Genomic DNA, 72,089 nt, shown 5'->3' with positions numbered 1-72,089 from the left:
TGTACTTCGAAGCTAATTTTTTTCCCAAGGTATTACCCTTCCCAGGAAAATTTAAATTTAAACAGAAGATCTGCACGTTGATGACAACGCTTAATGCGTAAGTGGCTAATGGTGTGGTTCCAGATGTGTCTGGGGAAGGGATTTAAAGTCAGTGGTTGTTTTCATATCTAGTCAGTCAGTTAACTCGTAATACAGCTAGCCCTCGTCGGTAGCTCATAGTTATCTTCCCTAAGGTGGAATCTCCCTCCTGATGCCAAAGCAATAAAGCCTTAGAAGCTAGTGTGGGCATAAAGGAGACAAAGAAACACTTCCAGCTGCAGGAACAATATTTCCTGTATCCCCTGGGCTCCACGTCACCACAACTGGCATATGTGCTGAAGCTGTAAAGCCCACATGGGCTTGTTCACTACGAGAAGGAGCATGAGTCCTGCCCGCCAGCTGACCACAGACCCTGGCATGACGGGGCTCTCAGACTCCAGTCCTAGACTCTCCTGGGAGAGCCTTACCCCTTCTCCACCTCGCCAGAGAACTCTGGTAATGAAGAGTAGAAGTATTTTATCTAAATGTTCCTGGACAGCTATGCTGTGAATCTGCTCCAGGATCTTGGTTGGAAAACGGCTAGCCATTTCAAGTTCAGAGGCGAGGGGTGGCCACGGGCCTGGGGGCTGCAAGAGTCTCCCCATGGTATCTCATCCTACAGCTGAAACTACCTTTATAGACATTCTCACATATGCTTCCCTCAACAGAAGAGTGAGTGGGTTGGTACCTTCATTCCTTTTTCTTTCTTTTAGAGTTCTTTTAAAAGATTTATTTTTACATTGTTCAAAATTCCAATGGTCCTAAAGTCTATACAGCGGGAGACCCCTCTTCTCCGTCCATAGCCATCCCCATCTTCTTTGGTGCAGACAAAAATCACTGGTTCCCTGAGAAATGTTCTAGGGATATTTTATGCATATACAAGCAAGTATATATAGTCTTTCCCTCCTTTTCACAAATGGAAAGCTTGCTTTACACACTGTTATGCACCTTGCATTTTCTCACTCCAGAATATATTTTGGAGATTATTCGATATCAGTATGTACAGACCTACATCATTCCTTTTGTGGCTACATGATATCCTGTTATATAAATTAGCTTATTTAACAAGCCCATTTAAGTCTTTCCACTCTTTAACTTTTATGAATAATGCTGTAGTGAATAACCTGTAAGTATATCTGCAGGATGTATGCAAGAATATCTGAACATTGGAGCACCTGGGTGGCTCAGTCAGTTAAGTGTCCAACTTTGGCTCAGGCCATAATCCTGTGGTCTGTGAGTTCAAGCCCCGTGTCAGGCTCTGTGCTGACAGCTCAGAGCCCGAAGCCTGCTTTGTATTCTGTGTCTCCCTCTTTCTCTGCCCCTCCCCTGCTCATGCTCTCTCTCTCTCTTTCTCTCTCAAAAAATAAACATTGAAATAAAATAAAATAAAAAGAGTATCTGAAAATAAATTTCTAAAAGTGAAATTGTTTGGTCAAAGGCTTTATCCATTGGTAAATTTGATAGTTATTGACGAGTTGCCTTCCATAGATACCCCATTTTTTTAGAGATGACAAAAGTGAGGCTTAAAGGCAGTAAGTGACTTGACTAAAATAGTATAGATTGTAAATAATGGAACTGGATGAAAACTAAGGTTTTTGTTTTTGTTTTTTTTTTTGTTCTCAGTCCAAGACCTTCTGGGCCCATGGGCCCAAAGAAATCAGGAACATCTAAGAAACATCACTGACTCCTAAACTATAATAAAATCTCCAGCTTCACATATTAAACATGAAATACTATGGATTCAACTTTGAAAAAGTAGGAGCACGTATCCTCAGGGAACCTAGCCTAGAAGGAGACAGACAAGTGAGGAAGTATTTTGGTGTGGCATACAGGAGAAGGACGAGATACAAGGAGATAAAATGAGAACATGGGAAGGGCCTTTGATCAGTTTGGGCTTCCTGGAAGAGGAGGCATTGAAGGTGACATTAGCTAACCTAAAAAATTTCTTCTGTAACGTCAGTTATGACTTCCTTCTTCTTCAACCCTCATTCTTTCCCATCCCAAACCTCTTATCAAAGTCAGTGGTAAGTAGCAAAATGGATTGCTTTGTGAAAGCGTGGTATAGTTGGGATAATAGTAAAGACTACCTACATATACTGAATTCCCACCGTGTGCCAGACTGTGCTTTCTGGCTTAGCATTAACTAGCCATGTGACCTAGAGCAGGTAACATTCCCCATGTGTGCATTGGTGCCCGCATCGCTAAATTAAAACAGGCCATCAGATGACCCATAGCTCCCCACCATTTTCACATGCTATGGCTCTATCTCAGAAATTATCAAGATCACTGCAGCCCCTGCTGGGAGGTGATGGACAAGGAAGTGTCCAGGACTAGGGAATTAGGGAAAGGGGAAGAAGGACTGGATAGTCCTCAAACTGGCAAATCAGTCCCAGAAAATTCCACTGGAAGGGACGATGCTTCCCATGTCAGGGCAAACTAATACTGACAACACCCTGGTCTTAGATTTTTCCAAGATGATTTCATACACTATGTCTTGTGCCCTTCATAACAATGACAGGAGGGAGGGAGTTAGGGAGGTACTGGTCTCTTCTATGGGTGAGGAAACTGAGGCTGGGACAAGGCAGGCTACTCAGCTCAAGTCCCACGACAGGCCAGGGACACAGCCTGGGCTAGCACCCCATCTTCTGCCCCGGTGCCCAACTTTTTCTATTCTGAGATTCCACACAGGAGGTAAAATTCCAGCTGGGAACAATTCAAAGTCCCCATGAGCCCCAGAAACCTGAAATTAAATGCCCTTTGGGTGTTGTCCCACCTCCCTCACCGACCTCCCAGAGCACATTAACTCTTTGGTTGCTGGAACCTGACCTGTATTTCCATAGAATGAGCCTAACAAGTGGTTTGGGTGACTCAGTACCAATCGATCTGGCGGATCGGCCTTTGTCTCAGCTGTAGAGGACTTCGGCATGGTTCCAGTGCCAGCCTCCACTCCGTTGATAACCTGTCCCACCCTTAGCTCCTCTGAGCCCGGGGCCCTGCCTTGCCCTGCTGGGTCCTTCCTCTCTGGAAGTCCAAATCCCAAGCCCAGTCTGAGTGATCTGGTGATGTGTTGTCTATTGTCTGCAGGCTCTAAACTGTTTTGACAGCAACCTCCCCTCCCTCATCCACAATCAAAGTTGGAAACTGATGAGCCAGGTAACCTGGGGTAATTTGCTATCTGACCCTTTCCCGGGGCCTACTGGCCCATCTATGAGAGTACCCTTACGTTCCCTTTCCTTGCAGATATGAATAAGAACACAGCCATTTTGGGCCCCATGAGGGAAGGCTCTGTCTGAAAACAGACGTGATTACTATTTCCATCACCTTTATAATCCTTTAATCACACATTTGCAGCAGGGAGTCTGGGCAGGGTGAGTCCATTTATATAAACAGCAGGAAAAATGAGGCTCTGTTCTATATGCCAACCGTGCTTAGTCGAAACGTAAGATCGCTGGCCTTTCATGAACAGAAGAATGAATAATCCAAGTATTTATCCCCAAACGGCTCACATCTAAGCTGCTGGGACCAATGCTCACATTATAAAAAGCTTTGAGAGACATATCACCCCTCCAGGGCCAGTGGGGATGCTGGTCTGGGCTCTCAGCTCCAGCAGCAGGCTGGATGGCATGAAAACATAGGATGTCCAGGCAGCTGACTGCCCTCAACGAGGAATCTCCCGTGTCTCTGGCCCTTGGCTTCTGGAAGCCTGGAATATGGAAACCTGCCCCTATCATGAATAGAATAAGGAGTCTAATACAGGTTCAAAAACCATTGTTTGGAAAGAGTCCCTAACAGATGGAAGGTTGTAGTTTTTGTTTTTGTTTTTGTTTTCTTTTTTTAAGATGCCGGGAGAATGGGGAAGTGGATGGGGAATGCCCCACCAGGGCTTCTCCGTGTGAAACTGAGGCTTTTAACGAGTGGCCCTGGTGGCAGAGGCAGAGAGAGGCAGGTTTTGTCCTGAGAAGGGCACCCACCTGGGAAACATACTCTGAATCTTAATTTTAGATGATTCCTCAAGTAGAAGTCAGTCTTTCCCTCCAAAGGATTGGTCTCCTTGCACATAAGGATCTCCTTCCTGGTTTTAATGGGCCATTATTGTTTTCTACTGCTATATAACAGGCCACTCCGATTTTGTATTCAGTGGTACACAATAGTAAGCTCTTATATAGCTCATTGGTCTGTAGGTCACCTGCAATTAGCTGATCTTGGCCATCTCCATCTTGGAGAGGTTAGAGGCACCTGATGGTGAGAAGAAACACCCCATGTCTCTTACAACCTAGGCGCAGAGCGGTCACATCCCCACACGGCCAAAGGCAAAGTGAAGGAGTGGGGAAATATACTGTACTTCTTTATGCAAAGTCACAAAGCAAAGGGCATGAATAGCGAGGGGTGACAAGTCTGGGCTAATGACACAAGCCTGCCTAACCCAGCCAGATGTCCAAATCATGTTCTGTCCCGTGAAGTTCTTGCAGCAGTGCCCCTCTACTCGCCCCTAATAGTCTCAAGCTGGGTTCAAAGTCTTCTGCCTGGAAGACGAGCAGGGTGGGGGAGGGAGTGGATGAGACCCAGTCAGCCCACAGTAACTTGGCTTCGTGTCCGCCTGTTCATCTTCCCCTGGGTGGAATGTGGGTACGTAAAGAATGGAAAGACAAAATTTGCAAGGAGTGGAAAACGGAAGCCACTACATTTTCAGGTCACACACCCCATGTGACTATTAAATGGGACATGTGAGGCGCAGACATGGGCGATGCTGTGCCCAGTCTCAACTGGAGGCCGGTGGATGGAGCTGAGACCCTGTAAACGATCCCAACAGTGACTTCACAGAATCTTGATAAAAGAGCGTGGCTTCACCAAGACCCGGGATTCCTCAAGCCAAGGGGGTCCAAGATATAGACTGTTCAGTTTCCATCAGTGCAGTGTGGCTGTGGACTCCGCTGCGGAGACAGCAGCTCTTGCGGTTTTTCAAAAATCCGTGCATGCAACTTTCCCTTCGCAGCCCTGCAGCCGTCCCCATCCCCCAAGTTAAATAAACCCCTTTGTTTTCTTCACTGCCATAAAGCATATTATTTCACAATGTCTCATTTACAAGAGGTTACCAGAAGAAAGCTAAATTGGGATTTTGTTCAGCTGCTGATGACTCTTCCCTTATTACCCTAGCTCATTTTCAGTGGCATTTCAACACTTTGGTAATGAATTACCTCCACCATTTCTGGCACAAAGAAAAAAAGGGCTTAAATTAATTTTCAGCAAGGGATACTATTGGTCCAGGCAACTTCCCTCCCACTGTGTTAACATCAATGTCTTGTCTCGTTAAATGCCGATAAACAAGTGTAACACTCTAACAAGCCACAAATTGGCTTATTGACACCTCTGTCAGCTGTTCTCTGCTTCCAAAATCCCTGTTTTATAGACATACGGTGCTTATGCGAAATGGGGGCTCTAATGGAACATCAGAAGGAGGAGACGTTGTTAGCATCTGGGTTCCCTTGCTGCTCATTTTTGCTGTGTCTGACTTTCATCTAATAATAGATGGCATCAATTTGGTTTCTCCAGTCTCTGGGGTTCATTTGGAGCACATGCATTTGTGGCTTCTCCACGGAGCGGGTGGGCCCCCTCCTCTCCCTAGGCCTCCCCAACTTTCTCAAGGAATGGCCCCATTGGCTGTTACACGGGGCAGTCCTCGCTGTTCAACCAGTCGGACCACCACCATTCAGCAAATCAGACCACTGGGGACAAAGCTGCCAGGAGCCCGTTAACCCATCCACTTTGCATGCTGCTAGGACCTGAGGACACTGGGAACAGAAGAGCATGCAATGTCTGAGATGATTCTCCACCGTGGACACGGCGTCTCCCTGGTGGCCACACCAGGAGGATGACTGAGTGGCCAGTTGCCATTCAACAGGCTATTTGTATTTAACGACAAGACAAGAGAAATTGGCCTTAACCCACAGCAAGAACTGCACAAAAGTGAAGATGGCCGTGGCTATGGCCAATGACTGGCACGTGGCACATGGTCAAAGCCAATGAGGCTGTCCTGCCTGACCCCTCCTTGACATCCCAGGAACAGAGTAGATGGCAACCTAGCCACCTGGGACAGGTGCAGCGAGGCAGGGGCATGGATGAGACGACTTGTTCTTTTGGTATGGGGCTTCTACGGTTTTGCTGGCATTCAAATTCAAACACTACGTTTCAAGTTCATGTGGCTATGAACTTACATAGGAAATCTCTTATTTGTTCTCCCGTGGACACGGCAGCATCATCGGTAGGACCAACAATAAGGAATTCTGAAATAACAGTATGGGGTGCTCACCTCCTGGGACATAGCGTTCCCACCCATGTCCAAACCTGTCCCTCCCCCAGGGAGGCTGGGAAAGGTGGGCCACACTCTCACAGCCCCTGTCAAAGGTGTGAACCCAAGAGATAGGTGATTGTGTTCAGTGTATGTGAATGGGTGGGTGCACGTGTGTGGCTACACATGGCAGGCATTGGGTGTGGAGGAGGCGAGGGGCCAGGGGGTACTGGGGAATACCCCTGGGAAGGGGTATCAGGGAGAACAAAGGTCGACTCTCTCAAGGCGACTTCGAGCATGGCTTCTTTGGCGGTTTTCCTTTACAGGTTCATCCTCAGCATTGGGGGCCCCTAGGGACCCTCTCTTTTCCAATCTACCCTCACTCCATAGGTGGCCTTATCTATTCTCCTGGCTCTAAATAACTGACAACTCTTACAGTGGCTTTCCCCCTGGTTTTATTCAGAAATAATTGACGTACATCACTGTGTAACTGATGGTTACAGAATGATGGTTTGATTCATAGGTGGTAAAATGATGACCACAATAGATTCAGCTACCATCCACTTTCTCCTATACCATAAAAAGGAAAAAAAGAAAAAAAGGAAAACAAATGTCTTCCTTGTGAGGAGAACTCTTAGGATTCAGTCTCTTAACTTTCCTTCCCACATTATTTGTGCCTCCTGCCAGCTCTCTTCCTGAACCTCACCCCTTAGCACCACTGGATGTCCAAGGGAGGTCTCACCTGCAGCCTGTCCCCAAACAAACTCCGGATTTCTCTGGCTAAGCCCGCTCCTCCTACCGTCCATCCCATCTTGGTAAGGGACAACTCAGTTTTGCCAGATTCTCAGGTCAGAAACCTTGGTGTCCTCTTTGCTGTCTCTTTCTTCGATGCCCCACATCCAATCCATCAGCAAATCTTACTGGCTCTACCTCTAAAATATATCCAGAATCCAGCACTTTTCAGGACCTCAGTCCGTCTCCCCATCCCTGCCACCCTCTCTTTTGTGGTCTTCCTGGGTCCTGCCCTGCACCAGACCCCTCATCTATTCTCAACAGGGAACAACACGGTCTTTTTATAAGGTTTCAGATCATGTCACTCCCCTGCCTAAAGCCTCACTCAGGGAAAAGCCTAGGTCCTTGCACTGACCTCCAATGACACAATGACCTCGAAATGATGAAGATGGCCTCATGGCTCCGTGGCCTCATCCCCTTCCTTGCTCACCTCATTCTGGCCGTTCTGGCCTCCTTGCTTCTCCTCAAGTGTGTTAAGCACACTCCTAGCTGAAGGCCTTTGCCATTGCTGTTCCCACTGCAAGGAATGCTTTTCCCCTGAGGATGAAAAGGTTCACCTCCTCCACTCTTCCAGGCCTAGGCCTTCCCTGACCTCCTCCTACGTAACACTGCGCTCTCTACCCCCAGAACAGATACTCCTTACAGTTTCTTCTGCATACGTGTCACCATCAGGTTTTACTTACACATTTGTCTGTCTTCTCCACTAGAATATAAATTCCATTAGAGAGGATTTTTTTTTCTTTTTGGAGAGGGTCCATTGCTGTTCTTCAGCACATAACAGGAACATAACAGCTATGAATGAATGAATGAACGAACGAACACATGAATGAATGCCCTTATCCCTCTAAATCCCAGTTGGAACCTCAGATAAACACAGTGGCATGATGGCTTAGAAGTCCAAAAAAGGGGTCCTATTCCCTTCTCGCAGCTGTTCCCACCCTCCAGAATATTCTTTTCTCTCTTCACTTAACTCCAACTCATCTTTGCGGGGTCATCTTAAATATCACTTCTTCAGCCTAGGGGACTAAATTAGGCTCCTCAGTAAATGCTTCTGTAGCTCTGGAATTTCTTTTTGCAGCACTCTGCATGCTCAGAGTCTTGTAATAAATTATTCATGGCTGCTGTTTAATGTCTGTTTTCCCCATCAGACTGTGAGTGTCACCAGGCAGGGACTGCATTAGTCTTTGCTCACAGCTGCGTCCTGGCATACAACACATGGCTTGGCACATGTGTGTGCTCAGTTAGTGACAGCTGACAGTTGACAGAATATGGCATTTAAAATGTGCCATTAAAAGGGCGCCTGGGTGGCTCAGTCGGTTAAGCCTCTGACTCTTGAGTTCGGCTCCAGTCATGATCTCACAGTTGTGAGATCGAGCCCGGCATCGGGTTCCACGATGAGTGGGGAACCTGCTTAGAATTCTCTCTCTCTCTCTGTCTTCCTCTGCCCCTCCCCTGCTCTCTCTCTTTCAAAAAACAAAAGAAAAAGAAAAAGAAAATTGTGACATGAAAGCTTGAAAACTTGGCGAGACACCTCCCCCCTCCCCCAACCCATGGTGCCAGAGGGTAGGCCCTCACAGTTGTTAAATATTTAAATTGAGAGACATAATACTTTCCAGGGAGGGGCCAAGGCCAGGTTGGCTGAGCTGTGAGGTAGCCAGGGTCTGTGTTTGATTCCTTACCCGCTCTGGTTGGGCCACTCATCGTCATGTTGTGGGTTCAGTTTGCAAAGTCAGCTCTCAGGAAATGCCCTGTGTGCCCTTAGTCAGGATCTATGACCTATAGATAAGGAATGTCTTGCTGAAGACCTTGACTTCAACTCTCACACTGTCAGGGAGCCCATTAGGGGTGTTAATCAAGAAACAAATAAATGCATTTTCCACTCAAGTAAAAATACACAGAATTTTAGAGTCGGAGGAGACCACTTAATCCTGTGCTCTCATTTCACAGAAGATAAAACTGAGGCTCACGAAAGTGAAATGACTTGCCCGAGGTCGCACAGAACAGAGCTAAAAATCCAGACATGTAATGTCAACACATGTTCTTTTCACCATGCCACAATTATACTTTTTTTCTCCTCCTCTGAAATAAAACTCCTTAAAAAAAAAAAAAAAACTTAACAATGACGTTAAGAAATGATAAAGTGCCTTAAAAAGTAAACTTGATTACTTTGAAAAAGTGCTAGTAAGCTAAGTACAATGTATTACCTTTATTAATGCCTTAACTATAAATTTTAATTGAACATGATCTCTTTCCCTCAGGCTTGAATACAAGCTTTCTTCCAGCTGACCCTGATTCCTTATTTCACAACTTCATGATTTCACCAGGTCCAAAACTGCCATTGTAGGGGCCAAGGGCAGGCTGCCCCAAGACAACCACAGTGTCATGTAGATTATTTTGAGCTGAAAACAACCAGGGCCTAAAAGACTCAGGAAGATACTTGGACCTCCCCCTCAAGTGCCTAAAAAGAATTTAGATAGAGGACCTGTACCAGGAAAAGAGCTATTAACAGAGAATCCCTTTTACCTAGGAAACCTAGCTGCACAACAGGAAAATTTTGTTTATTAAACATCTCCTCTCAGGCACCTGCTAATGGCCTTCCTTCCTCCTCTCTGTATCCCCAGATCCCTGCCCCTCTCCTTAGCTCAGGATGATATATGTACCTCGTTTTGCCTGGCTTTGGACTTTCATGTAGATTCCCCACACACACAAAATTAAATTTGATTTTCTTCTGTTAATCTGTCTCATGTCAGTTTGATTCTTAGTCCAACTAGAAGAATCTTTGAAAGGCAGAGGAAATTTCTTCCTCCCTGACCCCACGTCAGCCCAACTTCCAGGCCTAAGGCCCTTCTTGGCTAAGGCCTTCTCCCCTCCCATTGCTCACCAAATTACATTGTTCTACTGAAAACCTGTGACTCCCTTTTCTCCAAAGTTTTACTTGTTTCCGCCACAGTTCCATTGCAGATATATTTGGTTTTGCTTGAAATTTGCTGGTAATTTGAGTACAGCCAAGAAGTTTTCTCAATGACTTCCTTGCAGCTGCACCTCTAACTTGGTTTAGGTGACTGAATGACTAATAGTTGTTATTAAGGGGGACACAAGGAAGGGGGAAGCCTCCTGTCTGCCTGTGGGGGAGTTACAGTCGGAGTCCGGTACACAGCCCTGGTGGCAGGTCTCTACGGTGACGCTTTTCACCAGTCCACTGTCAGCCCCTGTTCTGAGCCATCACCATCTCTTGCCCGAATTACTGCGCTGGCCTCCTCACTGCCTCCTTGCTCCTACCCTTGCCTCCCTCCCCCGCCGTCTCTTCTCACCACAGCAGCCTATGTGATCTATGTAAAATGGAAATGCAGGTCTGTCTCTCCTCAGCTCCAAGTCCTGTAATGGCCTCCTTTTCCTCAGGGTGAAAACCGAAGTCCTTACACCAGCCTGAAGGACCCCTCTCCCTTTTGTTAATTCTCTGATTTCCTTTTCTATTGCTCATTACCGTGGTCCTCATGCTCTGTATATCAGCCCCCTTGCCATCCCTCAAGCCCACCAGACACCCTGCTTGAAGGCCTGTCTGTCTACTGGCTGTGCACTCCAGAGAGGTGCCCTTACCTGTGTTAAGACTCTGCTCAGTTCATGCCTTCTCAATGAGGACCAATGAGCAAGGCACCCTACTTAAAAAAAAATTTTTTTTAAGTTTGTTTATTTATTTTTGAGAGAGAGAGGAGAGAGAGAACCCCAAGCAGGCTCCGCACTGTCAGCACAGAGCCCGACGTGGGCTCGAACTCACGAACCGCGAGATCATGACCTGAGCAGAAACCAGGATTCGGATGCTTAATCGACTGAGCCACCCAGATGCCCCAAGGCACCCTATTTAATATGCCACCTGCCCCCACCTTGTCTTCCCAATCCCCCTAACCTGCTTCACTTTGTCTTTTCGCTGACAGCACTTACCGCCTTCTAGCATTCTATGCAATCAACATATTTGTGATGTTTATTATTCCCCTTACATCTTCCCCAGCTAGGATGTCGGCTCTCTGAAGGGTGAGATCTATTTTGTTCCCTGTTGTTCCCAAGCACCTAGTAGGGCCTGGCACAGAGCAGAGCCCCAAGAAATACCTGTTGAATTGACTTGCTCAGATGCTAAGGTACCACAAGTCCTTACCAGCCAAGACTTTTTGAGTACTTACTCTGTGCCGGGCATTACCCTAAGCTTTGTAGATGTAACTCATTTGATTGGTAATGAATGCTGACTTGTGACTGTTTTGATCTCCTCTAAGCTGTGCAATGCTTTCTGGTTTCTCAAGTGGTCCTGGACAAGGCGGGAGGGGGAGCGGGAGGGGCTGAAAGGAGAAGCGGAGGAGAATGATTGGAAACAATAATTCAGTGCACTGATTTCTTACAGCACCAGGGACAGAAATAAGCTTTAAAATATTCTACTGTCCTAGTTGGGTTAGGATGCGAGGAATAAGTAAATGGAATAAGAAAGAATTATAGGTGGCTTGAATGAAAAAGATGTTCCGGAGCACAGCCTTCATGCTGCAGGTTAACAGAAGCACAAAGGTCACAATCAGTTGGCAAGATGCAGTTGATTGTTTCTGTGTGGTGCCCGGAGTTAAAAGCACATTTGAGTTAAAAGCACTTTTAAGTTAAAAGCACACTAGAATAGGACTTTTACAGATGCCTGTGGATTCTGAGCTCCCTGGGCCTCTCAAGCCCATGGGTCCAAGTGCTCTGTTGGTCATCGTGAGAGCTCAGATTTCTCAGGCTGTCACCTCCACCTCCTTACTAGGGACCCCAGCCCCGTGCGGAACCCTACACCCTGATATTGCTAGAGGCTCAGCATCGTGGGCTCCTTTCTTGAATGGGTCAGGGTGGGGAGAGGCCTCACATGCTCACAATGACTTTGATCACCTAGGTGCTGCTGTTCCCATAAACCTGTGCTATCCAGAAGGCGGCTATGGGCCACTTGACATGCATCTAATCCAAACTGAGATGTGCTGTGGTATAAAATACACATGGAGCTTCAAAGACTCAGCACAGAAATGTAAAATATCTCGGTACTATCTTTGTTGGATTGATTTCAGGTTGCAGTGCTATTGTGGAGGTAGTTAAATTAGCTACAATTAAATTGTAGATTAATTACAAATTAATTCTGCCTGGGTGTGTTGTTGCTATTGTTTTCCTTATTTAAATGTGGCCGCTAGAAAATTTAAGATTGCACGTGTGGTTCCACCGGGTGGGGGTGGGGGGCGCGTTCCATCTCTGTTGGGTTGCAGTGGATGCTGCCATTTCTCCTGGGCTCCACCTGGCCGGTGCGCACCCTTGCCACCATGCACATCTTACTACTGGGTATCACCGTCGCTTCCACGGGATGGGATGGGATCCCCGTCCTCCAGTAGGTCCTGTTCTGTCCACTAGACGGGACCACCAACCCCCGCCGAGCCCCCAATTTATATTTATGTAAATTTATATGTATCTAAAAAGATGGTGCACCTGGGTGGCTCGGTCGGTTGAGCATCCGACTTTGGCTCAGGTTGTGATCTTGGGGTCTGTGAGTTCGAGCCCCATGTTGGGCTCTGTGCTGACAGCTCGGAGCCTGGAGCCTGCTTCGGATTCTGTGTCTCCCTCGCTCTCTGCCCCTCCCCCGCTTGCACTCTGTCTGTGTCTCTCTCAAAGATTAAAAAAAATTTATATGTGTATAAACAGATATTTTTATATATTATTTGCTTTTTTTTTTTTTACTTTTAAAGTCAATGTTATTGAGGTATGATTTACATACAGTAAAAAATGTGTCCATTTTAAGTGTATAGTCTGATAGTCTTCACAAAAGACAAACATGTGCAACATCCTTCTAATCACGATAGGGAGCTTTTCCCATCAGTCTGAAAAGTTCCCTTATGCCCGGGGCAGATTTGAAGGGCCCCTAAAAAGCTGTGTTCAGAAATCTATAATGTCATCAGGCACCACCTATCAGGCCTGGCTCTCTCCCCCTATAGGATGGTTCTCCCACGAGACTCCTGAGATCCTCATTTGTGTGGGCCAGGGGTCCACCAGTTCCAGTCTGGGCCCAGCACAAGCCCCTGCAACATGCAGACTGAAGGGTTTTTTTTTGTCTTACTGGTTTTTGTCTTTGTTTTCACTTAGAGAAATATAAAGTGATTTCAACGCATTGATCAACCTAAGAAGGCTTCAAGGAGGTGGTGATGTTGTTATTGTTTTCTTTAGCAGCATTGAATACATAGCAATAGTTGGGAGATTGGGGGGAGAGCAGTGACATGTCAGGGCCCTTCCATCTTAGCTCACACTATTGTCACTTTCCTTCTACGCTCCAGCCACATTGGATCTCTAATTTTTCAACCACAGGGACACTGTTGCTTCTTTGGGGCTTTTGCATAAGTCCTTGCCACCAGCTGGAAAGCTCTTTGCCCTCTATCTGCAAACCCGGCTCCCTTTCATCCTTCGGACCTTGGCTTAACTGACACCATCTCACAGAGTCTGTGTCTAGCCCTCCCAGTTGGAAAGTACATCCCCTGTGTTATTCATTTCCTTTATAACATGTATCCCAGCTTATTCTATATTCACTTACTTGTTGGCATGTTTAATATCCGTCTCCCACATTAGACTCTGAACTTTATGAAAGTAGGATCTGTTCTGTATTATATTGTATTATTTGTTCACAACTATTCCTTCTTTTCCTGCACTTGCCATGGCTTAATTAGAAGCAGAGCATTCTTCCCCACCTCACTATTTTTTTTTTTAATGTTTATTTATTTTGAGAGAGAGAGAGAGTGGGGAAAGGACAGAGAGAGAGGGAGACAGAGAATCCCAAGCAGGCTCCATACTGTCAGCACAGAGCCTGATGCGGGTCTCGAACTCACAAACTCTGAGATCCTGACTTGAGCAGAAATCAAGAGTCAGACTTACTGGACTGAGCCACCCAGGCGCCCCACCATCTCACTTTCAACTTGGCCTCGTGACTTTCTTTGGCTAATGACATGTTAGTGGGAGTAAAACACACACACATCTGACCAAAGGCCTTAAACACACTTATATGGCTTGGCTTGATTCTTTGGAGCTATTTCTTCCTGCCAGGAGAAGAGACTTCATATGTCGCTATTATTTCTTCTTTCTGAAACCAAAAATGAGGCCCTGTGAAACGGACCCAAACCCAATCCTGAGCTCTGAAGAAGAGCTTTCTGAGCCAATCTGTAGCTCTGTGAGCAAGGAAAACAAATGTTTGTTGTTGACAGCCACTGATATTTTGGGGTAGTTTCTTATGCAGCATTATGGCAGCATTGCTGACTATTCCATGGCCTGACATATAAAAGGTACTCAATAAACAGTTGTTGAATAAATGAAAGAAACATTTTCCTTTGGAAAGCCAAAAGGTAGAGAGTGGAAATAATACCTTGGGGACTTTGGAAGCTCATAGCCAAGAAGAAAAGAAGGTATGGGCCAATGCACAGGAGGAAAAAAGACCCCGAAGATTCTTTAGGATGAATCTCAGGAGAGAGCTCTGTGGCATAGGGAAGAACTTTGAATTTGGTTTCTAAAGCCACACTAGCATTTAAGGTGTCCTAAACAAAGGGAAGATGGTTTTTGGACTGTCGAGTATTTAAAAAAATTTTTTTTAATGTTTATTTATTTTTGAGACAGAGAGAGACAGATCATGAACGGAGGAGAGTCAGAGAGAGGGAGACACAGAATCTGAAGCAGGCTCCAGACTCTGAGCTGTCAGCACAGAGCCTGACGCGGGGCTCGATCTCACGGACTGTGAGATCATGACCTGAGCCAGAGTCGGACGCTTAACCAACTGAGCCACGCAGGCGCCCCTGGAGGGTCAAATATTTACGAGAGACATCTAATCTTTGAAAGCACAGCACCATGACGGGGAAGCGGAGATCTCACATGACGGACAGCAACTTTCCTACAGTCAGCTGTTGGGGGCTCGAAGGGAGAAAATTCTCCACATCATTTTTATCCCGGTGCCCTTCCCATGTTGAGTCTAATGAAGTCTGAAGAGAAAAAAGAGGAAGGGGCATATGTGGGTTGACAGGTCAGCTCAGACGAAGGTCAGGATTGAGGAATAGCACCTTGTTTCACTCCCAGCCGCGTCTTCGTGCGAGAGGGCTAGGGGTGGGGGGTGACACATCAAGTACCGGAACAAGGGGTCCCCCGTGTTTTGAATCCTAAATCACCTACTCGAAACAAGGTGAGTTACTGAGGTCCCTCCAAAGACTCCTTTGCACTGACTCAGAGCCATATATAGCCAGATTTTTTTTAGGAAAGCAAGTCTCTCGCCCTGACCACGCCATTCTGACCGCGCCCCCCTTTTCCCACCCCAAAGAGCGCTCAGGCCGGGCTCAGGACACTTCACTACTGCAGCCCAGGGACATTTGTCTCTTTCCAGAGGCTGATTCTCCCCTCTGCAGGCACCCTGGAGCCAGCCAGGGGTGCTGGGGAGGGCCCTGCTTCCTCTGAAAGAGGCTGCTCCATCAGCCGCCGCCGCCGCTTCCCTCCTTAGCACCTTGCGAGCCTGTCTGGCTGCACGCTGGATGTGCTTGTTCACCAACAACCTTGTCGGATGTTCCCAAGAAAGGCTGTGGCTGAGGGAAGTGAAAAACATAAATATTTTGTCACTTTCCTAGGCTTTGCAGAGCCTGGGATCCCGAGGGGCCCGGCAGTGGCCTAGAGTCAAACTCTTCTCACCTCCATCCTCCCTATTAACTCTGCCTCCTCCCTCACTCCAGCACATTCCTCTTGTCAGAGGCCTGCAGAGGACCGTGCAGGCTTCCCACAAGAGTGTCAGTAGGTTTTTACCCAACGTTTACGCTTTTCTCCAGAGAGTGTTTTGTTACCAATGGGACACCAAGATGGTACCCAGACCGTGCAGGTGAACAGGAGCCCCCATGGTCGTATCTTGGGACCTGGTCTAGTAACTGCAGACGGGAGAGTGTGGAGCGGGTCGGAGTCTGGAGTCAGGTCTGCCCACTGAGGTAGGGAAGACCTTGAAGGAGCCAAATCAGAGGATTGATGTGCCATCAAGTAGACTGGACGCTGATGTCTCAGGGAAGGCAGAGTCAGCTTAGGGAAATGGGTCTTATCTGTCTCAGCTACTGCCATCTCCACACATCTCGTCCTGGACGGAGTTTCAGGCTGGACGCAGAGCACCCCGGGAGACAGACAGAGCTGAGGTTTCACAGGCCAGGCTGAGCGGGTAGTTGGGCTTCTGCCAACAGAACCTGAAGGAAGGTCTAGGTATCAGCACCCCCCCCTACCCCATGCCTGGGCCCTCTGCAGAGCTGGAAAGGAATGACCTTCAAGTCTCATGGTCTGCTGATGGCGCTGGAGACTGGGAGCAAGATGAAACTGGCCAAGGAACAGCCCGATCTGCAAGGGCCTGCTCTTCTCCGTGGTAACAGTAGGGATTGGGCTGGGAAGAAGTAGGAAGTAGTGGCCTGAGCTTCTGGGAACTCGGTCTACTGGATGGTCATTTGCCTGGGCGGCCATGTGGATATGGCCACACTTGGTCAAGGAGGTGACAAGAACCTCCCCCCAAACCTGGAAAGATGATACACAACCCCCCTCTCTTTTTCACAATTGCTAGACTTCCTGCTGCAGGCAGGAGGGGGATGCTCTTTGCAGGGTACAGTCTCACTGCATCCTGGCTGTAGGTCACATTCTTGGTGGGGCTTCAGCTTTGGGCACTCAAGAAACTGAAACAGAGCAGGCTGGAGGTGGAAAAACACCACAGCTTAATACATTTTGAAGGACAGTGAAAAAAGACCTTGGCCCCAAATCAGATTGTTCCTGATCTAAAATTAAAAGCGACTTAAGCCTTAACATTCGAGAAGAGAGGCAGATAATAGTTGTGAGGGTGGGGAGAGCGATTGCTTTTCTTTTCACCTCGTAGCTGGGAGCAGACCTTTCCAAGATTTCTTTGGACAGGATTTATTTACTGTCTTAAAAAAAAAAAAATTGCACTTTGCATGAAGATTTGCAAATGCCAGGCACACGGCATGCCAGGTGCCCAGCCAAACCTCTTGTGGTTAGCCTTGAAATGAGATCATTTCACAGTAAGAAGGAGGTCAGGTTGCAAAGAGGGGAATTCAGTTGGCTGCATCAATATGTAGGCTGCAGCAAAACCACAGAACAAAATTTTGTTGCCCTGCCTCAGCGGGCCTGGAATGCCAACCTGAGCTCCCCAAGTAGTTATTCACGTCTGCTGCACGTCTCTCCTATATACTTCTCCCCCCTTGCCAGCCTCTTCTTAGAACGATGATTGGAATTTCATTTTGCAAGGCAGGCGGATCGTAAGAAACTTCCAAAAGTATGGAATGCACTCTTCTGCATTTAGAATGTATACGGATGAGAGGGTCACACCTACTTCTCCTAAATTATCCTGTTTGCCCAGCCAACATGAAAAACGAGGGATTTTCCTTCACCAACCGAACTGTCAGAGGGGAAGCCTTGTCCGCTCCACCTCCCAATTTGATTCAGTCAGGAGTTCCTGGATCCCCACTAGGTGCTCAGGGCAGGGATGAGGGTCACAGGAGCAGTTAAAGCACAGGTGGCCAGTTCCCTGACCGAAATGCATTTGGATCCTCGCTGGAACGACAAACAGGTCCGATGAGACTAGAGCACAGGGCAAGATAGCTTATGGAAATAGGCGGGAATCTAACTGAGCCAGCCCTCTAGTGGGGCATGGGGCCGCTGGGATGGAGAAAGGGCTCTATGGGCTGTGGCTGTCGAGGAGACTCAGTGAAGAGGCAGGACTTGTGGGGCCATTTCCCTTCCATTTCCATCTACACTGATTTCTTCTGAGTCTCTGGTAAAATTCTACCAGGCATCATGCTCCTGGATAAAAATGCCCAGGCAGGTGGATCGTAAGAAACCACCTCCACGGTTTCTTCGTGGGCCTCCACGAAGTCACGTTAAGGAGGGCTGCCTGACTTGGCGGGCCAGAGCACTCAGCCTAGCGCCACACTCCGTTAAGGGGTTTTGTTAAGCATCTGGCAGCCCAGGGATTGTCAGCTGTTACTTTAGTTGGGAGTAACAAGTTCCCGTTACCTGAGCCTCACTTTCTCACCTATAAAATGGGAGTAAGAACACCTACATCCTAGGGTTGTTGTTAAACCAAGTGAGTAGTTTATGTGCACAAGTGAAACGAGTGTCTGATACACAGTAGGTACTCTACAGCTCTTCACTATTATTATTCCTCTCCCTTTTGGAATTCCGATATGTTAATCCTTTTAGGAACGGAGTGTCCCAGTGTCCAATATATAAGTGACAATAAACACACAGGATATCAAGAGCCCATAGACTGTACTTACCTGTTGATGGTCACCCCGGACCCTTTGGCTTCTTTATTCATGTGGATCCTGCCTGGGGGATCAATTTCTGGCTCTTTGTCTAGAGAGGGTAGAGGTACATGACCCCGTCCAGTTGTTTACCCCTATTTGTCAATTCCAGCCTTGTAATGGAAATTGTATGGAAATAAACTACAAAGTATATTCCCCTTTCCTTTGGTTTGTTTGTTTAGAAGCAAAGGAGAAGAGACAAGGTTGGAGCACATTTCAGATCCATAAAAGACAAATTAATTATCCCCAAGCAGAAGCTGACCTTTAGCTGGCCCCAGCTCCAATGCCTGAGCCACAGCTGCACCTGCTTTGAAGATGACAATATCCACTTGCTAAATACTAATAATTAGTCACCAAAGCAGGAGAAAGAATGCAGAGCAAAATGAACCTGCAATTACTGTACTCATGTGCATCCCCTTCGCCCTTGGAGGGCCAATTACCCCAGCACATTACCATAATTGGACTGACATGTTAACAGCGTCCTCCATTCTTTGAAAGTGTCACTGTCCCCCTTTCCTGCCCCTCACACCCCCGAGCCGGCAGACCGTCTGCGCTGTGCCTTATGGCTAGGGCTGGCTGAAGATGTCAATGCTGTGCATCATTTGAGGGTGCAAGGGGTTTACCAGATGGCCCATGTGCAGGCCAAGCATATGCACAGAGGATTCTGGGATGAAGGTCACCGCTACCTACCGTGCCCCCAACTTATCCCTCCCTCAGCTCCACCTCTATGTCTCATGCAAATAAGATAAAATATGCAAGTGGCTCCATTGACCAATGGTAAAATGCCCCCCGTGTCCCACTTAAGGATTCCAGCCCTTCCTACCACTTCCAAACGCCCCCCCCCCCCCCCCGCAACACCACTACACTGGGGTGGCCTGAGCCTTGGGAGACTGAGGTAGGTGGCTTGACTATGGGGGCCCAGGTTGCTCAAGGAAGGGAGCTCCCAAAGTCACAAAAATAAGCAAGGACAGCCATTCACAGAGCTGCACCCCTGCAAGTGAGGAACAGATGGCCTTCGTCTCCTAGGGGGTGGTGGGAGGGCTTGGCCGGGGGCAGGTTGGGGCAGCACGGGGCTCAGCCTCTAGCTGACCCCAAGGGGCTTAGAGCTGGTGGCAGGCACTCCTCCCTCCAGCGGCCCTCACCCCGGCACCTGCCACCTCCACACCATTTTATGAGGTGATCAGTGTCATATCGATCCAAAGAAGGCCGCTGAGCACCAGCGCCGGCTTTGTGTTGGCAAGGAAGCAAGTTCTCACCGTTGACCTTTCCAAAGTAAAAATGCAGGTTTAAAGATTTTTTTTTTCACCTTCTTCCTCCTCCTTTCCATCTGATTTCTTTCCCCATTGAGCAGAAAGAGCCTTTTTTAAAAAATAAATCACGGTAACCCTCCAAGGGAGGAGGACTTGGTTTCTGGCTGTTCTACACCCTGAGGAGCCACTCCCAGCCACTGGGAATGTGCTGGGCCTTCTCCTGCCTCCACCTCAGCTTGAAGCTACAGCAAGAAAGGGCCTGGGCTGGCGGCACTGGTGCAGGGCCGGGGGCTGTGTTTGCTGTGAATGTCTCCTGGAACGCCATAGAAGACACAGCCAAGTGGTATTTCTGGAGTTGGGCAATGGGGTGGCCCTGATTATCATAACACACACCTGCATGCACGCACGCACACGCACACCTGCGTGGTGCCTCTGCCTTCTCCTGATGCTGCTCTGGCCCTTACAGGCCCCGGGGTCTCTGCAGTTCATGCACGAGACGGTCCACGGGGACAACCGCAATAAATGCCACAGAGTACCCTTGCCAACTGTGTTGTAAGCAAACACACAAATGTACCCCCTGGTTACCTCTGCCACCACAGTGTGTTCCCGGTGTAGACCAGGATCCCAGAAGGGTGGGCGCTCTGAAGCATTAAGGGATAGTCTGTAGGGAATGTTACAATGTTGCTATTGTGTGTTACTGTACTGTGCGGTGGGTGACACTCCATTAGTAGATGAATTGAGTCAGTGTTCAATCTCCGGGCCTCTACGGTCCAGTCAAAGGAAAAGGGGGGATTTATTGACTCATCAGATGTTTTGTCCTTACTGTTTGTATTAGTCACCCACATACACACTGAGACAGAAAGCTATACACATATACTCACAACAAGACAAATGCAGCCACCAGCACAGAAAGACCTGCAACCCTCAGAGGCTCACACACATTTCCAGAGACAGCCTCTGCACACAGATATGCTCACGGCACAGACAGACCCACGCAACACCAGAGAGCACGCATTTATGTCACACGAATACACATTCATGTGGAAATCAACACACACACTCAAAAAGGTAGCTACAGAGGCTCGTCCATATGTACAATGTTCTTGGTCTATAGATGTGCCCTGAAATATGCCAGAGTTAAGTTTATTCCATTATTTTATTTTATTTTATTTTATTTTACAATTTTTTAAATATTTTATTTATTTTTTAGAGAGACAGACAGAACATGAGCGGGGGAGGGGCAGAGAGAGAGAGGCAGACACCGAATCTGAAGCAGGCTCCAGGCTCTGAGCTGTGAGGACAAGGCCCGACACGGGGCTTGAACTCACAGACCGTGAGATCATGACCTGAGCCAAAGTTGGATGCTTTATCAACCGAGCCACCCAGGTGCCCCTATTCCATTATTTTATGATCACAGTTTTGGGGCTGAGCTCTGTGGTAGACATTCCTTTCTGGGTGGCTGACCCTTTATTGCTTGAAATATGCAGGGCCAGTTGGATCCTTCTGTAGGATGATTTAAAGGAATTTGCCTGGCTCCCCACAGGGGCTTCAACCTTTATCTGACCATCACAGTCCTTGAAGAAGCCAAGAGTTTCGGTATCTCCCCGCAAATGCCTGCACACAACCGCGAGTTCCAGAGGCCGAGAGATTCCAGGGAGAATTTTCTTTTGCCCGGACTGTGTGCTCTCAGCTGCGTGGAAAGGAGCTGGGTCCAGGCACTCTGATTCTGCTCCCAGATAAAGATAGTAGAACTCAAGATTCCGGCTGCAGAAGGTACTTCTTTACAGTCAAAAGGAAGAAGAGCTCAAAACTGAGGCCGTGTCGGAGGGGAAGAGATAGCCCATGTGTCTCCAAGTGGGATCAGACGTCACTGAGCCTAACTGCTTTGTCTCAAGCTTGTCCCAAAGTCAGCCTTAGCAGCAGGAGATGAGGTCCTCTTAAGATGGGTCCCTAATAGCTACTGGAGGGCTGTATGGGCGTCACAAGCCCAGACTGATGATGGGGTCAGTGTGGCCTCCGTCAAGGGTTAGGGAGGGAGAAAGGGGGAGATTTAGGGGAGAGATAGACCTCCCGCCACTGTTATGTTTTAAATCCCTATACATAGTTGTGCTTAGATACCCACTGTTTAGTCTAAAGTGAAGTGGAGCTAGGCTCCAGAATGGTGGCGGAAGCCCTGGGCAGGAGGCTGCTGACGGGAGACCCAGAGAGACTTCTGGAGAGCAGACAGATCAGGTGGAGGCTCAGGAATCCTTCCCGGGGCGGAGAACGTGTGCTATCTCCCCATCTCCCCGACAGCCCCCGCCATAACGAAAGGCTGCTGTAAGGAGACAAATGATCTCCATTAATTCCATCAGGTAATGAGCCAGTTGGTGCCATCATTAATTATACTAATTAAAACACCCTGGCCTTTGAGGAAGGCACATACTCCTGTGCTACCCCCAACATTTCACTTCACACTCTCTCTGCCTGGGGTTACTGCTGGGCTAACGCAGGCCCCCAGAATCCTGAGGAAGGAAACCATGAACCCAACCAGCCCTCAGCTTCTACCTTGTTCGGCCAGTGATTCATTCAACGAACAGGCAGTGAGCACCCACTGCACTAGGGAAATAAGCCTTAAGACCTGGGACTTCCCATCAAATCAAATAGACAATGACTGGGGCGCCTGGGTGGCTCTGTCGGTTAAGCGTCTGACTTCAGCTCAGGTCATGATCTCGCAGTCTGTGAGTTCAAGTTCCATGTCGGGCTCCGTGCTGACAGCTCAGAGCCTGGAGCCTGCTTCTGATTCTGTGCCTCCCTCGCTCTCTGCCCCTCCCCCACGTGTGCTCTGTCTCACTCTCGCCCTCTCAAAAATAAAATAAAAAACCAAATAGACAACGACAAACACAAAGTACTAAGCAGGCTCTTATGCTGACACGTACCTTATAATTGATAAGGCATTTTTACAAACTTCATCTCATTTAATCTCCTTTTCTTAGTGTTGCCAGTTATTCATTTATTTACCTTAATTAAGTAGAGTTGACATGCCGTGTTATATTAGTTTCAGGTGTATCCTGAACAGTGAATCCATAATTCTCAACAACATGCAGTGCTCACCATGGTAAGTATAGTCACCGCCTGTCACCATACAATGTTATTACAATAGTATTGGATTGTATTTCTGCTGCTGAACTTTTCACCCCCATGACTTATTTATTTTATAAACGGAAGTTGGTACCTCTTGGTCCCCTTCACCCATTTCACTCCTCGTTCCCAATCTCCCCTCTGGCAACCACCAGTTTGTATTCTGTATTTGAGCCTGTTTGCTTTTACATTTTGCTTTTTTTTTTAATGCCACTTATAAGTGAAATTATATGGTATTTACCGTTGGTGGGAATGCAAACTGGTGCAGCCACTATGGAAAACAGTACGGCAGTTCCTCAAAAATAATTAAAAATAGAACTACGTGATTCCAGTGGAATTACTGGGTATTTGCCCAAGAAAAATGTAAAGCACTAATTTGGAAAGATTGTTTATTGCAGCCTCATTTGCGATAGCCAACATATGGAAGCGACCCAAGTGTCCCTTGATAGATGAATGGATAAAGAAGATGTGGTGTGTATACAGTGGACTATCACTCGGCCATCAAAAAAGATGAAATCTGCCATTTGCCACCACATGGCTGGACCTAGAGGGCATTATGCTGAGTACATGAGTCATCATTTAATCTTCCAACCCTGTCAGGATGGTGCTACTATCTTTCCCACTTTGCAGGTGAGAAAACCAAGGTCGAGGGCCATTAAATGGCTTGCTGCCCAAGGAGAGTGGAGCTGGGACTTGAATCCATGCCTATGACTCCAGGTTCTTCCCTGTACAGCCCAGGAGAGCAGGAGAAGCTGCTCTGTAGCTATGACTGGCGGTTTCAGGGAAGGCTTCTCTGAGGGGATTACGTATGAACTGAGCTTTCGCAGATGAGCAGGTTGAAAAGTGAAAAGGGCATCTCGGGATGAAGGAAGAGCACAAGCAAGCCCAGCAAGGGGAGGTGCACAGAACAGTCCATGGTCAGGCCCATCTCGCAGGCTGTGTTGCAAAGTACACAGAGGCAGAAGGCAGGTAAACCAGAAACATCCTAGATTTCCAAAAGGCAAAAGAAGTGATTCTGGGGTATTTCTGAGGCCAAATGGAAAGTCGGGGTGGGTTTAGAAAAGGCCAGATGGAAGTTTATTCTCCACATCTGTCATGCTGTCAGGGTTGCAGCAACACAGGAGGATTTCACTGTTCAGACCTCTTTTTCCGTAGCCCACTCGTCATTCGGCACTCTGTTTTTCCATGAGTTAAACATGCCGTCCCCTGTCTAAACATTTGGTTCCAGGCCCCTCTCTCTGCTGAGCAAACTGTTTGCTCCACCTCCCAGGCTGTACCCTGTGTGGGGTTTTAGCCCAGCTTTGCCCGTGTCTGTCCCTGTCTCCTTGGCTGTCTGCTGGCATGGCCCTTGTGGCACCTTGGTACAGAAAGGCCTCCTGCCTTGCTCAGCCAAGGACTGAGAGAGACAGAGACAGAGACAGAGACAGAGACAGAGACAGAAAGAGGGGGTGTAATCTGAAACATGAGTGTATGTGTGTGTGTGTTGTAGGGTGACATTTACTGCCTCAGGAAGGAGCCCTTATATGTGACAGTTGCCCCAAACTCCTGTCCCTGCCCCTAGAGCACCCTATCACTTCCTTGTCTTTTTGACAGAACTAGATACTTGGCCTCTTCTATTCCCTGAACTTTCGTCCCCAACTGTGTCTGTCTCACTGAGAGAGGAGAGCATACAGTAGGCTCAAGACATGTTTATCGAATAAATCGGGATCTCAGACACCAGGGTACTTTATTTAACAGGGCAACCTGCATGACAGAGGCCCATGGACCGAGTCCCGGCTATATTGTATATACACCTGCCAGAGTATTCATATTTAATGGTACCCCCGAAGCCTCCTGGAATCACTTCTTCCCACCCTCAGCCACCACTGCCACCAGATGCACGTCTGCTTAATTACAATTCATGAAGTGCTCGCCTATTAATAAAGCCTAATTAATCCAGTCACGCCGCCCTGCGATGCCAGCAGGGTTGCAGGGCCCATTGGTCGCCTCGGCGGCAGCAGCCCTGGGCAGGAAGGGGTTAAAAGAGAACTAGCCCCAGATCTGGCCTCTCCCCACCGGAGGCCTATGACAGTGGCTCCTATTCAGAGCACCCAACACTCCGAGGCTGACAGGTTCCATTCCTGGCTGGTGCTTGGCACTGTCCCCATCCCCTGCATGCACAGTCTCGATTATTGTGCCCTCTCTGCCTCCCCCAAGGCGGCTGGAAGCTTCTTTGAAGACAGAATTGTACTTATTGGTCTTTGCAACCGTCCGGCCCCTCCCTCTCCCACCCCCAGCCCCAGCTCTCCAGCTTAGGCTCCTGGCCTGCAAGCACGGCTAGGGGGAGGTGAGGTGAGAGGCACCTGAGTGGCGGGGAGTGGGTGCGCACCACCTCTGAAGCCAGCCGGATCTTGCTCGCAGACTCAGCGCCACCATTTCCAAGCTGTGTGCCTTTGCACAAGCTCTTGAAACTTTCTGCGCCTCAAGGTCATCCCTGGGAAAATGAGGACAGCAGCACGTGTGAGTATTACATAAAGTAACTCAAAATGCTGTTGTTGTTGTTGTTGTTGTTGACCATATAGACAGAGAAAGTCTCATGTCCTAAGTTGAATGCATTTTCGTAAATTGAACACACTGTGCCACCCGCATCCAGAGGAAGAAACAAACGCTACAGGCATTCTGCTGAAGACCTTGCTTGGGCTTTCTGTACAAAACGAAACCACTGTGAAAGCTTTACTAAAGTCCTTGGCACACACATCACAGGCACTCAGTGATTATTGCTACCCTTATCTCTCTGTCATTTCCGAACACCCCGATTCTACCCCCATCACCACCCCCACCACCACCAAACTCCCATCAAGAAAACCCACCAGCACCCCCGTAGAAAGAGCCTTCAGGAACACCTACGGCCATCACACTGACCTGCCCTTCCTTCTGTCAGAGCTGGGGACATCGGATTGAGTGCTGCAGACAGGTGGAACAAGACCCAGGTCCCTGCGCAGGGGCCAGGCATTCTGGTTGTTTCTCAGTGCTCTGGGGGAGTGAATTCACGGACTTCCACAACTAGAAGAAGCCTGCAAGGTCATCGCGTCTGAGCTCCTCCTGATGTGTGAGTGACACCCTAGCTGGGCCTTAAGCTTCAGGCTGATCTATGTACAGTCCCGGGACACGTCTGGAATCCTACAGTGTTAGAGCTTGGAAAGCATCTAAGGGATCATTTAGTGACTCAGTCCCTGACTTTAAGGATGGAAGGTCTGAGACTCAGAGAGGGCAGATCTTGTCCCAAAGCACACAGCCTGGTAGTGAAAGAGAAAGGACAGAAGCCAGATCTCTGGACACTAGGCCCATGGTCTTCCGGCTACGTTATTATTACAGGACCTCAGAAGGGCATCACTTTAGCAAGGTGGCAGACCCACAGTTTGATGCCTGCAAGGCTGTGTGTAGCCCCATTTCCCTTGTTGGAAGAGGGATTTATAGCAGGAGCAGGTTTAGCAGTGCAGCTGGGGTAGGAGTCGGAGCAGGTATTCATCACTCTCCAGCACCGTGCACAACGAAAGGGGGAACCCCTTCCGCCAGTCACCTGCTAATCAGAGCCTGGTGATGAGTGAACTGTGATTAGAAGGGTCTTCCAGGCAGAACCATGAATTCCAGCAGCCAGCTAACATGGTAGCAATGGGAGCAGTGTTTGTGGGGAACCAGACAACCCTGGGACAGACGCTGGGCTGCAGGGATGGGCTGGTCCTCTGGGTTCTGAAGAGTAGGGACAGCTCCACGGTCCCCTTCAGCAGAATAGTAGACGTCTATACAGGCCCAGGTGAGGGGTCCTCTGGTTTCTTTATCTTTGAATTGCGGAAGAGTAAACCCAAAAGGGACTTAGCGCTGAAATTACACCCACAAGGTCCAGTCATTCTTTTGGATTCAGTAGACTTTTTGGTTTTGAAATCCTCTAGAAAGGGAGCCCATGTGGAAGACAGCCCCAGCCTGCTGGCTGTGTCCCAGAATGAGGCAGGTGGGTCTGATGTGAGAAAGGACATTCCACCTGTGAGAGCTTCCCAAAGATGGGGTGACTCCTGTGGACAGAGTGAACCCCATCCCGAAGATGCTTGCACACAGACTGCATGGTTGCTCCACAAAGGTGTTGCAGAGGGAATCCATGCTTTGGGGAAGCAATTGACCTTCCTTATCTTAAAATTCTCTCACTATTCTCTCATCTGGGAGCTGTCAAGCCACATGGCCTGATCTTTCCCCAGCAGGGGACTGTCCTCCACTCTCCTGCGCCATCTTGACGCACCTGCACCTGCCAGACTGGGCTCCAGTCCTGGTGGGGTCATTTACAAAGCAGGTGCTCAAAAATGTGTGCTGACCTGATGACTTTGGATAACCTACTTAACCTCCCCGAACCTTGGTCTCTTTATCTATAAAAATGGAGGCTGGTAACATCTGCCTTCAGGGTCCTGAGGACAGAAGGAGATGTGTGAGCCTGTAGCACTTACTGGACACTCAGTATCAAGGTCCCTGTGTTTTCCTTCTCCCTTCTGTCACATTGTCTCCCTTCCCCCTTCTTCTGTAGTCCATTCTACAACATGTCACTGTGCTTTTTGGTGGTTGCTCACATTTACTGTCTGACTGCCCCACTTGCCTGAGAGCTCTCTGAGAGTGGGGTTGCCCACACACCTGTACAAAGTGAGTACTAGGTAAGCATGAGTTGAATAAACTGATGAACCAAACTCCCAAACTTCAGGAAGCCCTGTACTACCAAGGCTGTCCTGTTCCTGCTGGACAACTCTCCCCACCCAACCCTGTGCCTTGGGACAAATGGAATCTTCCACTGAGTCTCTTTCTTTTGGATCCCGGCTCTGGCCCCTCCACCCCTCTTCCAGAGCCCAGAGAACTAGTCTGTTTCCAGCTACACAAAAGGGCCCCTTCTGATCACTGATGGTTACAGCAGGTACCCATAGGCCTTCCTTGACTGCATGTGGTCATTATCAAGGGCTGGGTCACTTCTTAAGAATGGCATAGGCTTTGGCATGAAATCAATTTGCCACCCCCCCCCCCAACAAAAGCCACCGAGAGCAGAGTCTATTAATGGCCCTCATGCCCATATATCTCTATTTTCAGAAGAGTTTTTCCTTTGACCTTTCAAACAGAAAGATCATGTCTGTGATCACATTTGGAAAACTGTAAAGCTCTGTGCAAACAGAAAACATTTATCTCAACATTCGGGCTGACATTCATGACCTTTCAGACACGTTAAGAGAGTGTGGGTGCTAGCTCTACTATGAAGAGGGAAGTTCTAAACACAGCCCTCTAAATCAGGGCAGACTGCCTGGAGGAGGAGAAAATAATTGGGGCAGACTGCCTGGTCTTGTGCGAGCTATTTGAGTTTCACAATAACTAATAGTGCTGGGGGAAAGTCTTCTGTTTCATGCCAAGTGGTTGGAATTCACTTATTGCTCAATAAATCCCATTGAAAGGCCTCACGGATTAACACAGTGATGGTATTTCTGCCTTTTCCATATACATGAACTCAGTAATAACTGTAATTATTAGAAAGTTATAATAAAACATTATGTGTTACACTGTTCATTCAATGGCAATAAGGATGAAGTATGGGGACTTGCCCATCGCTGCATTCGTCATTCTTTCCCCTTAATTATGGAACGATTCCCCAGCCTGAAAAGCAGGAGAAAGAGACCTCATTCTGCCTTGATGGGGCTTCCTTCTCAGTGTCACTGTGTGGTTTAGGCGGTGGGGCAGGGGAGGAGGCAGGTCTCAGGAAAGGAGCCCCACCCCCCACTCTCATGGGTTGAGTTAAAGAACAAGAAGGGAGGTGGATTTCCTCCCCACCCCCTTTACCCACCCCTAGCACTCCATCTGCCCTTTGGGCCACCAGTCCTTTCCTTCCTAAGCCATAGCTGAGGTGGACATCTGAACCCAAGGGAGTAAATATTAGGACAGAGGCTGAAGGCGTTGGTGTTGGGTTTTAGAACCAGAAGCCTCCTCAAGGGCAGGCCTGGAGCAGCCATTTACTGTCATGTGGTGCTGAACCAGCCGTGTGGGTCTGCAGAGAGAAGAGAGACATCATCCCTCCCCAGGAGGGAGGATGTTGTTCCTGGATCTTGGTTGTACTTCTTGTCCCCAGCTGCCATAGGTCATGCTTACATCGTTCCACAAATCCCCCTTTATTATTTTGTCTAGTTTTCAGTGAGTTTCTAACTTGCATCCAAATAATCATTCCAGACCTTACCGAGAGCTCCTTGAAGAGATGAGTGCTTTGTATCTTGTTCATCATGGTTTTCCTGATACCCTGAATGTAGAAGGCTCTCAGTAAAATTATTGAATGAATGAATGAATGAATGAAAAACACCTGAACTTTAACCCAGTAAGTGACAATGTTCCCAAAGCAGGCCCAGTTTGTCCCAGTTGGACTTAGCCTGTGGCTCCTCATTTAACCCTGCAGATACTGTCCTCTGGGCCAAGGTGCAGAAGACACTCTGGAACAGTGACAGGGAGCTTTCCCTCGGGAGCCCTGGCCTGCAGCGCACGGCCTGTTTCTCTGAAGCACGTCTCTGGCCCAGGTTCAGGGTTCTCAGGTCTCAGCAGCTGCCCCAGTTGGTTCACCTGCTTCCAGGCAGTTCTGCAACTGAGTTCACCACGACCGGAGAGTCTCGTGCTTCATTCGTTCAGTTAAGCACCCGTGTGGGCAGCCACAGGCCCACCGCCAAGGACTGAGAGGTGAACACGTCCGTCAGATACAGGCCCTGCCCTCAGGGAACTTAGAGTCTACTAGAGGAGAAGCTAGACCTTTCTGACTCCAAAATCCCTGGAGAATGGGGTTCCAGTGCTGGTCATGCTTGCCCTTCCTGTCTGGCCTCAAGTCCTCCTCCTGCTCCAGGTCAGACCAGCTTCTCGAAGGAGTATGGAGGATGACAGAGGAGCCCAGTGCTGGCCTCTCCCTTCAGGACCTCCACCAGCCTCCACTGCTCTGGACACTGCAGCCTCTGTACTTTTGGCCTCCCCTCAACAGGGGAGCTCTCGATTCATCGGGCAGAATTGGAGAGCTGGTGTCAGCCAGACGGAGAAAGTGAGGGCCATCAAATATGGACGTGTGAGAAGGTTCCAACGGAGAAAGTGAGGGCCATCAAATATGGACGTGTGAGAAGGTTCCTTGATGGGGTGAGGGCAGGGAAGATGCTGATTCTCTGGGTGAGGCGCTTTCTCCACACTTCTGAGGGCATTACAAAGTGATAATGGTCTTGTTCTGCTCTCCATGCTACATAGCTATCAGGGCCTGGAGGAATCCTTTACTGGGCAGAAGTCGTGTGTCAACTAACCCTCTCAGAAGAAGTGGGGAGAGCTCAGCAAACTGGTCTCCTGTCTAGAGTGGAGAGTAAGTACAGATAGTGAAGATCAGGAGAGCAGGACCCAGTGGTCCTGACAGTAAGTCAAGCTCAGTTGGCCTCTCTCCCACCTCCTGAAGTCCCCAGACTGGTTTTTCCCCCTTTCCCCGATGTTGGTCATCGACTGTTCCCTGTTTCTTCAGCACACCCATCTCCCACAATGGTATCTCCCTATCCAGTCCTGCTAAGACCATTTCATCTATCCTGTCACCAACCCAAATCCCTTGTCTGCTTAGCCTTCCTGCCCATTACCTCCCGAGTCCCTCCAACTGTGAGACAATGGGCTGGCAGGATTCTTCCACTTCTGCTCCCAATCTTCTGAAAGCTAGAGAAAAACCTCACATCCCTGCTGATGTGCTCCATTATGCATTAAGGTTTTCCAGCCTCAGTCGGCTCAGAGGGCTGGTTAGTGATACCTTGGCAGGGAGCATGCTGGAAGCTTCAGACCTGCAACACCCCTTCTTGGGGCCACTTATCTCCATGTCCATCCTCCACCATGTTGAGTCCGACGAATCTTCCTGGATTCAGTAGGCTCCAAACCCTGACCACCTCTGATTGGACCAAAGGTGGTTATCTGCCCAAGGTTAAGAACCAATTAGACCCCATCTTTTGAAAACTAGGAACTGGGACACAGAAGCTCTGATTTGCCCACATTTGGACTCCAGGGCTCCACAGGGGCAGACTAGCAGGGAGGGTCAGAGAGAGGTGGAGACGGGACTCCGTGTGGCCCCAGGGAGAAGGAGAGTGTCCCCACAAGGCTCAGTTGTCTTTCCTGGCCATTTCATCTGTGAGCTACTTGCTTGCCTCCCAATAAATCTCCACGTGTACTTAGGCTACTCCGACTAGGTGTCTGTCCTGAACACACACATTTGCTGGCTAGGACTCAGCAAGTGGCCTCACCTCCTACCTCACTGATGAGGCTGAGACCATCAAAGGCAAACTTCCCCTGAGTTCAATCCTTTGGCCTCAAGGCACATCTGCCTGTTCCCGCACATGTTGTCTCTGCCTTCCGGTTCAGAGGAGGATGGGGCTGACCCTTCTCCAGGCTCATCCCCCATGCTTGATGCCGTTCCCTCCCGCCTCTGAAGCCATCAGTTCCCTTCTCTTTTATCACCACCTCTCTGGCTCCTTCCCAGAAGCCTATGTGCATGTGAAATGCCCTCAGTTCTAAAAATCAAAACAACATTCTTTGACCCTGCTTTCCTCCCAGGCCACCAACTCATCTCCATCCTTTCCTTTTGTTTGACCCTTGTTCCTCGGTAGTGCTAAGTCTGACTCTTCCTGCCTCCTTCTCCCGGCTTCCCCTGCATAATTTCCGAGCATCCTTGCTCAGGATTCCGTGGTGGGTTTTCTGCTTCTTGCATGGTCTCCATGGGCTTCTCTCTTCTCAGTTCATGCTGCATTCTCTCCTGAGGGCCTCACCTCCCTTCAAGGGCTCACATATGATGAATGACTTCCTGGAGAGCCTTCCCTCCTGTCCTGAATTCACCTGTAACCATCACATGGACTCTGGCATCTCTTCCTTACCTCTACCATGCAAATCTGCTGCCCTTTCTATGTTAACAAAACCAGGAAAGCCAGTGCTCACTCTCCGCTTCTCCCCTCAGCCCCAGTCAGCCTCCTTCTATCTGAGTTCTGCAAAACATTTTTCGAATCAGTTTCCTTTTTTTATGCCGCATGCCATTGTTCTAGGCTAGCTTTCGCGGGCTTCACCTAGACTCCTGCTGGGGCCTCCAACTGGTCCCCTAGGTGCTAGTCTCTCCTTGCCAGTCGCACCTCAGCACGGCTCTCTGTTTTCTTCTCAGAACGCCCCTACCCACCCACCTCCCACACAGAGTTGGCCACCGTGAACTCTGGTTCCAATCTATCTTTCTACCCCTTTCCCTGCATTGCCATGGGCCAATCTCACCTTCCAGCCACGGTGGATCCTTCTTACTCTATACCTTTCTCTATGTTCTCCCCCTTTTTCATGCCTGGACATAACTACTTCACCTTTAAGCCTCTCCTCCAGGTCCTCTCTGCTGGGGGCCCCTCCATGACCCACCTCATCCATATTCTCACCTAGGGAGACACAGGCACGTGCCAGGCCCTTTGATGCCCTGGAGTCTCTGTCCCCTCTGGCTGGAAAGCATTTGCTCCAACTCTTCACAAGATCGGTGCCTTGTCTGGTGTCAAGCCAAATGTCCCAGCCATCCCACTTATAGCAGACCCCCAGCCCCACTCCGGCACCCCTGCAGTCGCTCTCCATCACACAGCCTGCTTATTTCCTTTCTTGCACATATTACAAGTCCTGGTGGTCTTATGTGGCTGGGAAGGCTCCCTGGGAAATAGACTCAAAGAGGCAGTTGAGCTTGCGGGATGTGTAATGAAGAGGGCCCTTGGGATCAACACCGTGGCAGGAGTAGGTGGAGGGAGAGGCCAGTCCTCGACACCATACCATAGCCTTGGTCCCCCGGCAGGGAGTTCTGGAGAGAAGATGTCCTTCCTGGGCTGAAGTGGCTGGGGTTTTCACCCCGCCTCCACCAGTCATTGGCTGGGGCCACACCCCAGATGATCTCGAGCAAGGCAGCTCCCTGAAGGTAGTATGAGAGGCTCCCCCCACCCCGGTTTCTACAGAACCTCAGCTCACTTCTGCATTTGGTACACAGCTTTTTTTGTTGTTAATTTCTGGAACTAAGAATAGATCCAAAATACAAAGAAACCCCCTAATTTGGGGGATAATTAAACCCGTGGTTTCCTTTTCTCAGCAGTTTGAAGCTCTCGGCTCCAGGGATTTCTTTCAAGTGCCCCATCTCCACTAGTGTCCTCCCTGGCCTGTGGCCAAGGCGGAGAGAAGACAAACAAGACCTGGGCGTCCCTCCAACTCACTGCCCCTCAGCCTGGCCCTGGAGCCTGACTCCTACTCCCTTCTCTCTCTCTCCCCCCCGCCTCCCTCCTAGCAGATGGAGTCAATAAGGATTATAACTCAAACTCTGAGTGGCTCCGGTGCTTATTGGAAAAAGGAGGGTGGAAAAAAATCCTCTTTTCTTTCTCCCCACCTTCAAAGCTGATGAGAAATCAGCACAGCTGAGTCCGGGAGCTCTCGGCCATCTTCCTCCTCTCTCATCTCTGTGGCATGCCCTGCCTCTTTTTTCAAGTCCGTCCTTGCAAGTGCCTCTAGACATCTTCCTGGTTAACTTCCAGGCAGCATCTCACCTTGAAACCTCCAGAGGAGTGTGTCAGATGCTGTCCCAAGGGGTGAGCCCACGGGCAGGCGACTTGTCCAAGTCCTGGGCAGGAGGGGAGGGGACGCTGAGCCTGGGCAGGATCAAGGCAGGGGGCAGGCTATGCTGTCAGCCTCACATGAGAAACTTCCCTGTCCCTGGACCTCCTCTGGCTGTGCTGCTCACCTGTAGCTCCTGCATGAGGCCAGTGTCAGCAGGTACTGTACCATGCACACACACACACACACACACACACACACACACCCCTCCAAAAACATTGATGAGCAACTTTGTTTTTTCCCCCAAAGGTTGAATGGGGAGGCAGAGGGGATTACACTGGGCATTAATATGCCAAAACTTCCCAGGCAATCCCTGTTACCATCTTTCTCCTCCGCCCCCCAATTTCCCTTTCCTGCAACAGGACTCCAGCTCTCCTCTGCTGCCTCTCACCCCGCCAGCCCCCTCCCCACAGCTCTGTCCAGCTCCTTGGCTGAGCCAAAGAATGCAGAGAGAAAACCCAGGGGACTAAACTCAGGCTGCCCCACAGGAAGGCAGTCTCCTGGCATTAGTGGGGACCCCAAGTCCTAGATTCAAAGTGACTATTCACAATCGCTTCTCGGCCTTTTGGCTAAGATCAAGTGCAAAGTGACTATTCACCAAGGCCCCTGCCTCCTCATCCTAGGAAACATCTCTGGACTCAGAATCAGAGATGGAGCTTTGAGCCTCAGTTCCACCACCTTTCGGCCACGGGATCTGAGACACCAAAAGGCACTTGGGTACTTTACCTTATTTTCCCACGGAGTGTGTCTCAGAAGCCAGTGAGGGACAAGTGATGACCAGCACATGGCTTGGTGAGTTGGGAGCCATCAGAATAAGCATGTGGTGAGCAGACAGAACTTTTGCCAAGGATTCTGCTGGACAGGAAGCGGAGGGTGGTGAAGGTGGGGTGGGAGGTCACTGGAGAGAGATGAGAGAATGGGGTTACACCTGATTTCAGCCCACACTGCCATGTGGGGATCAAAGATGGGGGTTCTCCCTGGCAGCTCTGTCTGTAAGAGGGAGATAGTTGGATTAGCCTCGGGCTGGTCAACCCAGCCCCTGACTTGAATATCAATGAGGGCAGGATGAAATCTCTCCTTCAAGTCTCGCCTAGCCATGGCTCCCATACATGCTTGGGCACGTGTGAGCTAATCAGCCTGAGCCCTCCGGGCTCAGCTGACCTGTGTTGTGTACACCCGCATATAAGGCACTTACTCCTCTGTGGCCCCAAGTTGCTCCCTCTTATGTGAGATTTCCCATTCCCCCATCACAGGGAAGCTCCTGGGTAGCAAGGTAGCCTGCTCCATTAGGCCGGGGGACCCCATACGACAGAGGGGAGGAGGGGGTGCTGAGTGGAGGGCAGCCTCACCTGTCTGGTGGCATCCCTGGGTCTACAGGTCTCTAGGAGAATGACACTGCTCATTGGGGGCCGCAGGAAGCTGAGGAAGTCTCCCACTCTGGGGTTTGGAGGAGTTCTCCATGGATGCTGCCTATGCCCTTTCCCCTTTCCCAGGGTCATCTCTACTTTCCCAGCCCCCCAGGGCCACTGGGCTCCCCCTCCCTCCTGTCCAAACCTATCCCAAGTAAAGATTCATAGTAAGCCTTAGAAGTCTTCATGGACAAATAAATGAATGAAAGGCTAGCTATCATTTGCAAACAGTGTGAAGTTAATGTATTTCCCATACTGGGATGTCTGCCTCTGAGTCCACTCTCTCACTACGGCGTGATGGGCACAGTCTCTGTGAAAGCAATTCCAGATCTCAGAGACAGGAAGGCAAAGTCAATTTTGGGGTAGGGATATCTCTCATCCCTGGGCCCCACCTCAGGACTGGTCCCTACAGCAGCTCTGTGGGCCCTGGTGGGAAATACACTCTGAAGATCAGCGGAAAGTGCCAGGGGAGGGAGAGGGGGCAGAAAGAGTGCTGGATGGGGTCAGCAGGCCTGATTTCGAGTCTCAGCGGAGGCACTTTGTGGTTTAGCTTCTCATTTTAAGAAATAGGAAGATCTTTTTGATTGCTTTTTATACCTGATGCTCTATGGTGACATAGAAAGGAAGATGAGGCCATCTGGAATGTGCAGGGATCCGTGGAGCTCATTTAAGGATGTAGCTGAAGCTCCCTGGAGCAGGACGCAGCTCCCAGGGGACCAGGGATGGGCACCCTTCCAGGAACACTCCAGAGCCAGGCCAGTGTGGTCCGGGGCAACTCCAGACACAAAACTCTTCTGCACTGCGGGCCTCCAAGAAGGGGTGGAGGCAGTGTGAGTCCACGTAAGGAGGCTCGCCAGGCCTCCCTCTGCTACACTTCCTCCTTTCCACAGCGCCATGGCTGAGGAACTAGAAATGACATCCTGTATGATCTCATTTAGAGGAAATTCAAGAAGGGTGATAGAACAGTGGTCCCCCATTCAGTGAGGGGAGAGGCCCTGGGGAGCCTGTTGGCATGCCAGAGATTCTATATCTTGATCTGGGAAGTGGTTACATGGCTTTGTCCGTATATCAAAAGCCATTGAGCTGTCCATGAAGATTTGTGTACTTTACTGTATGTAAAGTATACCTCAATAAAGAAATACCAGTAACAGAAGAGATCAGTAATGGGTCCGGGCCAGGGCAAGCTGTTCTGGAGACAGAGAGGGAAGTAGGGGAAGAAGGGGCAATAAGAGAGATGGGCCCAAGGCAGCAGGCACTGGAGAGATAGAGAGAAGGAGAAAGAGCAACTGGGAGAACAGGGCAGAAAACTGGGTACAAGAACCAACATGGGGAGCATGCTTTGGAGGAAATAGCAACTTGACCTGAGATGTCATTTGACCTGGAGATCCTAGAAAGCACCCCTTCATCCTTTTGAAGACTGAGAGTTCTGGGAGGCACTGGCACATCCAGGGGTTAACTGAGACACATGACTGTGTTTGCCAAGCTTCAGGGCTAATGTTTGTAGCCACACAGGATGACACGGGTGGGGCAGGTTCTCAGATATCCCTACAAACAGATGGTCCTGAGACTCATCCTCTTGCAGAAATTCTGAGCTAAAGAGGGAGGGGCTTCTCGTTGAATTTTCCAGCTTCTGCTGCTGGGGAGGAACCAAGTTAACATTTAGAGTCTAACATTTAGAGTCTGCAGATGGCTGAAATGTGACATGCGCCACTGAGAGCAGGGCCGACATTGATGTAGAGTGTTAATATTAAGCTCTAAGTGGCTTCTGTATGTTATCCAAATACGGGGAATAAAACTGAACAAATTCATTTCTTCTTTTTAAAAATAGGTGGTGTTTTAAAAGCGATGATCCAGAGCTTGAAGTCTTAGAACAGATCCAGCACTATTGGCTTGAGCGGCCGTCTCACACTGGGGGCGAGCCCAGTGCATGCTTGTACCCATTCATCTTAGAAGAGTCAGGAAGAGGAAACTCCTTGAGGGAACTCCCTGGGGACCCTGGGCAGCCTTCTTGCTCTCCTGCCCAGCTCAAGCGTAGCCAAACTTGGGGCTCTATTTTCCATTTCACCCACTGGCTAAGAGCAAGGGCTATGGAGTCAGGCTGCCTGAATTAGAATTCTGTCTCTGTTACTTACTTGCTGTGGAACCGTAAAATGGGTAAATGCCACCTCTCTCAAATGCCACCTCTGCCATGGAACTTTCCAAGAGCACCCTCCTCCGTACTGCCACTGGACTTACTAGTTCTATTTTTTTCCTTAAAAAATATGTCACTTTTGGAAATCATATATTGATACCTTTTGAAATGCTTCGTACCTCCCTCCTTTTCCCTTAGCCCCAGCTTCCCATGTCTCTATTCCATTTGCAATTTTAAATTTTATTCGCTATTTGTTGAGTGGAACAAGTCAGGGACAAGTCTCACCCTCTTCCACTTGAGTCAGGGAGACTATTGGGGGTGGAGGGGGTCTCTCTGGGGGTGAGAGCTGGTGGAGACATGAATGAAGTGAGCGATTAGCCATGTCAGTATCTGGGGCAAGAGGGTCCCAGGCAGGAGGGCCCTAGGGAGGGAATGAGCTGCCATGTTAAAAAAAAAAATCAAGGGTGCCTGGGTGGCCCAGTCAGTTAGGCATCTGACTTTGGCTCAGGTCGTGATCTCATGGTTGCAGAGTTCGAGCTCCGTGTGCTAATAGCACAGAGCCTGGAGCCTGCTTCAGATTCTGTGTCTCCCTCTCTCTCTCTGCCCCTCCCCTGCTCACGCTCTCTCTTTCTCTCAAAAATAAATAAACATTAAAAAAAATAAAAAATAACAAATAAAAAACACCAGGAAACCAGTGTAACAGACAGGACTGGAAGAGAGGGAGCATATAGGAGAGGAGACTGAAGACATGGTCTGTCCCAGATTGTGAGAGAGGAGTGTCATGGTCTGATTTTCATTTTGTTTATTTATTCATTCATTCATTTTTTTTTATCTTTGAGAGAGAGAGAATGTGTGTGCAAGTGGGGGAAGGGAGCAGAGAGAATTTTTTTTTAAGAGAAAAGGATTTATTTATTTATTTATTTTAAAATATTTATTCTTGAGAGAGAGAGTGCACGTGCATGCATGCACAACTAGGGAAGGGGCAGACAGAGAGGGAGACAGAGAATCCTAAGCAGGCTCTGCGCTGTCAGCACAGAGCCTGACGCGGGCCTTGAACTCATGAAACTGTGAGATCACGATCTGAGCCAAAATCAAGAGTTGGACGCTCAATCACCTGAGCCACCCAGGCGCCCCCTGAGTTTCATTTTTAAGCCTCACCTGGGGTCCAGAGTATAGACTAGACTCTAGGAGGTTGGGGAGTTGGGGCGAGAATGGAATCCGAGGGATCACTAGAGAGACCCAGTGAGAAACAATGGAGCTTTGGACCAGGGCAGAAAGGGCGGTTCCAGGCCCAAGGTGTTGTCTGAAAGGAGCTCAACCAGACTTGCTTGTGAGTTGGCTACGAGGAAGAGAGAAATCGAAGAGTATCCCCACGCTTTTTACTGGAATACTGATGTCATTTACTGGGATGAGCAAGATGGGGAAAAAAGGGGTGCAAAATGGGCTCTAGGGAAAGAGTTTCATTTCAGACACATGGAGTTGGAGATGCCTATTAGACACCCAACAGGAAAAGTCAGGAAGGCAGTTGGATATAGAAGTCTGGCTTTGAACAGAGACTCAGGCTAAAATGCATTGGATCAACTGGTTAGTTTCAAATAAATACCAAGTCCTTATCATTCATTCAATAAACATTTACTGAGCATATGCTATTAGATTGAAACATGTGAAATGCCATCCTTGTATGTCAGAATGGTCAAATATCAGCCAATTTCGTATAGTTTATACTAACATGTCAAAGTGCCACCCAAGCAAGAGCCATGAAGAATGAAGATGTATTAAGCTTAACATCTGCCTTCCAGGATCATAGTCCAGAGTGGGAAATAACACTTTTATTTAAATCTATTTTCAACAGTTTTGTGAGGTATAATTGATACGTGAAGAGCCGCACATATTTAGTGTGTACATTTGGATGAGTTTGAACATATGCAAACACCCATGATATCATCACCACAACCAAGAGAATAGACGTATCCAAACCTCCCAGTTTTCCTGTGTCCCTGTGTGAGTGAGTGTGTGTGTGTGAGTGTGTGTGTGTGTGTGTGTGTGTGTGTGAGGAACACTTAATTTTTTTTCAATATATGAAATTTATTGTCAAATTGGTTTCCATACAACACCCAGTGCTCATCCCAAAAGGTGCCCTCCTCAATACCCATCACCCACCCTCCCCTCCCTCCCACCCCCCATCAACCCTCAGTTTGTTCTCAGTTTTTAAGAGTCTCTTATGCTTTGGCTCTCTCCCACTCTAACCTCTTTTTTTTTTTTTTCCTTCCCCTCCTCCATGGGTTTCTGTTAAGTTTCTCAGGATCCACAGAAGAGTGAAACCATATGGTATCTGTCTTTCTCTGTATGGCTTATTTCACTTAGCATCACACTCTCCAGTTCCATCCACGTTGCTACAAAGGGCCATATTTCGTTCTTTCTCATTGCCACGCAGTACTCCATTGTGTATATAAACCACAATTTCTTTATCCATTCATCAGTTGATGGACATTTAGGCTCTTTCCATAATTTGGCTATTGTTGAGAGTGCTGCTATAAACATTGGGGTACAAGTGCCCCTATGCATCAGTACTCCTGTATCCCTTGGATAAATTCCTAGCAGTGCTATTGCTGGGTCATAGGGTAGGTCTATTTTTAATTTTCTGAGGAACCTCCACACTGCTTTCCAGAGTGGCTGCACCAATTTGCATTCCCACCAACGGTGCAAGAGGGAGGAACACTTAATTTAACATGAGACCTAACCTCTTAACAAGTCTTGAAGCGCGCGTGACCATATAGTCACCTACAGTCACCATGTTGTACAGTAGATTTCTAGAACTTATTCATTTAGCACAACTGGAACTGTCTACCCAGTGAGAACATCTCCTCATTTTCACCCCCACTCCAACCCTTGGCAACCACTGTCATATTCTCTGCTTCTGAGTTTGACTATTTTAGATACCTCATGTAAGTGAAATCATGCAGTGTTACATCCTTGGGTACCAGAGGGGACACTGCCCGAGATGCCTCTTCTGTTTTGTGCTGGGAAGGGAAGGGACAGGCAGAAAGGAAGGGACAATGGAAAGTGCTGATTGTGCCTTTAAACTTCCTTAACATTTGAGTTTGCAGAGCCTTGTAAATCTTACTGTCCACAAAGCCCATTTGTTTACATTCTGTCACCTAAGCCTATTTCACAGATGAGGAAACAAACAAAAAATCTCAACAGTTAAATGACTATGCTACACAATTTGTACACGGCTAACCCAAACCTAAGACTTCTAGTTCATTCCACCACGTAACAGAAGAGACCATCACACGTAGCATGCTGACTCAGGTTCTAGAACACATGGCATCAGTTGATCTTTGTCACCTCTTCCACAATATGGATTGCCTGTTTCATATTTGCCTTTTTTTTTTCCCCCATCGAGTAATCTTGGCATCAGTGGATTGTATAGAAAACTGGGGGCAGGAAATGGATGTAACCAAGGGAAATCATGGAAGGCTAACTGTAGCAGTTACGCCCTAATGGGAATCCCCAGGGTACTTGCACAATCCCCTCCTCTTGAGTATAAGCAACACCCGTGACCTCCTTCTAGTCAACATAATATGGCAAAGGTGATGAGGTATCATTCCTGTGATTATGTCATTGCATTTTAAAAAACTCATCCTTAGCAGACGTGGGGGATAGACTCTCTTGCTGGCCTTGGGAAAGGAAGCTACCATGCTCTGAGGCTGTGAGATCCTGTGCCAGGAACTACAGGCAGCCTCCAGGAGCCGAGAGCAAGCCCCAATGACAGCCAGCAAGAAAACGGGACTTCAGTCTTCTATCTGCAAGGCGCTGAAATCTCTCATATGAGTGTGGAAGAGGATTCCATGCTTCAGAAAGGCACGAAGCCCCACTGGCACCTTAACTTCAGCCTTGTGAGAGACTGAGCATTGTATAAATATTTCTATGACTATATGGTATAAACAGTCCCTATGTTTTTTATATTTCTATGGTACATACCAGTTTGTGATATAATTTGTCATGATCAGGGGTGCCGGGGTGGCTCAGTTGGTTGAGTGGCCGACTTGGGCTCAGGTCATGATCTCGCCGTTCAAGCCCCACATCGGGCTCTGTGCTGACGTCTCAGAGCCTGGAACCTGCTTCAGATCCTGCGTCTCCCCTCTCTCTGTCCCTCTACTGCTCACGCTCTGTCTCTCAAAAATGAATAAACATTAATTTGTCATGATCAATAGAAAATGAATACACTAACCACTTCTCACTGGATGTGAATGATAAGCTATAATTATATACTTTATGGTTTCAGTGGCGAGGTTATATGGATTTGGGCACACACTGGTGGGTAAACTTGTTCCAAATGTGTCTGCTATATGAGAATACACATTTATTTGGCCAGATATGTGTCAATGTTACTCTGAGGAAAGATTTTTTAGATGTTGCAGTATAATCACTCAATTGTGTTTATTATATGTACCACATACATTAAAGGGGTAGTACAGTGTGGTAGTTAGTATCATGGATTGTGAAACCAGACATACTAGGTTCAAGTCCCAGCTCAGTTACTTCCTGGCTGTCTGGCTATCTTTTGCCATATAGAAACGTACCCTAAAACTTAACATCAAATAACTATTTTATTTGCTGGTAATTCAATGAGTCGGTATTTGGGTAAGGCTCAGCTTGGTAGTTACTATGTCCCAGAAGGTGTTAACTGGGGTCATTCAGGTGGCTAGGCTGGGTCAGAATGTCTTAGAGAGCTTTATTCATATGTCTGGCTCCTCAGTGCTCCTCCAGTGGTATCTCTCCAGTGGTGAGTTTTAGCTTCCTCACAGCATGGTGGTCTCTAGGAGGTTGGAGTTCTTTTTTCTTTTTTAATTTTTTTTAACATTTATTCATTTTTGAGACAGAGAGAGACAGAGCATGAATGGGGGAGGGGCAGAGAGAGAGGGAGACACAGAATCAGAAGCAGGCTCCAGGCTCTGAGCCATCAGCCCAGAGCCTGACGCAGGGCTCGAACTCATGGACCACGAGATCGTGACCTAGCTGAAGTCGGATGCTCAACCGACTGAGCCACCCAGGCGCCCCAAGGAGGTTGGAATTCTAACATGGCAGCTGGCCTCATGGGAGAAGGCTCCAAGTGTCCAAAGTGAACGTCCCAGATCTCTTAAAGCCTAAACTCAGGTATTACCATTGCATCTCATTCTACTGGCTACAGGCGTTCGCAGGTGTAAGTGTGGGGGAATAGGCCCCAGCTTTCCTTGGGGTGAGTCACAGTGAATTTGTAGCCATCTTTAATCCACCACAGTTTGGAAATTATTTTACCCTTTTACAGAAATAATAATAGTATCCACTTCATAAATTTGCAATAATCAAATGATTTAACATAGCAAGGAGCTTATTATAGTGCCTGGATGCTGTAACTGCTATATAAATGCTTATTATCATGACTAGGTCTATACCAAAAGTGTAGATAACAAAACCAAAAATAGACAAATGTATTACATCACACTTAAAAGCCTCTACAACAAGGCAAACGGCTAACAAAACAAAAAGGCAACCTACAGAATGGGAGAAAATATTTGCAAACCATTTATCTGATAATGGGTTAATTTCTAAAATATACAAGGAGCTCCTACAACTCAATAGCAAACAATAAGAACAACACCACCACAAATAACCCAATTAAAAAGTTGGCAAAGGACTTGAATGAACATTTCTCCAAAGAAGACATATAAATGCAACAAGTATAGGGAAAAGATACTCAATATCATCAATTATCAAGGAAATGCAAATCAAAACTACAATGAGGTATCATCTCACTCCTGTTAGGTAGCTAATATTAAAAAAAAAAGATGCCAATTGTTGATGAGGTGTAGATAAATTAGAACACTTGTATATTGTTGATGAGAATGAAAAATAGTATAGCAGCCATGGAAAACAGTATGGAGATTCTGCAAGAAATTAAAAATGGAGCTACCATATGATCCAGCAATCCCACTTCTGGGTATATATATACACCCACTTCTGGGTATATATATTGAGAATTGAAATCCGCTCATCTCTTTGAGATGGCTGCACTCCTGTGTTCATTGCAGCATTATTCACAATGGCCAAGATATGGAAACAACCCAAGCGTCCATTGACAGATAAATGGATAAAGAAAATGTGGTATACACATGCAATGGAATGCCATTGCCATTCAGCCTTTAAAAAGAAGGAAATCCTGCCTTTTGCAACAACATGCATACACCTGGAAGACATTATGCTAAGTGAAATAAGCTGGTCACAGAAGAACAAACACTGCATGATTTCACTTACACGAGGTACCTAAAATAGTAAAACTCAGAAGCAGAGAATATGACAGTGGTTGCCAAGGGTTGGAGTGGGGGTGAAAATGAGGAGATGTTCTCACTGGGTAGACAGTTCCAGTGGTGCTAAATGAATAAGTTCTAGAAATCTGCTGTACAACATGGTGACTGTAGGTGACTATATGGTCATGCGCACTTCGAGATTTGTTAAAAGGATAGGTCTCACGTTAAATTAAGTGTTCCTCGTGCACAGGCACACACACACACACACACACACATGCACACACACACACAGGGACACAAGGAAACTCTGGGAGGTTTGGATATGTCCATTCCCTTGATTATGGTGATGGTATTACAGGTGTTTGCATATGTTCAAACTCATCCAAATGTACACATCAAAATGTCATAGAAGCCACCTTGAAGGCGTTCTCACTGGCTAAATCTAGGCCAGATTTAGCATCAGAACAATAATGATGATAAGAGATACAATCCACTGAGCAAAATAAGAATCCATAAGTCCATACTGATATAAATAAATAAATAATCAAGGAATCAACAGATAAATATGAGGGAAGGAAAAGCACTTCTTTTTCTTTTTAAAAATACTTTATTTATATTTTATTTAGCTAACATGCAGTGTAATATTGGTTTCAGGAGTAGAATTTAGTGATCCATCACTTACATAACACCCACTGTTCATCATAACAGTGCCCTCCTTGATGCCCATCACCCATTCAGGCCATCCCCTCCTCCCTCCCTCCATCAACCCTAGTTGTTCTCTATAGTTAAAAGTCTCTCTCTTTTTTTAAAGTTTATTTATTTATTGAGAGAGAGAGAGAGAGAGAGAGAGAGTGTGTGTGTGTGTGTGTGTGAGCAGGGGAGGAGAAGAGGGAGAGGGAGAGAAAGAATCCCAAGCAGGCTCCATGCTGTCAGCCCAATGTAGGGCTGGATCCCATGAACTGTGAACCTGAGCCGAAACCAAGAGTCAGCCACTTAATTGACTGAGCCACCCCAGTGGCCCTATAGTTAAGAGTCTCTTATGGTTTGCTTCCCTCTCTCTTTTTTTCCTTCTTCTATATTCATCTGTTTGGTTTCTTAAATTCCACATATGAGTGAAATCATATGGTATGCGTACTTCTCTGATTGACTTATGTCACTTAGCATTATACTCTCTAGTTCCATCCATGTCATTACAAATGGCAAGATTTCATTCTTTTTGATGGCTGAGTAATATTCCATCGTATGTGTACCACATCTTCTTTATCCATTCATCAGTCGACAGACATTTGGGCTCTTTCCATAGTTTTGCTACTGTTGATAATGCTGCTATAAACCCCAAGGTGCATGTACCCCTTTGAATCTGTATTTTTGTATCCTTTGGGTAAATACCTAACAGTGGAATTGCTGGGTCATAGGGTAGTGCTATTTTTAACTTTTCGAGGAACCTCCATACCGTTTTCCAGAGTGACTGTCCAGGAAAAGCTCCTCCCTAAAGCGTGATGCAGAATAAGTGAGGGTGGGATCGTGGAAATAGAAAATTGCCATTGGGCAACCATCACAGCGGTGTTTGATTCACACTGGTGTCAGCAGTGGAGGCTCAGGCTGGTGGGTGGAGGTTAGATGAGGATCAGGATATGGGCGTCATACATATTACTGCTAGATTTCAAAGGGGAAAATGGTGACTTTAAGATGGAGAAGTTGGCGACGTGATCAGAGAGTCAACCAGTGTCGACACAGATGGACGCCAAGTGGTGCAATGCGTTGATGGGAGTGGGGAATCACTTCCGCAGTATTCCTGCCAGGAGAGCCCGATCCGGCTCTGCCGAGAAGAAACACGAGACCGCTTAGGTTGAGCGACATCCGAGAGAATATAAAGCCTGTATTCTTTCAGATGGTCGGGAAGACGGAGGAACTGTGGCAGATACAGAATACTCAAGAGACCCGACAAGCAAATGCAGTGCCCGGTTCTTGTTGGCAACCTGGACCAGAGAGGAAAGAGATGTTGTCTGGACACCTGGTGGCATCTGAATGGAGTTTGTGGATTGGGTGATGATATTGTATCCATCCAGACTTTCTGATTTGCAGGGTTGTATGGTGGTTATGCGGAGAATGTCCTCGATTGGGGGAAATACACACTGGGGTATTTGCGAGCAATACAACGTCGTGTCTGCAGTTCAGTTTCAAACGGTTCTGAAAAAGACTTAGTAAGAATGGGTATACATAAACACAGATAAATAAATCATCATACACACACATAAAAGGGGAAAATGCACTGAAATATTAGCAAGGAGGGAATCTGGGTGAAGGGACATGAAACAAGAATTCTTTGCGGTGTGCTTAAAACTTGGCAGTAAGATTGAAATGATCTCAAAACAAATTAGTTTTTCTTAATGCAGGAAAAAAAAGAGTAAACCTAATCGTCATTTTTCCCCAAGGCCATTTCAGCTCCCTGAGACAAGGGCTCTGTCATGTACTCCTGTGGTCTCCCTTGACACGTTGCAAGCCACACAGGGAGTCTTTGGTTTGCTGGCAGGCAGGCCACGGCATAAACGTACAGTGCTGCTCCTCACATGTAACATGACTGACCAGTTAGCAATTACACTTGCCTTCACACACCACTGTTGGGTCTACCTTGAGTGCCATCCGAAGCAATCATCTCGAGTGAGGGAAGGAATCGGTGGTGAGTACTGGAGATTCCCATAGATGTTCTGCCTCACTCATTGGCTGGTCTCCCAGCCTTGCAAGCATTTGCTGACCGTCTTCCCTTCCTTTCCCTTCCCTTCCCTTCCCTTCCATTCACTTTGATGGTCTAGATAGAATTTTGCTGATTTGGGTCTGATTCCGCGTGCTCTTCCGGATTCGGTGACGTTTAACTTTGGTGTTGTCGGTTTTGATCAACCAGTGTATTCTTTTGGGTTTTCAGTTAACAGAACACACACTTAGAGTTCCAACAGCACCTTCATTATTGAAATTTCTGAATAATAATTTTGTTATACGAGTCTGAAATTCTCTGACTTCTCAGCCCTTTTGTTCCTTTGAAAGAATTATTTATGCAGCATGAGTGTTTGATGTCTCTTTTCTAAAGAGTATAGCGCTAGGCTCTCCGGAATATTCCGGAACCCAGACTGAGAGTTGGAAGGGGATTTAGAGGTTGTCCAGTGCACAGTGTCCAATCCAGACTGGAGAATGACTTCTATGCCATGGACCCAAGGGCTGCAGCTAAGGAGGAAAGAGTGGGCAGAGAGAGGACCCAAGCCACAGGTGTTTCTCCCCTCAGCAGAAATGACAGCAAACATTTCCCTTGCTCGGCTACAGCCAGAGTCAGAAAGCACTGATCCACCCAATCTCCCAGCCCAAGCAGGAGTTCTACCAAACAGTTGTAAGGAGGCCCCAGCCTCTGCATAAACCCTTCCAGTGACAGGGACCTCAAAATGCTCCTGTTGAAGCTCTCCGATCTAATACTCAACAGAGGTCATGGCATTTGCTCCTTCTCTCCCCTCCTTACCCTGTACCTCACCCTGTCTTCTAATTCTCTGCACACCCACCCGGCAGGGCCAGATCCAGAAGGCACATTTCTGAGGCAGCTCGGTGGGGTGGGAGAGGTGCCCAGCTGCCCCCCAAGGGTTGCTGTGGCTGTCGCTTGCCTATAGTCTCTTTGACAGCTTTGTGCTCCGCGCTATAAATAAATGATTGTGAATGCTTATCTGCTTCCCTCTGTGTGCTTTTCAAGTTATTTTTGGGTGACAGGCCTCTTCTGTGTTAGGTGGGGGCCTGCATTATTGAAGACCATGCGTGCCTTGTCAAAGGGAAATAAGGTCAGCATGCACGTGGGGAGGCTGGGCCGGGCGGACAGTCGATTCGGGCTTGTCTGAGGTTCACAGCACCGTTCATGTCCTCTTGCTGAAGGGTCCCAGGCAGACCACGTGGCCCCCAACACAGTCCAACTGCTCCCCACAGACTACCTTGGGTTCAGGCTCCGCTCGTCACGTTAACTCTGCATCCACAGGCTCTAGTCCCTTAAAACAAGCTACATGGAATTTGCACAGGATCCTGGAAGAGGAGTCGGGATTCTTAGGCAACTATCCAGGCCTGCGGCTTCCTGGTTGGATGGCCTTGGGTGAGTCACTACTTCTCTGTGTCTCAGTATTTTTGTCCATAAAATGACACTGCTGATCACTGCCCTGCCTGCTTAGAGGGCTGGAATGTGGGTTTTCATTTCCCTACTATGGCCAGCTCTGGCTGCTGAGGTCCCAGAAACATGGCCAGGGCTCAGAACATTCCTCGGCTCCCCTCCCTGGGAGGCCCTTGGAGGCCAGCAGCCAGGGCCTCAGGGACTTTTCTAGCGTGGCAAACCAAGCTGTATTCTTTTGACCTCAAGCGTCCATGCAAGAAACTCAAAAAGAGAAACCCCGCTTTACTAGGGCTTCACTTAGATCCAAACTCAGAGGAGGCGTCAGACGGAGCTGTCCTCCTCCAGCCCGTCCCCCTCCTCCCTCTGGAGCCTCTCAGCGCCCTCGGCCCTCTGACCACCGACTTTCCTCAGAGCTCGCCTTCTGTTCCGGAGGAAACCTCCTCAGCCCCTTCCTCTTTCTCACTGTCCTGTGCCACCACCCCCAGGCCTGCCCCTCCAACCATCAGCGCATCTGTCCCTCAAATCCCTGTACCCCTTCCTCCGCATTTCCAGGCCTCCAGCACCTGTGGTCGGACCTTAAACCTTTACACTATTGGGTCTGAAGACCATCTGCATCTATTGTGGTTTTCTGAGTCTTAATGAGAAGGAATCGATTCACCAACGGGAGGGGTTTTTGTAAAGCGCAGCACCAAGGTGTCTGAATACTTCAGGAAAATGCCCGTTGCCTTAGGAATCCTTCCTCCTTATTTTCAGGAATTTCTTTTACCTGCGTCTGTCCCTGCCGGGTCACGCTCCTCATGGGACTTGTTGGGCTCTGGCTCCAGGCCTTCTAAGCCTGAACACTTGACTGTCTTCAGGATCCCTACTTCTGTGGCTCCCACAGGACGGTCTCTGGATTCCCCTGGCAGGACTCCCTGTTCCCAGCCAGCCGTGGCTCCTTCGTCACTCAGTCGCCAGCCACTGCCCCACCTTCCCTGCCCCTCTGCCCCCCATTGCTCCAGCCCAGTTCATTATCTGGACTTTTTCTGCTTTTCACCCTCCACTGATTTGCAGCAGGTTCCAATTAATAATTTTAAACGGTCACCAATTTTCCCTGAGCCTCAGGCAATAATGGAGATTTAGGTCTAAATTAAAATTTGCTAATTTAGAAACATTTGCCCACTAATCGCTGCTGAAGCTCTATGACTTGGCAGGCTTGTAACTCACCGCTGTCCCTTTCCTGGTCTGATCTCTCTGTCTCTGGAGGGGTTAACTCAGTGCTTCTCAATCCAGGTGATTTTGCCTCCAGGGGATGTTAGACAATGACTGGACACACTTTGGGTTGTTACTACTTGGGGAGGGGAAATGCTACTGGCCTTAGTGGGTAGAGGCCTGGGATACAGCTAAACATCCCACAATGCACAGGAAAAGTCCCCACAACAGAGAATTCTCTGGCTCAAAATGTCAATTATGCTGAGGCTGAGAAACCCGAATATAGAACGTTCCTGGGCTTCTCCCCCAGAAACCTTTCCTTGCACAGCCCTGCATTCTCTAGAGCTGGACTCGAAGGTTTTGTTTCTAGATATCTAGAAACTTACAAGTGCAAAATTATCTTCTTAGTTGTTCTAGGTCTGTTTTCTTTGTTTATTTTAATGGATCCAATACTCAAACTCAGAAGATTTTGCCAGGAAATCTGTATTCACAGCTTGTGCTGGAAGATGGGAGATCTTTTCACACTGGTCTCCAGTTCCCAGGTGGCAACATCCAGTGGGAGGTAGCAGCTCCCCATAGCCTTGTACATGGGTCATTACCTACCTGGTCACCAGTCTCCGCCATTCCCTGTTGCTGTTTGACCTTGAGTATCAGTTGCCACTTATTACCATGCTTGTTCTGCTGTTTTCTCATAGCAGAGAAAAACACGTGTTCCAATCCTGAACCAAAAGTGTGAAAATCGCAGGTAGACTGGGTTGTACCCACATGCGTCTCTCATTTTTATCGTCTACTTTGTTTCTGGGCATTTGACTGTGCACTTCTTGCTCCAGATGGCTCCTGCTGAGCATGGGAGTGACCCTTGACTCCTGTAGAGTCCCTCCCAGGCCCAGCCCTGCAGATTCACAAGAGGCCAGCAGGGTGAGTGGAAGGTAATTCTGGTGTTCCTTTTAAGCTTCCTGCTGGGAGGTGGGGCTCCTGTGGATTGGGGTTCCCAGTGGATCCACATCAAACACTCCCCATGGAGCTCTAGAGAGAGCTGCAGAGCAGGCCTCGGTCACTCAGCCCGAGGGAGCCCTATCCCCACCCCATTTCCTAACACAGCGTTGGTGAATTGGTCCACGAGCTAAGGCAGGCTTGCTGCCTGCTTTGTCAATAAAGTTTTATTGGTGGATAGTCATTGCCATTCACTCACCTATTGTCTGTAGCTGCTTTCCCGCTACACTGGCAGAACTGAGTAGTTTTGCCAGAGACTGTATGGCTCACAAAGCCTAACATAATTTACCACCTGTTTCTTCACGGAAAAAGTTTGCAGACCCCTGTCCTGACATAGAAGTTCCTGTCATTTATATACACTTTGCAGTTTACAAAGGACTTCTTTTTTTTTTATATAATGTAATTGTATTACTTATTTTTTAATTTACATCCAAGTTAGTTGACATATAGGGTAATAATGATTTCAGGAATCGAATTTAGTGATTCATCACTTACATACAACACCCAATGCTCATCCCAACAAGCATCCTCCTTAATGCCCCTTGCCCGCTTAGCCCACCCCCCACCCAACACCCTGCCAGCAACCCTCAGTTTGTTCTCTGTATTTAAGAGTCTCTTATGGTTTGTCTCCCTCTCTGTTTTTACCTTATTTTTGACAAAACACTTCTTTTGATCCTCCTAACAACTTCATGTTGTGGTCAGGGAAAAGATTATAGAAAGTGTCAACAAACATTTTTGAGCAGCTGGGGGGGGGGGGCAGGTGCTGAGCTCCCGTCTTTCACATGCATTTGCTCACGGCAGCCTTGGGAAGTAATGACTTTAACTTTACAGAAGCTCAGAGAGGTTAAGTGACAGGCCCACATTCACCCTCGAGTCCACCTGGCTCCCTGCCAGGCCTCTCTGCTCTCCAGCTTGCTCTGATGCAGCAATCTCGACCCTTGGCTGCATGTGGTGGAGGTCTATCACCATGGCACAGCCGTGGAACCCCTCTGCCCACACCCCCGGCACAATCGCTAGAGTTATAGCCTCTCCTCCCCCAGGCCTCGCACTGGTGAGTCACTAGGAGTAGAGGAGTGTTGAATTAAGGGTCAGTCCACCCTACTTGGTTCTTGCCCCCTCTTCCCAAATTGCCCAAGGATGGATGCCCCATGAACTGCTGGGAAAATTCTTCCCCGGGTACCTGACAGCCTCCATCCTTGACCAGCATTGCCAGGGGGAAATAGAGGCTGTGAATGCCCAGCCTAGCTCATCCTGACCCTGACCACTGGAGATGCCAGGATGAAAGGGCCAGGGACATGGGGAGAGATTAGAAAGGAAGACAAAGGGAGGGGGTCTGAACTGAGAAGAGCACGGCCCGATGGCCGCAATGGGGACAAGGGCCAAGGAATCAGGGCAAACAGAAAGCAACTGTGTGTTTCACTGCAAACAGCCTGCCGGCCTGTGAAGGGTAATAGATGGGAAGTTCCAAGGGGCTGTAATCCAGTCCGACAGAACAGGCCACACAGAACCCACACACCTCTGTGGAGTAGTTTATGCCACATTAACTCTGTGCACTTGGGCCTCCATGTGCAACCATGTGTGTCTTGACATCCGTGTTTTGTGTGAGCAAACAGGGCTAGCCAAACCCACGGGACCGCTGGATGGTTTCACGCATGGGAAATGATGGGAGGTGCCGGGAAGAAGTGCTGACCCCAAAACATCTGGGCCTGCCATGAAGCCTGATGTCCTCCCATTTTAGATTCCTATCCTGCCCTGGTACAGTAACCGGCACCCGACAGATGCTCCGTAAACATTAACTTGAACCCGTCCTTTCAACTGGGTGAGATATCTTGTGTACATATCTGCGTATATACATATCTACATACATACATATGTATGCAGAGATTCTATTAAATGTAAAGTCCAGTACAAATGTTACCTATGTTTTCCATTATCGTTATCCATGTATTCAATACAAATTGAGTGCCCACTGCATTAATTGCTTTCCTTTTTTAACTCGCAGAAGAGGTTGGTGTGAGAGAACAGTAAACAAGCCGGCTGTACGTGCAGCAGCCTCGGCCATGTGGCTGTCAGAGAGGAGGCGAGGTAGGTGGGGCTGTGGAAGGAGCCAGGCTGGCAGCTTGGACTTGACCTCACAGGCATTCAGTAGGGGCCGTGGCCCCTTAAGCACAAGGACAAAGTGGGGGGTTGGCAGTCGGCCTGGCATTGGCATCAGGGAGTCCTCAGGTGGGGGATCTAGTTGGGAGGCAGGTGCCGCTGGTCATGATCACGGTCATTACCTAAACACCCTGCCGCTCTGGAGCACTGGCGGCATAGCACGGAGATCTCCTTATCTCACGGAATCCTCCCAGCAACCTGAGAGATTTATATGCCCCCCTTTTCCAGTAACAAAACCGAGGCTCAGAGCTATGGGGTTGCAGAGGTGCTATGATATGACAACAGGCCTGGAGGGCAGGGATACCTAGCAGGACTCCGCAGCAAGGTTTGAAGCAGACCAGGTGGATGGTGGCTGCCTGAGGCTGTGCAGCTCAAGGGCCCAGAAAATGAGAATATAGTGGGGCTTGTCCGCAAGCTTCGGGCCTCAGGGGCCCCTACCGGAGGACAGACAGGGCCAGTTGCCTTCCCCTAGCAGGAGGAGGCCAACTCCCAGAGTGCACAATGGCTTCCACTGTTGAGTCAGGGCATCCGAGGGGCCCCCGTGTCCAGTGAGGTTGTGATTCAGCAAGAAAGCAAGTCACTTCCTTCCTTGCCAACTGGTAGCAAGGCCATGGGCTGCTCTTCAGCCTGAGGTTCCCCTTGAAGACTGTGTAAGCCCACTCCTATCCTCCTTTCCCGCAACAAATTTCTTGCCACAGACTTTTTATACCATGATGATGAAGGCCAGGTGTGGTGAAAAGACACCTCTGTGCTTCCGGAGAAAGTTCTCTCCCAGCTCATTCTCTCTCTGGCAACATGCCAGCCTTTTACTCACTGGGCCTGGGAAACCAAACATGATATAAAACAAAATAAAATGACACAGCTTCATTATCTGCCGGAGAAAGATGATTAAGCCGGTCTACTTTGTGTCCTGATGGGCTATCTCTGCACTGTGTGTCCAATGTTGCTTTCCTTCTGGATTAGGACGACAGTATGAACTGTCTGTGGGTTAATTGGTTTCTTGGAAAGTTTATTCATTTCTTCCTCTCCCCCTCTGAAGGCATAGAACATTTCACAGAGTCAAAATGCTCAGCTTCTATTTTATGTGTCCAGAACATAACATGCATCAACCAGACATCCTGTCACAGCCAGTGAGCAGTGAGGTGGGATGCCTTCCCCTCCTTCCAGAGCCTTGTTGCCAACACTGTCAGTAGGGCCCCCAACGGGCCGGGTGTGGACGAGCCCCCCTCGGTGGGTCTGCTCCATGGCTTTCCCTTGGCTCCTGGGAGAAGCTGGACAGAGTTAACAGTGAGCTTGTCCTCGCCTTTCCTATCCATATCCCATCCATATCCAACAGTGTCTTAGGGCTTGACAAGACACCACACCCAGGAAGCCACCCTGGATTACCTGCACAATCATTATGATTACAGAGTCGGTGCAAACCCCCTTCTTCTGTCACCGTGCTAACGATAGGCTTCTGACGCCTGATGACTAAAGTCCAGGGCTAGAGAGGAACATGCCTTTTGCTTTCTAAGATCAGAGGTGCTTATATATGTCTCGTTTCTTCTTGGTTTGTTTGCTTGACTATTAAGGTTATTCTTTTCGATTGCTTTTGAGCCATTTGACAGGTGTGTTTTTCTGGCCCCCAACTGTATTGCCAATGCCTCTGAGGCAGAAACCACACCTAATTATCTGCGGTTTCCAAGACCCCATAATATTCTCAGCACTCGCTGGAGTGGCAGATGATTCTAGGAAGCTGGGCGGTGTCAGGTGGGGTGCCAGGCCATGGTTCCAGAGCAGGCTGCTGGGGGCAAATGCGGACCAGGCAGCTCATTTCAACCCCTCATTGCCTCCCTTTGCACATCTGTAAAATGGAGATCATAATGCCAACCTCCTTGGGTCCTTATGAGGATTAAGTACCTGGTAGAGGGACTGGTGTGTGGTAAACACTGAACACATGCCTACGGGGCTCTTGAGATCCTGTAAACACACAGCACCATGCTCCCTTATGCTGGGCCTCTTGCTTCCTTTCTGGATACCCCACATCTGGCTTGGCCAGTGAGGGACAAGGCTGGAGAGGACACACAACAGGCCAAACAGGGTTCCCACCACGGTTTGTACCTTTTGTATCCCTTCCCAGCACCGAGAGGGAACCTCACTCACAGACCTGGAATAAGGCCTGGAGAGATCTAGGACCTCTGATTTGTTCCCAGACTCCCAGCTAAGGCTGGAAAGTCCCCACCCAATGGCTGGTGTTTATATTTCTATTCTTCCCTCCCCTGGGTGCTCCTGAAACGGATCTGTTGTTCTCCCCAAAGCCCACCCCTGCCAGGGCCCCCGAAAGCTTCATCAACTGAAAAGAAAAGAACCATGACTCAGCAATGGGGGCCCTGGAACCTGATTGAAATCCCTGACAGATATTTATTGCAAAAACATCTCTCTTTATATAACAATTTAATCAGGCCGAGGTGTGGTAAGCAGGGAGGCACCCATTAAGCCCGGCTGTTAAGGCAGCCAAATCGTCTCCTGCTGATGGATGTGGCATAGGCATGGCTGGTCGTTAGAAATTAAAGCGGAACCGAAATCCATTTGCTGCCTGGTGGCGTGGAGCACTGTTGTTACAGCTTAACACAAGCCATCTCTTGTGCGCTGTGAGGCCGACACACGGAAAGCCGCCTCCTGCCCCTGCGCCAGCTGTAATTCAGAGAGAGCGTCACTTTCATGTGCTTTCTCCACGGCCACGGACAATTGACCTCAGGGACACTTGATTTTCCTGGAGCCACAGGTTGGAAGAGGCAGGAAGAAGTGGAGAGAGAGGGAGCAGGTGAGGAAGACAGAGACAAGCCTCTTCTGGGGATGAAAGAAAAGACTGTGCCTTTGAAAAAGAAGGCAAGCTCTTCCCACCCCCTGTGCTTGGAATAACTTTCCACTCAATACTGCACAGTGGTCTCCTCTCTTCCATCAAAGCCACCCTAATACTCCTCCTCTGTGTGTTTTTTATGTCATTGTTGTCCTAATGGCAAGGTGATGCCGGCAGAAGGAGAGGGACATGGCTCGGTCGGACCTCGGGAGCAGGCATAGTTCCAGGACTCGGTGGTGTGTGCATCCTGGGCCGGGAACCGGCTCATCCAGCTCGAGGGTAGCGCCTTGGTCTATCCTGATGGATGCCTGTGCCTGGTATAAATGCAGGTGTTCTGGGACTCAGGCTTCACTGTATCCTGAGCACATTCCCTGCCTCGAGAAAATCCAGCGGGTGGCTTATTTTTGTCTTTGTGTCACTAGTCACTGGCATAATGTCGAGCGCTTAGTTGGTGACTACCAAAGGTTTATTTTGTGGCTGAAAGAATGAACAAATGAATCAAGCAGAATTTTCAGGGTTGGTTATTTCCTCTAAGATTCCTCTCTTCTAAGCATCCCTCTTGGGTCCTCCCAAATGCTCAGAGCCTCTAATACACTTAAAATACAATTTGACTGAATTTGCCTGTCTCTCCCCCTCAACACAATCAGATTTATATGTAACTTTATAGAGCAGCCCTATTTCATAAAGGAGGGATAGGCTTTTGCACTTAAGTTCTTGATGGAATCTCAACATTTAGAAGCATAGACAGTATGTCGCCCATCTGTATGTACAGGTTCTGCAGTAGAGAGAGGGAGTGCATGATCCCTCTAGTCCTAAGTGCAGGGGTGCTAACTGGAGGGCAGACTTTTACAGCAATGACCCGATGCCTGGCTTTATCCCTGAGCTGCGGCACGGGGCCAAGAAGCGTCTAGGAGCAAAAGCGAAAACAGAAAGAGAAGGCTGTCAGCACCTCTCTCCCTGCTGGAGAATCAAACGTCCATCCTAAGAGTCTCTTAGGCTAGGATCCACTCATTAAACCAGACGCAAGTCTATCATTTGCAAGCAATTCATTAGTCTAAACGGGTCTGAATGTCATCCCCATCTAAGGATTCGTCAGACAATTAATTAGAGCACAAAGCTAGAAGGAAAAAAAAAATCCAGTTCACGAGACCAAGTAACAGTCTCATTCGTGATAGTCAACTTTCCTCTAGGTTTCTGAAATGCAGAAGGGGGGTCAATGGTAGTAGGTGCCAATCCGGAGATGTATTGGAGGAGATTTTGCGATGTGCTGGGTTTTGGTTTGCCCACCTGACTGCTTCTCTGCTGTGAGCTGCTCCAAAAGATTCATGGTGCTGAGCCTTGAGTGGTGACTTTGGCTCCCAAGGATCTGAGAGCTGCATGTTGGAGAAAAACAGACATCAAGCACCACGGCACCAAGAAGAGGCTGGCCCTTGCATATTAGACCCAGGTGGTGAGCAGGGGCAGCCTGGGGCACTTCGAGCCGGAGGATTAGGGGACTCAGGAGGAGATGGCTTTGAGCCAGGTCTCATACTTCTGCAGGCTGCTCCACACCACACAGGAGCCAGAGGGACGGTGGCTGGGGCTGCCAGCTCTGTGTCCAGAGTCAAACCCCCAAGATCATCTCTGCCTTCCTTCCTGGAAGAGCTTGCCCCACACCAAAAGACTCAGCCTTTTGGTTCTCTCTGAAAGGACCACAGCAGGAGGCCCCTGAGGGATCACAACCGGGAGCATGGAATTATTCTCAGACAATGCGTGATCAACTTACATTTATGATAGGTTGCACACACACACACTCATTGAACTATTTTACTTCCTATCATACTTCATATCACATCTTAAGGTAATGTAGGCCAAAATATGTTTGGTTGTGTTTTTCTCTGGGCTTTTAGAGAGTTGTGTGCCGTAGGGATTTCTAAACTGGTGTAATGTCATTTATCAAAGGCAGGTGAGGTCGGGACATGCTAGAGAAACATCCTTCTACTTTGTCTGTTTTTTTGCTGAGGACCCCCCCCCCACCCACCCACCACAAAGACTGTAGAAGATGTCACCTCCTAGCTTACCTGGTCAGCCTTCACCAGCCCAGTACTGGAGAGTGAGGCCAAAGTACATTTAAAGATGGGTGTGTTTAGACATAGCATTAACAGGGTGTTGCTGGCAAAGGGACATAGGGGAGGGGGTGTTAGTCTGCATCCCCCAAGATTAAAGGCAAGGATTTTGTTAGGGAAAATGTCCACGTGAAAGAAAGTGGTGATGGGGGTGAGTTGGGGAGGCAGGGATTGCTGTCAGATGGTGATGCAAATATGACTCCAGTGAGGGAGAAGGAGGCTGGGGACGGGGGAGTGGACTGCCAAATGGTCTGGATGGTTTGGCAAAGCCACAGGGGAGTCCTTGAGCCAAAGCTGGCCGAAAGAGGAGTCACCTGTCCCCCAGGAACAGGTCTGCCTCACTGTCTCTGCTGGGCTCAGCCACTGGATGGGGACAACCCGGGGGGGAGGGGGGACATGCCTGGATGCAAAGATGGTTGTAGATTTCAGAGGGCAGTGGCTGGGACCCCGTCAGCCATGCTCCCTGGGGCAGGAGCCTGGGAGGCATGTTCTCAGGGCTTCCGTGAGGCTGGAAATATGCCTGAAGGAGAGGAGACAGAACCCCCAGTAACCCCTTTCAAGGGGTAGGAAGTCGGCCCTCTGTCCCCTCTTGCTCCCAAATGCCCTTCCAGCATACAGCTTTCAGAGCCCACACTAGTGTTTACTTAACCTTAGGATGGTTTGCTCCATTCAATGAAAGTGCCCTTGGGAGGGGTAGCAGATTAAACCTTTCCAGTTAGTCCTCAAGATTAAATAATCATCTAGATTACTTTCTGATCCCATGAAAGAAAAGAACATAGAAATCTGGGCACGGGAACCAGAAGGGAGAGGTGGGGGCACAGTGTTCCACTTCACGTGCCCCCACCCTGGCAGACCTCCTGGAGGAAGAAGGAGAGATAACAGAGTGGCTGGCTGTTTCCTTTCTTTTCTGAGAGCCCACAGTCCCTCGGCCCCCACTGCCGGTCAGGTCTGCAAGAAAAGGGAGACTCAGACAGCAGATGCATCGATGAAGCCCAGGAGGCTCCGAGCCCCGAGGAAGGAAAGCAAGGCGGCATAGATTGAGCATCTATTCTGCACCACGTTCTCCATATGTGTTTATTCATGTGACATTCAGGGCTAGCCTGTATGGTGCTATTAATATCTGGTTTCTAATAGGCAACCGAAGCTCAAAGAGGTTTGCTCAAGCCCAAACGTGGCAGAACCAGGGTGCAAATGCAGTTCAGTGCAAATGCCACATTAGACAGGCAGGGCTCTAGAGGTTGAGAAACCCAGGCCTGCTCTGATGGACGGGTGGGGTGGCTGGTGGGCGGAGCTGGAGAGCTCACATGGAGAAGGCAGGAGGTGGGTGAGTCGTGTTTGGCGGTGGGAGGCTGCTGCTTGGGAGCCTCGTCTCCTATGTCATGAAGCTGGCAGGTGGGATGTGGGAGACCCCCGCTTTCACGGTGTGTTACCTCCAAGCTAAGCTGATGCTTGCTGGTTGGAAGAAGGAGAGTCCTAACAAGCCCCTTGGAACATTCACACTTTAGGACCTAAATACCTTTAGTGGTTTCCCAGTGCTCTTAGCATGAAATTAACATTTTCAGCCTGGCCAGCATGGCTTCCCGAGTCTGCTCCCTTCTTACTGCTCTTGTATCCTCTCTCAGGACCCTCTGCCTCCCTCCCTGTGCTCCCCTCACATCGTCTTCTTGGCTTCTCCACGCGCCACTCCAGCACCTGGTGTTTCCACACGAGACTGTAAGTTGCGTGCAAACGGAGACTGAATAGCAATTGTTGTTGGGTGCCTAAAAAATGCTGCACCCTTAATAGGTGCTCAGTACATACTCACTGAATAAATGGAAAGTGAGATGTGGTGAGGGATGAGGTAGGCACTTCCAGTGAGGGTCAGACACTCCCCTCTCAACTTTCACCTCCAGCAGTGCAAACAATATAAAAAGCCGGATGTGTTATATAACACCTGTCTATGTGAATGGCTGAACTAGTAGGAAAGTAAGAATTCTTCACAGGCCAAAAGCAGTGGGAAAGTCAACATCCTAGGAGGTAAGCAAGAGCCTAAGCCAGAATATCTGCCACACCCTGGGGACTTGAAGCTTCTGTCTTGGGGGCTGCTGAAGCATTCAAGAATCAAGAGATACAGCCCAGGGCTCACCCATGATGGGCAATCTAAAGGAAGACGGCATGAAAGTCAGACCACAGAGGGCTGGATCCTCAGCGAGAGAATGAGCAAAAGACCATTTTGCGGTCTTCCTCCTCCAAACCCATAACTCCAGTCTAACTATGAGAAAAACATCAAACAAATCCCAGTTGAGGAACATCCTACAAAATACCTGATCAGTACTCTTCAAAATAGTTAAGGTCATCAAAAAGGAAAGTCTAAGAAACTGTCACAGCCAAGAGGAGCCTAAGGACACAGGATGACTAAACATAATACAATATTCTGGATGGGAACCCGGGACAGAAAGGGGAAATTAGGTAAAAACTGAAGACAAATGAATAAAGAATGGACTTTAGTTAATAATAATCTATCAATATTGACTCATCAATTTTGACAAATGTACCCACCATACAAATATAAGATGTTAATGGGGGCAACTCGGTACAGGCTACATGAAAACTCTCTGTATTATTTTTGAAACTTTTCTGTAAATATAAAACTACTCTAAAATTTAAAAAAAAATTTTAAATAAAATAAACCCAATATACATAAGGGAAAAGCAAGGAAACTTGTAACTCTTCACTTGATTTTGGGAGGAGAGAGAGAAAGACTGTCTCCTGAGATTCATAGCCATTTATTTAAATTTGTAGTCTAATACCATACTGTCTTGTTGATTACAGCTTTGTAGTAGAGGCTAGAGTCTGGGATTGAGATAGCTCTGGCTTTGGTTTTCTTTTTCAACATTACTTTGGCTATTCAGGGTCTTTTGTGGCTCCATACGAATTTTAGGATTGTTTGTTCTAGCTTTGAGAAGAATGCTGGTGCAATTTTGATTGGGATTGCATTGAATGTATAGATGGCTTTGGGTAGTATTGACATTTTAACAATATTTATTCTTCCAATCCATGAGAATGGAATGTTTTTCCATTTCTTTGTGTCTTCTTCAATTTCCTTCATAAGTCTTCTATAGTTTTCAGCATACAGATTTTTTACATCTTTGGTTAGGATTATTCCTAGGTATTTTATGGTTCTTGGTGCAATTGTAAGTGGAATCTATTTCTACAAAGCTGTAATTATCAAGACAGTATGGTATTGGCACAAAAACAGACATATAGACCAATGGAATAGAATAGAGAACCCAGAATTGGACCCACAAATGTATGGCCAGCTAATCTTTGACAAAGCAGGAAAGAGTATCCAATGGAAAAAAGTTTCTTTAGCGAATGGTGCTGGGAGAACTGGACAGCAACATGAAAGGATGAAACTAGTACACAAAAATAAACTCAAAATGGATGAAAGACCTAAATGTGAGACAGGAAACCATCAAAACCCTACAGGAGAAAACAGGCAACAACCTCTTTGACTTCAGCCGCAGCAATTTCTTGCTTGACACATCTCCAAAGGCAAGGGGATTAAAAGCAAAAATGAACTATTGGGACCTCATCAAGATAAAAATCTTCTGGGGGCGCCTGGGTGGCTCAGTTGGTTGAGCATCCGACTTCGGCTCAGGTCATGTTCTCATGGTCCGTGAGTTCGAGCCCTATGTCAGGCTCTGTGCTGACAGCTCAGAGCCTGGAGCCTGCTTCAGATTCTGTGTCTCCCTCTCTCTCTGTCCCTCCCCCACTCATGCTCTGTCTCTCTCTGTCTCAGAAATAAATAAACATTTTTAAAAAATTTTTAAAAAGATAAAGATGTTCTGCACTGCAACAGAAACAATCAACAAAACAAAACTAAAAGGCAACTGATGGGATGGAAAAAGATATTTGCAAATGACATATTGAATAAAGGGTTAGTATCCAAAATCTATAAACAACTTACAACCTCAACACCTGAAAAATAAATAATCCAGTGAATAAATGGACAGAAGACATGAATAGACACTTTTCCAAAGAAGACATCCAGATGGCCAACGGACACAGGAAAAGATGCTCAATGTCACTCATCATCAGGGAAGTAAAAATCAAAACCACATTGAGACACCACTTCACACCAGTCAGAGTGGATAAAATTAACAACTCAGGAAACAACAGATGCTGGTGAGGATGTGGAGAAACGGGAACCCTCTTGCACTGCTGGTGGGAATGCAAACTGGTGCAGATGCTCTAGAAAATAGAGTGGAGGTTCCTCAAAAAGTTAAAAATAGAACTACCCTATGAACCAGCAATAGCATTACTGGGAATTGATCCAAAGGATACAGGAATGCTGATTCATAGGGGCACAAGTACCCCAATATTTATAGCAGCACTTTCAACAACAGTCAGTTATGGAAAGAGCCTAAATGTCCATCAACTGACAAATGGATGAAGAAGATGTGGTTTATGTATACAATGGAATACTACTTGGCAATGAGAAAGAATGAAATCCTGCCATTTGCAGTAAGGTGGATGGAACTGGAGGGTATTATGCTAAGTGAAGTAAGTCAGTGAAAGACAGATATCACATGTTTTCACTCATATGTGGAACTTGAGAAACTTAACAGAAGACCATCAGGGAAAGGAAGGGAAAAAAAATAGTTACAAACACAGAGGGAAGGAGGCAAACCATAAGAGACTCTTAAGTACAGAGAACAAACTGAGGGTTGATGAGGGGCGTGGGAGAGAGGGGAAAATGGGTGATGGGCATTGAGGAGGGCACTTGTTGGGATGAGCACTGGGTGTTGTATGTACGTGATGAATCACAGGAATCTACCCCCAAAACCAAGAGCACACTGTATACACTGTATGTTAGCCAATTTGACAATAAATTATATTTAAATAAATAAATAAATAAGTATCTGTAGTCCAAATTTCCAGGCAGAAAATTCAATTTCAAATGTCATTGGGTTGGTATAGCTCCCCAGTGCCTGGTAGATAACAACAAAAATTTTCTCTGGAAGAATGCAATTTCACCTGAAACCTCAGAATTTCTCCAGATAGGGAACATGAAGTTATCATCAAAAATTATAAAACACATATGGAAACAAAGCACTATGAGCAAAATCCAGCAGAAGTAACAGATAGTGGAATCAGAACCCCAAATACTTCAGACATTAGCATTACTGGACATGGGATATAAAATAAGTGTGTTTAATGTGTTACATATGTTTAATATATTCTAAAAAGCTCAAAAATAATGAGCAAAAAATAAAAGACTATAACAAATGACCAAGCATGTTTGAAAAGAAAACAAATAGAACTTCAACAAAAAATACAATTTAAGCTAAAAACTCAATGGACAGCTAAATAATAGATTCAACACAGATGCAGGAGGAATTGGCAAACTGAAAGATATGGATACGGCCAAAGATACAGATTGATTTCAAACGTTGTTAAAGATAGATTTAGAATGTAGTCTTGAGAAACCAAGAGACAAACAGTAAGAAATAAAGGTGGAGACATGAAAGTCAGGGTAAGAGATTGTAAATTTACCTAATTGACTGGAATAAAAAAACAGGGACGAGGCAAGGGTGAAAGAGTTAATGGCTATGGGTTTTTCTAGAATTGTTAAAGGACACCAAACCTCAGTTCCAGGAGTTGCAACAAATGCCAAGCAGAATGTATAAAATGAAATCCTCACTTACGCAAAGTAGTGTGAATCTGCAAAGCACCAAAGACAGACAGACCAAGAGAGAGAGAGAGAGAGACAGAGAGACAGAGAGACAGAGAGAGAGAGCACCAAATCAGAAATAGGAAAACCAATCCGTGAAGACAGATAGGCTAACAGCACTTACCTTTGGAGACGTGGGTAATGATCAAGGAAGCCTTCTAGAGTGCTTATAAGGTTTCATTTTCACTTTAAACATCCGAGTGATAATTACATGAGTGTATCACTTTGTAAAAATTCAGCAGGCTGTACATTTATGATTCATGCACTCTAAAGTAAAAAATATGCTATCCTTTAATTTTTAAAACTCACATTTAAAGGAATGGTACTTAGACTAGGAGCTGGCTTTTCAACAGCAACAGCAACAGCCAGAAAATAGCTGAATAAAATATCGTCAATGTCCCAAGAGAATAACTTGAATTCCATCCCCAGTGAAACCATCTTCTGAAAATGAGGGTGAAATAGCCACATTTTCGGATAAATGACCCTCACTAACAGAAGTTCTAAAGAATGTACATTAGACAGGAGGAAAATGATTCCAGATGGAATGTCTAAGGCAAAGAAAGAACGTGAAATACTATTTTGGAAATATGTGGATAAATCCAAATAAACATGGACTGAATAAAGCAAGAGTGGTAACAATGTCTACGTTGTAAGGTTACAGACAGCTATAAATCAAAATACTAGACAAAAATAGTGTATTAGATGGAAAAGGGGAGATGAAATGTAAAGCATTCTAAGGCTCTTACATGTTGGGGGAGGAAGATAAAGATATGGATTGATTTCAAACGTTGTTAAATCTGCAATGTTAAAATATCTAGGGCAGCCACTAAAGGAATAAATATATAAAACATATTTTTCAAACTACTAAAGGAAAAAATGGAAGAATAATAATATTTAAAAAGTACTTTCAGCAAGAAAAGAGCAAAGAGAAGACAGCAAGAAAAGAAAAAAAAATGAGAAACAGAAAAAGTGGGACAAATAGAAAGTACAAAGTAAAATGGTAGAAATCTAAATATATCAGCAGTCACAATAAATATAAATTGATAAACTCTCCAGTTAAAAGATTGCCAGACCACAGTTTTTAAATCCAAGTAAATTGTGTTTATAAGGACACAAATATTGAGAGTAAAAACATGAAAACATGAAAAAAGATGTACCCAGTAAGTAGTAACCTTAAGAAAGCTGGGTAGTTATATTAATGTCAAGTTAAGTGAATTGCAGAGCAAAGCATTCACTAGATATAAAGAGGATTACTACACAATGGTAGCTTCAAATCACTGGGAAGATATAAGAATTCTAAACTTGTTTACATTTGAAAGCATAGCCTCAAAATCTAAGTAATGTCTAGGGTATCCCTATAAATAGCACACATATAAGACGTAATTTTCAAAGTTACGGGGAAAAATGAAAGAATAATAATGTAAAAAGTACTTCAATCTAGTGATGGACACGTGCCATTATCTGTTAGTCCAAACCCCTCTAAAGTACAACACCAAGAGTGAACTTTTACATAAACTATGGACTTTGGGGGATTATGTGTCAATGTAGGTTAATTGGTTATAACAAATATACCACTCTAGTGGGGGATGTTGATGGGGGAGGCTATGCACGTATGGGGGCTGAGGGTATGTGGGAAATCCCTATACCTTCCCCTCAGTTTTGCTGTGAACTTTAAACTTCTCTAAAAAAGGTAAAGTTTTAATCTAAATAAATAAATGATAAAAGACAAAAATAGCACATGTACCTAAAAAATCAATGTAAAAAACAAAACCCACAAGGATAGAGTAGCAGGGAAAATAAATAGCACTTTAATCAATCCAAAAAATGGCAAGAAACATGAAAAAAATGAGAAACAGAAAAAGAGAAAGCACAGAATAAAATGGTGGAAATAAATCTAAATACATTGACAAACACAATAAATATAAAGCTTGATGAAATTGCTAGAAGATGTTGACAAATTCATCATGAATTGTGAGATTTCAACATACTTCCCTAGGGTAATTGATATATCCAGCAAACAACATGATTAGTAAGGCTGGAAAAGCACAACTAAAAGACTGATCTAATTCGTTTCTAGGCCATAAAGCAAGTCTCAAGAAAGATTAGGGTTTTTTTTTTAAGTTTATCTACTTTGAGAGACAGAGACGGTGCAAGTGAGGTAGGGCAGAGAGAGTGAGGAGAGAGAGAATCCCATGTAGCTCTGTCCTCACAGCATGGACTCGACACAAGGTCTCGAACCCTCGAAACTGGGAGATCATGACCTGAGCCAAAACCAAGAGCCAGATGCTCAACTGACTGAACCACCCAGGCACTCCTCAAGAAGTACTAGTTTTATTTGGAAACTGAAAACACATTTCTAAGCAACTAAAAATAAAAATCATAATAAAAATAGAAATTTAGAAGAGATTGATAATAATAATACTACATATCAAACCTTGTAGGATGCAGCTAATGTAGTAACCAGAGTAGAGTGTATAGCTTTGAAACTTATGTTAGAGAAGAAAAATATGTTGAAAATAAATTATGCCTCTAACTTAAGATCTGAGAAAAGAACATTAGAACACACACACACACACACACACACACACACAGGAGAAGGAAAATCATGATTCCAAATATTTTCCCATAATAGGGAATTGGCATCTGATAAGTCATCTCAAAGTCACTGATTTCCTCCCCGAGAGCTTTTCTTGAGAGTTCACTACTCCACACCAATGCAGTATGAATTTGTGTGGCCCTTTGCAGTATTCCAAGAGGACTCAGAGCTATTGACTCTGCAGTGGGCAGACATCAGTGCCTGGAGAGGAAGGTGCCTGGTACACCCTCAGCCCTCTGACCCTAGTTGGGCTGAAGCAGTTACAGATGTGGCAGCTGACCATTTACTGCATCTTTTTCTGTGGCTGCACAAGTCTGGCTAATCCTCTGGGGTCCAGAAGTATTTAATATACCTTCAGGCACTTGGGCCAAAGCAAGAAAAAAACCCAGCATTTCTTGAGTCTCTTCACTCTCAGTGGGTTTTGCTGTTGGTTTTTGTTGTGGTGGTTGTTTTGGCTTAAAAACAAAAAACCAAAAAAACATGTAGCAGAAAAAGCAAGGAAAATGAGGAAGAAGTCACCATCCAAAATGGGTGTGAGTATAGACATTAAACAGAGAACTTCTTTGGAAGCCCAAGGTCAGTAATGACCCATTTGAACTCTCTGAGGAGACCATTTGTCAGAGAGAGGAAAGTAAATTCCGCCCAAGACAAAGAAAATGGAAATCCAAATTCCAAGGCCAAGAGCCTTGCAGTTTATATTGACTGGAAAGAAGAGAATTGTTCTCCCCAGGGGCAGGCCCAGCAGGTGGCATCCTGGTCAGAACCAGCAAATATGCCCTCCCCTCCCTCTGCAGGGAATCATCCCCACCACCCCCCACCTCTGCACTCATTCCAGTTACAAGCCCCTGCAGAATTCATTAAAGTATTTTAAAACCAGTGGAGAAAACTTAGTCCATATGTTTGGACAAGCCATGCACGCACAACCAAGAAATAAATAAATTAAATTGGGGGTGGGGGGGAAGGAAAGAACAAAACAACAAAATTAACTAAGCTTTGAGCGAGTGTCTAATAAACTTGACATTTTTAACAGGCACGTTGAAATTTCCCCCATGTGCTGGTGACAACGATAATAATTGAATGCATAAGAGATAAAAATCTATTAAAAATAGTGACAGCAGCAAAAGCTGTTGAGAGTTTTAAAATTCAGATTTCTGTTTTAAATTCAAGGTCTGTGGCCTCTCCTCACTTAGCTTAGTTGATGAGGCTATGGAGGGAGCTCTGGCCCTTTGATGGAAAAAGCCCATCAAACTGGGGCCACAGGGCCCACAAGTGTCAGGATTCCTTACAGCAGTCCCTTTTAACTTTTGGGGTGCCCTTGCTGTAGGAAAAGTCCTCTGTTCATGAGGCCCAGAAGCAGTCGCACAGAGCTTTCTGGTTGTGGCCTAGTGGACACAATCTCTTCTCTTGCCCCCACCCACCCACCCCACCTCACTCTAGGACTTGAAGGATATAGAAAGTTCTTTTTGTCAGTGAATGGATGGATGGATGGATGGATGAGCGGGTGGATGCATTTATTAAATGTATCTGAACTTAGAGTTCAGACACCCAGACTCTAGTTCCATCTTTGCCACAGGAATGTTCTATGAACACAAATCACTTTATCTCTGTGGGCCTTCATTTCTTCACATGAAAAACAACAGATAGTTTCTTATGATCCCAGGAGATCCTCCTCCCCAACAGTCTCCCAGGATAGAGGGGAAGCCAGCTGACTGTGCTGAGTTACAGGTAATACCACAGAGAGACAAAAAAACAAACAAGCTGATTTAGAGATGGGCTCACCTGACCTGGGTGTTCTATATGGCTTCCCAATTTGAGGTGGGTTCATCAAGGACTTTCTTTTTGATCTCACTGTGTACCAGTCTTCTCATATCTACTCCCTGCTATACCTCGGTGCTTCCTTGCTCATTCTTTTCCTATATCCTTTAGTTATTCTGCCCCAGCTGTTCCTACTATAAGCTGCATTTTCCCAAATTATGATTTCTTCCTCTGGTAAAGTAATTGAACTCATAAGGCTACCCCTGAGCCCAAGGGCCCCACTTCCTAAAAGCCTGCATTCCCTAGCAAGCCTGCACAGGTCCCAGAGCTGACTGCTAGTGGAGCCATTTCCCCCACCCAATTACCACCAACATCATGCACTTGTGGGTTATTTTCTCAACAAACTTGTGTGCGGCAAGTTACCATGGAAATAAGAAAAAGTGATTTGTTGGTATTGGTATCCTGAAAATAAAGTGTGAGCCACGCTGAAAAATATCAGAGGTAGGGGAAGGGGAAGGCTATCAGGAGAAAGAGAAGAGATATTTTCACACAAGGTGAGGAGGAAGAATCTTGCACTACCCCAGGAGAAAAGTCCAGGTGGTGCTGGAGAGGGGGGTGGAGGCCACCAAGTACTGGACGTGGCCTTGCCGAGGTTGGTGTTCATTTCCTCGTATATGGAAGAATCCCTGAGGGTCTGTCCACTGCTTTCTCTCCAGTAATGAAGATTAAAAACACAATTAAGTTAGACCCAGTAATCTGACCCATTAGTATGCATCTTCTCCAGATCAGAGGGCAGTTATGTTGGGTCCTAAGCTGGCCTCATGAATCACCACAACAGGAACAAGCTGGAGATAGGAACAGCTTTTGCTTCAAAGGATTTTCTTGGCAATACTTCTCCTGGTGGCCTACAGATGGGGTCCTTGAAGGATATGCACTGGGATGATTCCCAGAGAGACACCCCAGGATGGGTATTCAGCCAACACCACCACCCAGGGAGTGTGATGTGCAGTCAGTTAGGTTAAAGAAGCAGTCCTTTTGCTCAAGGATCAGAGCTGCCTGGATTAGTTGGGTCTGTGTCCACCAGCTCAAGTGTATGTACCATTTTGAACTTAGGGTTGCTCACCTATTAATGGCAATAATCTCATTTGTCGTCTGTGGTTGAAAAACTATGTAAAAGCAGCTGATACAACGGATATACGGAGATATTTAATAAATGTGTTTTTTTTCCTCACAGTTTATTCCAAATCCAGAAATCTCTTCCCAGAGAAGCGACTCCTCTGAGGTAGCCAGCTCTGAAGGTGGGGACGAGACAGAGCACTGAGTCTATCCGGAGAGGCAGGGGAGACAGCACTGGGGACCTAGAGTGTGCGGCACGTATGGGGTGGTAGAGAAGTGTCTTCCCACCCTTTCACCACCGATGTGTTTAGCTGTCACTTCCTAGAGACTCAGTATGTGATCTTCAACAAGTCATTTATCCCTCTGAGTGACATCATGTCAGTGTGACCCTGCCTCTCCCAGAAGACTTGCCTTTCTCTCATCATGGTGGTTACAGGCTTGGCATTCTGTTAGAGGACCATCAGGCTTTGTGGAAAAGTAGATATGGAGTAAGGGGTCCTTCCCAGAGTCATGCCAAGGAGGCAACTTCCTGCTGTGCCTGTGGCCATAGCCAGCCAGGTGCATGGGCTCCAGTAGGCAGCATGAGCAAGTAGACTCAAGGAATGAGTATACAGCCACACTGCCTGGATGTCTCTGCCTGGTGCAGTGAGGGTCTCAGCCCCTCACCCGTCCTAACCTGATAACCTGTCTCGACTGTAGAACTGATCCAGGCTTCCCACAAAGCCAGGAAGATGTACAGATCTCCAAAATGCCACAGAAACCATCAGACGTTAGTGTCCCGTCCTCAGCGGCAGCTTGCCTGGTGTGTAGAAAGAGAATCAGATTTGGACGCATGAAGACCTAAGTTGACAAGATGTGTGACCTTCGGTACATCGCTTCACCCCTCTGGGTGGCTTACTCATCTCTAAAATGAGAACATTAGTCTGAGTCATCTTGTTACGGAGCAACTCTAAGTAAGGGTGTAACTCTAAGGAAGGGTGTTTGTCCTTAGAAATACCAATGTCTTGTACAACCTTCCCAAGCCATATAGATCAGTCACTGTCACTCACCAATTGCCACCAGTTAATCATAGTTAGAGAGAGATGGGTCCCAGAGATAGGAGGTTCACTTACTCATTCGGCAGTTATTTAGTGACCATCTACTGCATGCCAGACACTGTTCTAGACACAACCAAAAGGATGAAATCCTTGCAAGCACAGAGTTTACAGTCTAGTTGGGAAGACTGGAAAATAAGCAAATAAACAAGCAAAGATGGTGAGACTGGTGTAAAAAGTACCAGGAGAAACCTAGAGCAGGATAAGGGGATAGTGATCTGGGCTGGTGGGGGGCAGAGGGGCACATTGGTGTGAGTTCTCGGGGAAGAGCTCTCTGATAAGGAGACATTTGAGCAGAGACCTGAAGGAAAGAAGGGGCAGATTTATAGGAAGAAACTAGAGAGGTTGGGAGGATGAAAAAGAGAGTCCAAATCATCTTCGTAAAGCTGTACCTCAGGCAAGTAGCTTTCCTGTCTTTTTTAGGAGGCAAAGCAAGTTTTAGATCCAGGTCAAGATTCACTATAGGAACAGTGTTTGCAAAGGATCCTTGTAGGCCATCTTATTATCCCTTCTTCTGGCCTCCTCGCAGCCTGGCTCTGGAGCCAGCCTCCCCTGCACCAGAAAGTGAGCCCTGCCATCTATTATCAGACTGCCTGACCCTGAACAAGTGACCAGGCCATTCTAAACCATGTTCTTTCATCTGTATAGTAAGGAAATGAATGCCGGAGCGCCTGGGTGGCCCATTCGGTTAAGCATCTGACTTCGGCTCAGGCCTTCATCGGGCTCTGTGCTGACAGCTCAGAGCCTGGTCTGTGTCTCCCTCTCTCTCTGCCCTTCCCCTGCTCATGCACAGATACACACACACACAAACACACGCACACACACACGCACACACACACACACACATTTTCTCTCTCTCTCTCAAATATAAATAAACATTAAAAAAAAATAAGGACATAAATGCCTATTCCCTAAGGCTGTTGAGAGGATTAGATAAGCAAATGCATTTCAGGTTTCTGGGGTTCTTGCCCCCATTTCTTACTTTCAGGCAGGGAGGCTGTCCTGGGTCTCCAAAGTCCTCAGAGGAGGTGAATCCCTGTATCCCTTGTCCCAGGACCTCCCTTTTCCTCCTATACTCACAGATGCTCTAAGGGATGGAAATGCCTGAAGCCCTCCCCGCCCCTGTCCAGCAGCAATCCCCTGGGGGCTGGGGGACTGGGCAGGGCTACTGCAGAGAGCTGAGCTGGGCAGAACCACCCGGAAGCTCAGGGCTGGAGGGCACTTGGATGTCAGCTCAGCTGTGACGGTCCTGCAGCTCCCTAGAGCGCCGCAGCTGGGGACAGGCTTGGGAGATGCCTACAGATTTGATGGTACAAGAAGCAGTTTAAAGTTTTATTTTACAAAACAGAATAAATTAAAAATGCATTAGGAACGAGGCCCTTACTTAACTACAGGGTGTGCTAATGGGCTTGGAGCCTGTGCTCCCTCCTCCTTTAAGCTCTTAATGACTGAGCTTTAATGTATTTTATTTCTTGAAAAACAATCCCACAAGCGCTCAGTACAGTCAGAAAAACATTTCTAAAATCATTAGACCACTGCACGGTAAATATTCATCACAACCGCAGCTCCTACCTGCTCGCAGTGAGGCATCGATTTTTTTTTTCCTTGCCTTGTTTTGCTTTCTCTCGCTTTCCATTTTCTCTTTTATTCCCCTCTCCACCTCCTCCTCCCAGATCCTCGCCGAAAGCTGAAGCAAGGCTTGGTAGGGGCCTCTCTGAGGAGATCATTTTTCTAGGGGAGCCGGAGAGGTTTTGCCAGTGTTCAGTTCGGCAGGAGCCAGTACCCCCTGCTGCAGAACCTCCTGACCTGGCTCCCCGCATCACCCCCCCCACCCCCCGCCACGCTGCCCTGAGACCCCATGCCCACCCTGCAGCAGGGGGTCTGAAACTCCATCAGAGCTGCATGATCACATGGCAGGCAAAAGCACCGGTGTGCCCAGTCAGAGATCTGCAATCCAGTTCTAGCCCTGTGGATGCCATTGTGTGACCTTGGGCACGTCACCTCCCTGTTGAAACCCTTAGAATCATCATCTCTAAAATGACACTACCGGGCAAACCATCCCCCAGTTGATGTTCTATGACCTCTTTCTCTGAAGAGCCAGACGGCACACCCCCTCTGGCCCCTTACTAGCTGTGGACCCGTGGGCGAACTGCTAAACCTTTTGGAGGCTTATTTTAAAAATTATATGTATGGATAAAATGTGTGTCTGAAAAGCAGGTATTGACGTCTAAGCTATATAAGATGGGCAGAGCACCCAGCATGGTGCCCAGCACACGCTGGGGCTCGACAGCATCGATTTCTCTTGCCTACACTGTAGTTATCTTGTCCTCTCAGGGGGTGTGGGGGGGGGGGGGTCCGGAGCTAGAGAGAGAGAGAGGTAAAGAACAGAAGTGTCCTGACAGCACAGGAGGAGCAGGAAGACACAGACTATCCACGGAGCATTTGCCCGGTGTTAGCCTAGGTCCCCACATCTGGAAGAAATGGTCTCTTCTGATGGATGTATTAACAGGGAAGAGAATCTCTCACAGATGAGATGAGAACCACCAAGTCCCCACCTTCTTCAGCATACTTTTCCTGCCTCCATGTGGGAAAGCTGGCATTTTATTTGAATACCTACACTTTACTAAGGCTTTTTGCGTGGATCCTGTTGTTTGACCTCCAAAATCTTCTGAGGTGGGTGAGAGTTGTCCTATCCCCAACTAACAGATGGGTAAACTGAAGTCCTGTGAGGTTTACCTCAAGGTCACAATGAGAATAAGTGGCAAAACAAGGCCGTATATCCAGACCCCCTGATTCCACCTCTGATTCCACCTCTGATTCAAAGGTATGAACCAGAATTTTCTTTGCTCACAGCTCTTCAGGGACAATTATGACAGTGCGGCAGATTGTCACAAACATCATGTCAAATAGGGTGTGTTCTTAGATATTCTTTCCGTGTGGAATAACTATCACTGCTAGAGGATCAAAATTGCTGGTAGCTTCTTGAACCCTGCCAGCTGTCATCAGTAGACAGTTATCAATACAAATTCCCAGAATTCAGCTGAGTTCTC

General features: G+C 47.3%; 2 long non-coding RNA genes across 3 annotated transcripts in view; both read left to right on the top strand.

Moving 5' to 3' along the window:
- Nucleotides 1-1,151, top strand: part of LOC109272055 (uncharacterized) — a 9,218-nt gene extending 8,067 nt beyond the window's left edge. The window contains exon 4 of the long non-coding RNA XR_002082236.2: nucleotides 1-1,151. This exon is cut by the window's left edge and continues 486 nt beyond it. This is a non-coding gene — a long non-coding RNA (uncharacterized LOC109272055).
- A 45,911-nt stretch (nucleotides 1,152-47,062) lies between these two features.
- On the top strand, nucleotides 47,063-61,459 carry LOC109272056 (uncharacterized). 2 transcript variants are annotated; one of them, XR_008418122.1, is made up of 5 exons: nucleotides 47,063-47,462; nucleotides 49,499-49,597; nucleotides 51,275-51,480; nucleotides 51,664-51,746; nucleotides 58,385-61,459. It is a non-coding gene; the product is annotated as an uncharacterized LOC109272056 (long non-coding RNA). The 2 variants fall into 2 exon arrangements; XR_008418121.1 differs by lacking the exons at nucleotides 47,063-47,462; nucleotides 49,499-49,597 and having other exon boundaries at nucleotides 50,421-51,480.
- The last annotated feature ends 10,630 nt before the right edge of the window (nucleotides 61,460-72,089 follow it).

This window comes from Panthera pardus, unplaced genomic scaffold (assembly GCF_024362965.1).
Source record: "Panthera pardus isolate Hobbes unplaced genomic scaffold, ASM2436296v1 HiC_scaffold_11, whole genome shotgun sequence".
Taxonomy (NCBI): domain Eukaryota; kingdom Metazoa; phylum Chordata; class Mammalia; order Carnivora; family Felidae; genus Panthera; species Panthera pardus.
The sequence above is the reverse complement of the archived record's forward strand: the minus strand, read 5'-3'. Positions and strand labels throughout refer to the sequence as shown.